Consider the following 72,089-nt stretch of genomic DNA (forward strand, 5'->3'; position numbering starts at 1 on the left):
GAGCAAGAGTATGACATAATGGAAAATTCGAAACCAAATCTTCTATGTTATGGTAGTTAGTTAATAGATCAAGAGCTTCGAGCCTAGATTAAATGCATCCATTCTAATAATTTCAATAATTGTCACAAGCCTTTTGTGTAAAAAACTTTAAATCTTGTATCGCACATAAATTAGTCGATATATTTATAGTAACTACCATATAAGGGAAAACATTTCTTGAAGCGCTCAGTCACGAAAACCCCAAAATTCATTTCCAAGCATTATACAGTTACTTGACAACAATGAAAATTTCATGCTACCAAATGAGACTTAACCCTTTGCCACCCTAAATTCTTCCTTGACAAAAAAAAAATATTTCAGCCCCCACACCAAGCCAAACACCTTACATAAGTGCCAATAAAAATGGGCAAACACTCTCCAAAACTGCGACAGCACACGACGAGGCGAGACCAACAAAAAAAGCGCCGAGAAGAAATAAACACCGAAAACGATACTCCAAAGTTCCTCAAGTAGAAAATCATAACAACAAACATAACAAATTAGGAAAACGGTAAATAATATTTGTTAACTGCTGCAAGTGCAATTCACACGCCACCAACGAAACAACAACAAAAAAGCAAGGGAAAACGCGCAGACAGGCGGGTGTGAGTTGAAGTGTTATATAAACTCGGGTTCTACTCAAGGTACTCGTTGCAACATGCTCACTTCACAAATTCGCTGGCAAAGTTAAAGGGTTCAAATGTTGCAAGCAATCGTTGCGCTTAAACAGCTTTTGTTATTGTTGTAGTTGCTTGCGGTGTTGCAGAGGGTATAAATTGCAGCAATGACATGCAAATTAGTTTCGTTCAAATGTGGATATTTGGAGCGAAGGGGTTGATAGCATTGTGACGTGTGTGACGGCAGTGGCATATCAGCTGACAGCGCCAATGCGGCAAGCAAATTTGGGGAAGAATAGTCGAAATAATAATAAACACAAGGAGCGAAGGCAATGAAGGGGCAAACAATAATGTGCCGAATTTTTGACGGGGTTGGAGGTAAGCGGTCTACTCAAATACATATGTATGTATGTATATGGGGACTGAGGAGAGTTCGGCAAGTAAAGTAAGCTTTCAAAGGGTATATTTTTGGAAGTCAAAGAATTTACTATTTCTTTCTTTAAATGAAAACTTGTACTCCATTTCTTAATTTATTAGGTCATGTATGTTTGTATACTTTCTTGCGTATTATATTTGCCGTTTTTATTTTATTTGGTAACTGATTTCCCATTGTACCGTTTTTGTACAAAAACGATGTTATATTTTTCTGTACAAACTTTCAATTGTACCGTTTTTCGGTACACAATAACAAATAATGTTTTGGAAATAATAATTATAAAAAAATTAATTTGTACCGATTTTCGGTACAATTTTTCATTTAATATTGTAATACAAAATATATTAGTTTTAACGATTTTTGGTATCTCTTTTCCTTCTTTTTTAATTCAGTACTTCAAATAACGGTTTCTCCGTATTTGTACAAAAGCTATGTTATATTACCTATATTCTGTACAAAATTTCAATTGTACCGTTTTTCGGTACGAAATAACAAAAAGCTGTTCTGAAATAATAATTATAATGAAAGTTATTTCTACCGATTTTCGGTACTTTTATATTGTAATACAAAGAATATTATTTTTTAACGATTTTCTCTAGCGCTTTTGCCTCTTTTTTGCTTTAAAACTTCAAATAACAAATTTAAATTTTACCGATTTTAGATACACTACTTTATAATAATATTATTCATCCATTACCGTTTTGTTTCGAGACATTATAACAAAAAATTATTTAGGATTAATAATAATGATAAAACAAATGTGTACCGATTTTCGGTACATTATTGAATTGAATTTTGAATTTTGAAATTGTGAAATTTAGTTACTTATGTACATACATATACATATGTACATATATCTTAGAAGTTGTTTTTACTCGTGTTATGACTGAAATTCTGCGATTTTCGATACATTTAAATATTTAAACATATGGCTTATATTAATTATTAATTTTAACTTATCCTTATGGCTCAGAAAATGTTCATAATAATGTTTTGATATAACAACATTTTTCTTACAATCGACTATCGTTTTAAATTTTATCGATTTTCGGTAAAAAATATGTCCACAAAAATTAAGCATAGTTGTACTTTCTACACGAATTTAATTTGTCATTTGTTTTACTAAACAAGCAAAGTTTATACCGATTTTCGGTACAAAAAATTTTTAGTACACAAATTTAGTCTGCATACAGGATCTATAATCCTTAATTATGTGAATTTCGGTATATATAACATTAAAAATAATCGTTTTTTCAACGTATGAGGCTACCTGATGTCTTAAGAGCCTCTCTATTATGATATAAATTCTAAGAGTTGAATCCTATTGGTAAAAAATTAAGAATCTGTACCAAACGATAGAAACGACAATGTAGGACCAATGCTGATTCAACAAATTTTCATGAATTATATCGAAGTTTTTCCTGTAGTTACTGTGACGCCGTTGGTAACAGATAGGTCAAAGGCACTAATTTGTGGATCTAATCCACTTGCCAAACTTTAATTAGTCCGGCAACGCTTGACAGCATTATCAATAAGACATGGAAATTCCAATCCATACCGAAAAACACTACAAATTAACTGCAACAAAGCCGCACAACAACATCAAAACCAAGTGTGTATGTGAATCTATACACACATTTATTGGCTTGTTAAACACTGACACGCCATTCATTGGCGAATTTGAAGTACTCAGAATACAGTCGCAGCACCTTCCATTACTCTTCTGCCGACTCAGCCGTGCGTGAAAGGATAATTGTAACAATAGTGTAACGGATATTATATGCATTTTGCCGCATTAAAAGCAAATCAGCTGTAACTGCATATGCGCGCGCGTGTGTGTGTGTACCTGCCGACGAGTAACCCGAAACGAGCGCGTCGTGCGAGGCGAAAGAGTTAGCAACAGAAGCACCAGGTAAAGGGTGCACGTTTTGTCTTTTGCGTTTACACGCACAATGCCTTTCCTACTATTTCCCATTATACACCAATTCCGGCGGCACATTGTTCCTATTCTTGCTCCAGATATGCGCACATTCCGCGGTCGCTTTCAGTTCAGTTCCTACCAGTGACGGCGTGAAGGTCAAGCGAGTCTATAAACCCTTTTGCTAGAACCGCATCGGACCACAGTCTGGGCCGCTGTACAATTAACGAAATGAGTAGGCGTGTGTCGTGTAACACCGAAGCCGAAGCGGGCAATGCCGAAAGCGTGGCCGTATCTAACTGCTTAAGCGATTCGACGCGTTTAGGCTCCATAGTTAGGCGGAAAACGTATTCGCGGCCTGCTTAAAAGAAGCAGAGCGAATGCGAAGATCAGCAGATTTGTTTGTTGTATTGTAGGATGTTTGTCTATAAAACTCACTTAATGAGTTTGACCGGCGTAGGCGTTGAGGCCGCCGAAAGGATTAGATTCGAAATCACACATATACCCGTTAGGTGGAACTGTTTGGTGGTGAATTTGAGCTAATTCGCAAATTCTCAAATTTACTTAGCGTGCCATTTCACGCTTCTTCGCTTTACAGTTGTCGTGAAGTAGGCGTGGCACACATCGCTAGTTGACCATGAGCGGCTTTAATCTCTATATTTTAATGTGTAAATAGGTCTTTTCAGTCACTTTGCTCACTTTAATCCATTGACTTCTCAAATTTGTATGTGCCGGACACAATCCTTTCCCCGCCTATATTTCTTGCAAGCGTAGTTTCGCTGCAATGCCGTTTCTTCGCGCGCTCTCCTTACTTTATCTGTGTGTGTGTGTGTGTCATTCTCATTAGTTGTGTTGTATACATAGTCCACCTCATGTGGATTCTTAAATTAGACATCCTATAAATAATCGGCGAGGATATTTTTACTAATTAACCCTTTTCACCACAGTTCTCGGCGCTGCTTTTGTTCGCTGCTTTTGTTCGCTGCTCGTGTGCGTTTCATGTGGTGGCCTGTGGCTTGTCAAAGGGTTGTCCACCTACCCATTTATCTATATCTCAGCGCTGCATCCATCCGTCAGCGCACTAATGTTCGTAAATATTTGCCAATTCAATTAGCCTAAATTCGGGATTATCTTCGAACACAAATCAGTGTTTGTTGGCTTTGGCAGCGTTGTTCGGCGAAGATTTCCATTTTGGCGTCGACTCGTTGGTCAGCTACCACATTGCTGGTGGAGGGAGTCGACATGAAACACATGTGGCATACATACATACATATGTGGTATATGTTCATATGTGGTGTATGTTCATATGTGGCATCCAGCGGTGTGTCGCTACTAATTTGCCTCATATGTGGGGATTATGCTGATAAGATATCATGCGGACAATTTGTGTGTGCAGTTTTTTTGCTTTTCCCTCTCCTTTATGTTCGTTGATGCCTTTTTAATTAATTTATAGACATGTACAGCTCTCTTGATGTCTTCTATGAGCCTGTGTGTGTTCCTCATTGGTTTTTTGTTGCTACTTTTTTCTTTTTCCAATGCCCGATTTAATTAAAATATCCAATCCCATAAAATCTTTCACCTCTTTGACCGCCATTGGTGTCGGTTGTTTGCTTTTCTTTGGCTTTTAATTAATCTTTTCAATTAGTTGGCGAACTTGCAGTTGCCGAAGACGTGGAAGCAGCAGGAGCTGTAAAAAAAATTATGTTGTTTAGTTGAAAATTTTTTGAATAATTTTGTAAAGGTGACATGGGTGGTTAATTATATGTGAAGAATTAATATTGAGTATTTTCTCTTCCCGCTTTAACGATTCAATAATTTAATGAATCGATTCAAAAAAGCTCATTCTTATACGCTATATGTTCCTAAAATATCATCGGAAATATATTAATTTTTCCAAGACATTGAATGATAGTATATTTTATATCGCGAATTTTGAATTTTCGAAGGCTAGGTGTATTTGTAATTGGTGAAGCTATCTTGGACAAAGGCAACCGTGGTACAGAATATACCCAGAGGGCCGAGAATTTGTGAATGACAAAGCGCGTACCGGACGCCCGAACACGACAAGGAAGCATAAATGAACCGAAGAGAAAAGTATGGGCCAAATGTCGAAAAACCATTAGAGAAATTATTCAGGAACTATACTTATCGATTGGCTTGTGTCATTCGATTTCAACCAATGATTTGGATTTATGTCGGATCGCCGCGAAGTTTTTCATAACGAGTTCCGATTCATGGGTTTATGGTTATGACGTGGAAACCAAAGCTGAATTATCCCAATAGAAGCTGACTCATGAATTCTTGGCAACGGGCTGTTAGAGGAGCGGGTCGATCACGTCAAGGGTGCTGAGATAGCGCTTCTGGAGGAAAGTCTGAAGGATAAGATTACTCCTGAGTAACTTTCCAACAGGCTGCCTCCGCCGAGAACCGTGGCTGACGAGTAGCGGCATCTCTGGATTGAGGACGAGTAGTCATAAGCATTACCTAATTTCAACAACAATGATATGCTGACGGCAAAGCTGGTGTGACACCGGAGATTTCCAGTTAATCTTTGCATACATGCTGCACGACGATGAGGTGATACCACCTCCTTTATTGTTGAGGAAGATCTTGGCTGAAGCATCACGAAGAGAAACCGGCGTCATCATTGGTTCCGACGCCAACTCGCGGCATTCAATCTGGGGCAGCTCGGACATTAATAACAAAGATGAGTCGCTATATGATTTCATTGTTGGAGAAACCCTGTTCATTTGTAGTAAGGAAAACGCTCCTACGTGACTGCAGGTAGGAAGGTGGTTTTTTTTCTCATCCTGATGTCAATCGGAATCGCCCCATCGATCACAAGCCGAAGAGTCCTTGCCGATCACTCCTTCTCTGGTCATAAGTAAATCAGATTCAGTCTAGTCAGAGAATGTTCACGGAGAAAGTCTTTTAGAAATCCTAGGAATACAAACTGGGAAATGTACCGCAAGAGGCTCCGACAAACTCTCACACGCGCACCGAGGGTGGACGACACGATGAACGGGCGGGTCGAAGTCTTTAGCTTGGCATGTAAAACTGCACTGCAGAGCTCCTGTAGACGTACTGTAGACGTTTATTCAACAAGACCCGTAGGAGTGGGTCAACTGACGACCGCGCGTTATATAAAACGGGACTTGCAATATAGAAGTCCTAATTAAGAAAGGCAAAGAGGACTTCATGGGAAAAACTTCTGCGAAACGTGGCGTGGCGTTCAAGTATATTCTCGCAAAGAACCTCGTCTCTCCGGGTTATCTTAAGAACGCAAATTGAAAGTAGACCCTAAGCAGTGAGAATACACTTCGGATGCTACTTGATGCTTACCTTCCGAGCAACACGTCCTCTAGGGGGATATCTCTCGCAGTGATATAATACGACTGCACAGCCTTTGTCGACCTTCTGGAGGAACGGCACTTGACTTGTGCGATCAATTCGTTCAAACCTTTCAAGTCCCAGGACCAAGCAACCCAAAAATGTTAAATTTTTCAGTATCAACCTTCTGTAATTAATGAAAGCTCCGAAATGTTTACTTTAAATTCAAAACAGCTTTCTAAATCCTTGAAGCTTTTCATACCTTAAATTCAACACAAAACCTAAACATTTCTGCCTAAACATCATTGAAAAAATCGACCACAAAATCCAAACCAAACCACCAACACAACAAACTGCTTGCAACCCAACGGCGCATCACCACTTTAATTGAGAAGCTCTCGTTTGTCACTTTAAATCATCGGCCATCACGCGACCACACTTCATAAGGCCGAATAGAAGTGCATTAATACAGCTGCCGTTCGGCTAAACGGCCGCCCCACCAACTGCTAATAACAAGCGGCCAACGTGGTCAGCACACAAAGGCTAGGCCAAGCGACGGCAAACAATAAACAGACGTCCGTCCATGACGAGACGCGACGCGCATCGACGCTATTTGCCCGGCCGCATATTAAATTTGAACCGCAACGGATGCAATACTATCGAGGGAATAGCGCTCAAAGGACCACCAAACAAATGGCGCCCGGCCAAAGCACCAACACAAGCGAACTCTGAGGTGCTTCACTAATGCCACAAACGGTTGCACTGCTGGGTGCCGCCAGCAACCCACCGAACCCCACGCAGCCATTGCAATGCATTTGCACTTATGCCGCTGAGGGCTCTCAGTGGAGCAGCTTCTTTGTTTTACCAATTTTTCCGTCGTTTGACGGCTGTGTCAATGGCGGCGCGAGACTGTTAATGGCGTTGGTAATGGCGAGCGGCAGCTGACGCTGATGAGGCGCGCTGGTCAATGTGTTGGCAACGACATTACTGACCGACCGAAAATCATTTTGGCGCCTCTCCTCCTCCTCCACGCGCCCGCACTGGTGCCAACAACTGGACGCTTTGATGCATTTTTTGCACTGCTATTAACCCGGTCACCCCCTCCTTACCCCGCAAGCTGCATGTGTCAGTGGAGTATTTGCGTTTGCGTTCGCTGGCCTGTCATTCGGCCCCGGATATTGTATTGCTGGCTTTGAGTGGCTGGTGTGCCGCAAGTGAACTTGCCACATGATGCAGTCGTGTGCGTGTGCGAGGGTGCAACTTGTTAAAAGGATGAGTTGCAAGATTGCAATCATCAGCGTTGTACGCGTTTTGGCTTTTCTTTTGCCTTCACTTTTTTTCAGCTTCAAAAATGTGTGCGCTTTGGGTCAAACACATCATATTCGTAGTTGTTGGCTCGCTTTGCTGCAACAGCCTTGTAAGTGGAGCTTGCCACACACACACACTTTGACTGTGACCACGTTGTAGTTGTTTTACTTGTATATGTCGCGTTTGTCACCGTTATTGTTATGCCCAGTTATCCAGTGTCCCGTGCACTTTTCGCGAATCACGCGCCTCCCCCTGTATTTGTAGCCGAATGTTGTCAGCATCCTTTGTGCAATTTCAAGCTCGTGTCTGTATGTGTGTGTGTGTTCATTTTTATATTTGCGCAAATGGATGTCGTGACCGTCATTTGCTTTAAGCTGCATATTGCATGTCATGTAGGTTCTGCTGCAACCCTCCTGACCATTCGCCCAAGTATTACTTGCCTTCCATGGAATATTCGGATTTTTGCTGTTCTTGTGGCCAGCATGACTTTTATTACTCTTATTTGCTTTGCATTTGTTCTAGTAATTGAGTGAGTTGGTGTGGCATGCAACATGAATACATATATTTATGTATGTACTATAATATTCTATATTAGGGCGAAGTATCTAAAGCCCGGATTGCAGAACTTTAATCCGCTAAACCTAAGATACTTCTAACTCAAAACTATCGAACCGAACTACTGGATTAAGTATTAGTTAGTGGGAATAAAAAGGTATTTTCAGTCTCCTCTATTGTGTGGATTGACAGGCGTCTGTTGAAAAAATCTCAGTTGTATCATTACTAAAGCAGATGCCTCGCTGACAGCTTTTCATTTCTCAGTGGACTTGCATAGTGTCATAAGATTCTCGACGTTAAAACAAACACCGCATTTTTTAGTTTTTCCCTTCTATTTAAGAAGTGAGTGCTATAAAAGATAGGTGTTCAAAGTCTTCTACGCACTTTATATACCTCGAATAGTTCGGTCAAATGTCATGGTGGAATCTGTAGAGGTAGTTTCTACAGCACGCTTGCCCACTTAGTATTTGCTTCAGATGATAATCCAGTTCGTCATGTCGTCTGACTATCCATAATGGAATTTCCAGACTCGGTCTGTGGGTCCACTGTCCCTTTGTTGAGGATTGCTACCGCTGCTGCCACATTTTTGAGCTCTTGGCGTTCAGCGTCAATTGATATAGTCCAAAAATCGATGCACCGCGATTATTGATTTTGCATATGATCTGATGTCCAGACCGTTAATTCATATTGTAGCCGTGTAAAATATTACTTAACTCATAACTTTTGCGATTAGAAATCGCCGACTGGAAGCCATGTAGCCTCTGTTTGCCCTCATTCTTGATGAAGCGTTACATATGTACTGTGCCCAAAAAATAAGGTGACATTTGAATTTAAACAGCGCGCGTTGAAGGATTTGGAGAATCTTTTTTTTTTAGGTTGGTAGTACTGTCAGTCACATTCATGTCAAATTTCACGTCAAAATATTCTTTAGTGTTTGAGATACGTGTCGTTTTGTGAGCTGCTAAAAGTGAGTTTTTCGTTGTTTGCGATGTCGAAATTTGTTGAGCAAAGAATTTGCATTAAATTTTGTTTACGGAATCAATTTTCGGCTGCGGACACGTTTTGGATGGTGCAGAAAGCCTTTGGTGATGAAGGTATATATAAAAAAAATTTTTACAAGTGGTATAGTGAGTTCCAAGCCGGCCGTGAACGTGTCGAAGACGAAGAGCGTCCAGGGCGACCATCAACCTCAACCGACGAAGCTCACGTTCAACAAATTAAAGATTTGGTGTTAAAAAACCGTCGATTAACAATTAGAGACCTTGCTGATAAAGTTGGCATATCGAAAGGCTCAGCCAATACCATTTTGATGGATGTTTTGGGCCTCAAGCGCGTCAAATCTCGACTGGTACCGAAAACATTGTATTTTTTGGAAAAAATGCGTCGCGTTGAAATGTGTGAAACGATGCTTTCCGACTACCAGGGTGTCATGAAACGCATTATAACTAGCGATGAGACTTGGATCTATGCTTACGACCCCGAAACAACCGATCAATCGAGGCAATATCGTGCCAAAAGAGAGCCGAGACCAAAAAAATCGCTCCAAAGTCGCTCAAAAATCAAGGTCATGTTGACTTTTTTCTTCGATTATCGTGGTGTTGTGCATTATGAATTCCTTTCAACCGGTCAAACAGTCAACAAGGAATATTATTTGAACGTTATGCGTCGTTTGCGTAACGCTATCCGCCTAAAAAGGCCGGAATTGTGGAAAGACAATTCTTGGTTTTTACACCACGATAATGCACCATCCCATACTGCCCTCGTAATTCGTGATCATTTCGCCAAAAACTCAACCCGTATTCACCTGATCTGGCGCCGTGCGACTTCTGGCTGTTCCCCAAGCTCAAAAGACCGCTCCGGGGACACCGTTTTTATACGACAGAGGAGATTCAAGCCGCAGCGAATACGGAACTGAAGGCCATCCCGGAAAGTGACTACAACGAGTGTTTCGAAGATTGGAAAATCCGTTAGCATAAATGCATTGCATCGGGAGGGGATTACTTTGAAGGGTATGAAATTGATTTGGAAGAATAAATAAAGAAATTTCAAAATAAATACAATGCCACCTTATTTTTTGGGCACATATCATATTTGCATTTTCCTGGCGTCTACGTCAGGTTTTCTTTGAATTTATATCTAGAATTTAATATTACCGGCAGATGCTTCAATTATGGGTGCGAAGTAATCTTGCAATCCCTTATGGTGAGCCCCATTCGTTCTTTATCTTATTGCTGCTTATGAGCAAAACTTCTGTTTTGTGCTCAGCCGTTGGCGTGACCTTTTATACACTTATTACATATGTTTCTTAGGCCAACGAGTTATTTAAACACTACTACCATTTTAAGATCGTAGGCATATGCTATTAATAACAAGTATGTACATAAGTGAGGTTCCTCAAAAGGAGGCCTAAGACCACTGTGATCTTTATCGTACTTCACTCCAGATAGAGTAGCTCTTGGTGCCTTCTTTAACATCGAAAATCAGCCTTTTGCTTTTCAAATTGCTCATTATAATATTTATCAGGTATTGAAGGGAGTGTATTCTATTCAGAGCTTTGATTAAGTGAACATTTTGCTGAGTTAAACAGACTGTCAACACCCAGTGTAATCAGCACGCAGTATTGTTTTGTGCCGCCATTTCAACTTTTTCCAATTAATGCACATTTTGCAGTATCGATGACTTCTCTTAGTGCGTCAATAGTAGATCTTTATAAAACTATATCTTCTCGCTAATAATCTGCCGGTTTTCTAGTTTGCTAACTCCAAGCTGTTTCATATTATACTTTTGTAAAAATTTCCTATTGTGTCGAGCATACGCAGAGCATACCGACCTGAAGGTTTTTCTGTTGGTTCCTTTGGTTTTGGAAAGAGAACGAAACGCAGTTCTTTCCACGAATCGCTAAACACCTTCACTTTTATACATTTTAGCCAGCAGGTAAGGTTTCGAGGTTATAGCTGCCTTCAAAGCTTTATTTGATATAATATCTATTCCAGACGCTTTGTTGTTTTTCGTTTTTCTTTACTATGGCCATCTTTCGTTAATAAGCGGGTGACTATGCAGCTCCGTTTTTTTCGTTTGACATAGGAAAATCCTTTCATATTTCATATTTAAGAAATAATATTTCGATGACTTTTTCTAGAAGCGTTACGTTTTTAGGGCGGCACTGCCTCTTTTTTCTTATTTCAATCTCGACATATGGTAAGGGAAATCATCGCTATGCCTAAGGAAATGCTCAAAATAGTAATGGAAAACCTAGCAGAAAGAGTTCATTTTACTCGGGACAATGAAGACGTCAAAAATTGTATTCAAATTGATGAGTTTTTGAATGCAATTTTTTGACGTCTTGATGTTATATTGGGTTAAAAGGTCGAACCTAATAGAGATCTCAACTTCCAATGTTAGGCTGTTCGGTACCTAGAACTCCCATAAAATTTATTAAAAAGATCGCCATAAACCAACGAAGTATTTGAGCCGATCACAAATTTGTTGAGGCCCAAATATCATTTCAGCTATGTATCCATGTTTCCTGCATTGCCTAAGGTATGATTACAGAGATGTTTAAACCTGTTTCTTGCAAGGTGGTCAATACAGGAAAAAATGAGTGTTTCAACCTCAATTTGCTGAATTCAACTTCGACAATTTGAGTCCAACTGGATTTATAAACTATGCTGTAAGTTGAAAATTGAAAAATTTTCAGTATGAACTCCTAAAAGTGCGGCATGATGGGTTTTGCTAAGGGCAAGTAGTTCAATAAATCTCCCATTGTCTACTCTAGATCGGAAGGATATCGCTTGCCAACGCCTGCTAAGCACACGGAAAGTCCATAGGTCCAGTGCTGGAACAAAATATGACAACGGAAATCGGACTCTTTCCCATTCTGATGCAAGCGGATAAAGGTGCCAGCTTTTGCTAGCTCATCGGCTTGACAGTTTGCAGTAATTCCGCTATTACCAGGCACCCAAACTATTCTGATATACGTGTTGAAGTAGCTTGATAACTTATCTGTTGAGTATACATACGTATGTCTACCGCCAACTTAACAACTTTTTTCTGGAAGACACTAAAGTAATTTGGTAGCCTAAAACTTAGACTAACAGAAAGTTTCTTACAGAAAACTCGCCTCCCCTCCTAGCATCGACTCAGCCGTGGAAAAACATACTGTGCCTCTTCTCCAGCAACTTATTCCCATCCACATATCCTTCGCCGGCATGTGAGCCGAGAAACTGTCCCAGAAGTAGCCTTTGCAATGCAGTAGTCTAAGGATTTTAAGGTTCAAGGATTTCTGAAGGAGAGAGTATAACGTTGCTCTGTTTGAATCCCTTCATATACTCAGATTCTCTTAGTCTTAGAGCAACTATAACAGCAATGCACCTGCCGGTAATATCCAAATAATAGAAAATTCTAAAAAGCAGGACAAAATACAAAATATATAGTATATATGTGTTTTAAATATTCTCATTACTATCTTTTCCATAAAAATTTAATCATTTAAAAATCTTCATAATTTTTAATTCAACATAATAAAAATCCTTAAAATTATATGCAAAATCTTATCTCGAAATTATTAATAATTTTGCACATTATTTTGACATAATTATGACAAGGGAGTGGCAAATTTGTGGAAGCCTTCAAGCATTACCACATGACGACGCATTTTTGTGGCTCATTAAAACCGAGAAACTGCGTGGAAAATTAATGTGAAAGCATTTTGCAAACGACTTGTGTGTAAATATGTGTCTTAACGCATACAAACAAACAAGACAACGGAGGGGTGATTAACACTAAAGGTAAAGAGGGCAGCGAAGAGCAAGAAAAGCAGCTTCTTAAACAATTAACAAGGCATAAATTACAAAAACATGCGCTATGTAAATGAATATGCTTAAAAATATGCTTATATGTACAATACATACATACATATGTCTACCTGTATATGTAAGTATATACATATCTAAACACAGAAGTACATATGTACTCACCACTCAAGCGAAAGCGCTGCTAATAAGCCAACATTCTTTGAGGCCTCAACGAGGCGACAACAAACATTTCTTTCTTTTTCACTTTTTATTGTTGTTATTATTGTTGCTTTTGGTAAGTTGCAACAAAAGGCAACATTCAAGTGTCATTACATATGCCACCTGCCACATTACTTATGTATGCGCGCAACACACGGCGCACACTTTGACCCCGACTCCTCCCGCGAACACTTTGCGACACTTTTCATGCGCGTTTATTAAAAATAATAACGCTGGCAACGCCATATTTAAGTGGTAACGACAAAGCGCTCAAGCGCCCTGCGCACACATACATGCATGCACATGTTGCAAGGCGCTTGAAGTTGGCCACTTGCCTTTTATAACCTTTTTGTATGGCGACACAGACATTTTTGCTTGCGTGAATTCGCTTGAAATGCTTGTTGTAAGCAGTAACACACACATAGTTACACTTAAATATGTGTGAGTGCTTTTATGCTTTGAAGTGTTAACGACGTGTGTTGCAAATTAACGCCTTTTAATTGCTGCCACCGCTTGAAGTTTACACAAAGACGCCTGCTACACACACTTGTGTTTATGTTAAGAGATGGAGAGAGAAAGAGAGAAAAAGAGTGAGAGAAAGAAAGGATGGAAAATTGGAGAAGAAGCTTTAAACACCACTTTATCATGCTTCTGTGGCTCCCCTTAGCCGAATTGTAGGATTTTTAACCAGACACCGTCCAATAGACCAGGTGATGAGGACGCCAATTGTCAAATTTGTCTGGAAGCACGCGAAGTAGAAACTGATCAATTCTATATTTTCGACCGTCTTTGGCGGGACTGCAGTTGAAACGTTTTCATAATCGTACCTAAAAGCACTTATCGATCCAAATGCGGTTCGATCTCAGAAAGTACAGCCCTTGGCCAGATAAAATCCGGGTCAATTCCGCTAACGTAGAACCGGCTGTTGTGGGAATCAATCATTCAGTCAACCGGTCAAATTGGCTGGAATCGAAATTTTCCTTTTTAACAGATATTTGATAGGCTCTAAGTGATGCGTTGATGAATTGGGTTCGTTTTGTCCATACCCACCAGTTTTCTGACATTAGAAATAACCAATTCTTTAAATGTCCAAATGGTTTCCATCACAGGAATCGGGATACTCGAACAAAAACATAATCTAACTCTCCGGTTTCTCCAATTTTTACCTATTTTATGAAATGCAAAAACCTTTTTCTTATTTATTATCAAGATCATATATTATGATTATTATTAGGGTACATTTTTCTAATACCAGTTCCACCCAACATGTAATTACCATGTCTTTTTGTGGCAAGCTTGATGTATCTTATAAAACTCACAAAGCCATGCAGATCCGACTTACATTTTTGGACTTTTCGAAAGCCATCAATTCTATGAAAAATTGGCTATCGTCTTAAGACATGCTTGTATTGGCTCAGGAACATATTTTGAAGACGATTGTAAATGTTCTTATTAAAATACGTAAAATTGTCTTCTTGTGTCAATACTGGTCACATTTGATCAGTCTTGTTCTTTAATATTCAATTTAATTACTATAAATTTGGACCATCTAGGAAAATATTTTTTACTTGAGACTAGAGGAATAGTCTATCTTTTTTGGTTGAGCGGCAAAGTCAAACATGTAAAGTACTTCATTACATATATTTCGTATCGGTTAGGTTAGATTAGATGGCTGATCTAGAGAGATCGCACGTGGACTGCTATATGTAGTCTTTAGTGAATCCATAGAAAAGAATAACTAGTGTTTTCGAACTTATAAATTAGTCAAACGCTTAGTAGCCGATACAAATTTGCACAGGCTTTTGATTTCCATTCCCGTCAGATACGTGCGATGTCTGAAGGTATGCGCTCCCAAGTAATTAAGCCTTGACTTCCCAAAAGCAGGAAAGTCATGAAGGAAGTGTTGAAATGTTTCCACCTCGTCTTTTTTCCATACAGCTTTTGCAGATGGCGTCTGGTTTCCCATACCTTAGAGCATGGACGCCAATTGGCAATTGGGCCTGGAGTCTGCCACCTTTTACCCATGCGTAAAGAAGCTCACTGCACCTCTCCTCCTACGGCTTCTTCCCACCCATAATTCCCTACACCGGAGCTCAGTTTGGCGACTCCATCATCAAAGTGATCCGGTGTGAAGCCAAAATATGTGAGAATTTCCGTTCAGCCACATGTTCTCTTAGGAACCCAGGTTCTCTGAGTCTGATAGAAACTTTCACAGCCATACACCTTCCAACGATGTTGACAGACACTATGTGCAACATGGCGTTAAGTGTCATGGTTGAAGTGGACCATAGTGCACCACACATTCAGATGAACGCTACCCGTTGAATGCTCTCGAGTTTCTTTGCAAGAGTGGTCTCTTCTAGAGCCTTTCACCCCATAAAGTAGAACATAATGGACTTGATCTCTCCTTTTACCAATGGCTTCTCTATAGCAATCTATGCCTCTTTTCCTCTCTCTTCGATACTCGGCTTCCAAGAAAGCTTCCTGTCAAGACCGAGCCCTAGATATTCCACTGTATCCGCCGGTTGCAGGCCATTATCTCCCATTAGCGGCAGTGGTGCCACCAGGAGTTTATATATTCTGGTTTTACTATCTCGGTTTTAGTTGGGTTGATGGCGAGACCACCTCTGACTGCCCAATTTGAGGCTGAGATACCCCTGCGTCAACTCGTACACGGTACTCAGGAACTTTCCATTGATCATAAGTGCTACATCGTGTGCATAGGCAATTACCCGGCAGCCACGATCCTCAAGTTTTGTAAGCAGATCGTTAACAACCAGGATCCATAGAAGAGGATAGAGAATTCCACCTTATGGGGTTCCCCTATTCACATTTCGTCGAGCACGAGCGATCAAAGCTAAATTTCCTTAAATTTACAACGCGCTTTGATAGGATCTGTGCGTTGTATGGTTTGTTAAATATCGATGACATTGCTCTCTAAGTACTTTCAATTAAATAACATCTTCAAATGCTTGATATTTTATTAAATACAAATTTTCAACAATAAAATCCGCCGAGCGATAGTTTTAACAACTTTAAAATCCACTCAGATGTTTATTTGTATACAAGCCAACAAGAGAACCCCACTTACACCCACCAACCTAAAGAACTTACACACACAACTAAGAAACCTATTAAAATTTTAAGTTAGCTATTCCGCAAACGTCTGCCACTACTCCGACGCTTGCCGCTCGCAATTAACCCCATCACGCCGCATAACACGCGCCGCTCTACTTCAGTGGGTGTATTTAAAACCCATACAAGCAATTTATGGTGAAATATGCAATATGGAAATTTGATGTGTTTTCGAGTGATATGAGAAGAGATGTAAGATACTTGTGCCGCGGCAGCGGTGTGAGGCGTTTGGCAGAGGATTGACGCGCCGCTTATGAAGACATTTTCGTTGGAGATGCGAAATTAAACAACGCGTGCGACAACATAATCAAAATTACGGCAAGCGCACACACACACTTAAGCGCTTGTACTACTAACTACAACAACAACTGACAACGCATGCTTCAAATTACATAACAACAAATTGCGCGCACTCGAAACCAAAGCGGTCGACCTGCGTACGAAACACTATATCCACATACTTGAGGGGCGCATTGAGGTAGGCGGTTAACGGCATTTATCAACCCCATTAAAAGTTGTAGTTGGAATTGATAAACATGAATGCATAAATAAATTCATAAGGTAGATATGTTTGACGCGCGCTCCCCTCCTACGCTTCACCGGCAGCCGCGTGACTTTCGCCCGCTTTGCTGGCGTGTTTGTATGTTGTAGGCGCGTGTGGCATTTAGCACATAGTTGGCAATATTCGATGCGCCACCCGCACGACAATCGCATGGCACATTGTCATGTCATAGACGCAAGCGAGTGTATGTGTATTTATGCCTATATATGAGCTAAGTGGCTCCCTAAAACGTATAAGGTGATAGAAAACATGCGAACATCGTTTTATGTCACTTTCAAGCAATCGAACGCACACTCACTTACATGCAGACACTCATAAATGAGTTACATTCAGAAGTGAAAGTGTCACTTAAGGCAGCGCACGAGCCAAAAGTCACACTTAAGCCTATTTAAGTCGGCGCGCCGCCTATGCACAGGGTTAATACTCCTACCAACGCCGTGTCGCTGCAGGCACTACACACTGTAGGTATCAATGTATGTATGTGGGGTGCCTAGCATTCCCCTTTTATTATTTATAGCTGCTTGTTCTGCAGCATACCGTTTAACAGTTGTTCCGACACATATTTCTCGTCTCATTAAGCAATCAGCCTAAGGCGCTCACATTGGGCAATGACAGCAATTAATGTTTATAAATATTTGGAGAATCTCTGATGCCACGCATGGGCGCTATTAAGCTGGCATTTTCATACAACTCGTTGATAAATTTTGTCATTGATTTTAGGAGCATTAAATATATTTGAAAATTATTGAAATTGTGTTATTGACTGTTGTTGGGGGCGCAGTTGAAGTGGTTCTTTATTTAGTCTGCATTTTGGAGCACTCAATCGTATTTTGGATTTGGTACTTAAATCTTAATAGCAATATCTCGAACGGTGTATTTAAAATTTATAAAATGTTTATTGATTTCGAAATGGAGTATAGTTGTAATTCCAAGATTTTTCAGGCAGTCCAAATTCTTTATTATTATTTGGCTCTTTTTGGAAGTTAATAATCTACTTGGCATAAGTTTACTTAAATATATTAAATCCACATTTTTTATAAATTTTTCTTCATTTGAAAAGAGGTTTGCTTTAGATCTTTAAAATTATTGTTTCTCTCAATTTTCTCATCTGATATTTCACCAAAGATCGACTTTGTTCGAAAATAAAGCTTCAAAATATTTCAACTGAATTATAAAAGTGCTATAAATATAAAAGTACTGAAGAAAGTTGCGAGATGTAACGGAAATAACGTAGGTATTGTCTTCAAGCGCTTTCTTTTAGGAATAACACACTCTGTTACAATATTATCTCTGGCTTTTTCGCGTCTAATTAAGGTGCAATAATTCATCAGCTCAAAAGAATATTTTCAGCATGTCACAGTCTTTTCTGAGACCAATCGATTTGATTAAAATGGGGCTTATTGAGGGTTTTTTGCACATTAACTTGGAAAATCCATTGTTATGGCTGGGTTCCATGATATGAGAAGAGGCAAAGTTGCCTTTTCTCCTTTTCAGGAGGAGATCTGGATGAAATCCTAAAAAACTTTCCGGCATGGGCAGTAGCACGCTTGTAGCTCTACGGCCTTAATTAAGTCATTTAGTTTATTCAGAAATTAGTTATATTATTTTGACCATTCAGTGATTATAACAACTATAAATGAATGCAGAATCAATGACAAAATACGGAGTTTCCTATATGTTGGTTGTCTAAATTAAGTAGTACATATGCATATGTAAAGGAACAAAATTAACAGTTTTCCATATGTTAATTGACTAAATTAAGAAATTCGTATTTGTTAATATACTAAGTTAAAATATTTATATATGTTAATTAACTAAATTAAGAGGTTTATGTATATTAATTGACTAAATTAACAGTTTTCTGGATGTTAATCAACAAAATTAAGAATTTTATATTTTCTAATTGACTAAATTAATAATTAAATTTATTTTAGTTAACTAAATTAAGAGTTTATTTTGTATTAACGAACAAAATAAACAGTTTTCTCAATGTTAATTGATTAAATTAGGAAATTCTTATATGTTAATAGACTAAGTTGAAATATTTATATATGTTAATTAACTAAATTAAGAGGTTTATGTATATTAATTGACTAAATTAACAGTTTTCTGGATGTTAATTAACAAATATAAGAATTTTGTATTTTCTAATCGACTAAATTAGACAGCTCATTGTTGTTAATTAGTAAAATTAACAATTTTTCTTATATTAATTGACTAAATTAAACAGCTCATATTTGTTAATTAACTAAATTAATAATTAAATTTATTTTAGTTAACTAAATTAAGAGATTATTTTGTATTAACAGAGAAAATAAACAGTTTTCTCTATGTTCATTGACTAAATTAAGAAATTCTTATATGTTAAATGATTTATTTATGTCACTTAACTAATTTAAAAGATTTATGTATATTAATTGACCAAATTTCTGGATGCTAATTGACTAAATTAAGAAGTTCATACTTGTTAGCTAAATAATTAAACAGATCATTGTTGTTAAAATTAACACATTTCTATATGTTACTTGACCAAATTAAACAGTTCATATTTATTAATTGACTAAATTAAAAGGTTCATTTGTTTTAGTTAACTCAATTAAGAGGTTATTTTATGATAATTAAATGAATAATGAAATCACAATAATGAAAACTAAATGAATGAATTTATGTCAATTAACTAAATTTAGAAGTTTATTTTTGTTGTTTGACTAAATTAAATATTGTGCACTTGTTAATTAACAAAATTAAGAGGTTCCTGTATGTTAATTAACTAAATTAAACAGCTTATAGTCATTAATTGTTAAAATTAACGCAGTTCTTTGTATTACTTAACTAAATTAAACAGTTCATTTTTGTTAATTGGCAAAGTTAAGGGCTTCATATATTTTAATTGACAAAAATAATAGTTTTCTATTCGTTAATTGACTAAAATAAGAGATACAGATTTGTTGATTGACTCAATTAAAATTTTCGTGGTCGTTCATTAACTTCATTAAGAGGTTAATTTATGTTAATTGACTAAATTAGAAATTTCGTATTTGTTAATTGACAAAATTAAGAAGTTCCTAAGTGTTATTAACTGATTTTTCAGGTTCATTTATATTAATTGACTAAATTAACAGGTTGTCTGAAAAGACTACCAGTCTCCTATGCTTGAAATACGCCACAAAAAATAATTCTCAAAATCCACAAAAGGATGTTAGGAGTTTCTGTATTCTTGTATCTTGGTGACTATCCAACTGATGGTCGATTTACGTGATCTGAATCTACAATAATAATCTCAAATAAATTTTACTTGTCAAGTGGAATTTGGGAGAGTTTTTGGAAGGTCTACAAAATGTTTGAAAATCACAAAATAACCCTATAACTATAATTTCATTTCCGTTTCGTCGTATTACTCTGAAATTACGCAACTTTTCTGATCAACGTCTATATAATTTATAATAATTATAGGGCACTTCTATTCCTCAATAAACAACCATGGGTTTTACGTGTTCTCATAGATTAAAGACTTGATTTTCAGATTTATTTTTTATTACGTCGAAATGCTCTGCCCCCTCGATGAACCCTTCAATAAACAACTGCTATTTACTCCTTCTGTACGGGAAATTCCCTGTCGGAATACTCACTGATCTCCAAGAGCTGATGTACTCCTCCAATCGTACATTTTGATGATGAACCAACAATTTTCCGGCCACAAACGCCTCCTTAGACAAACCTAATTATAATATATTATTAACATATTTAAAGAAAGCATAAATAAGATGGCACAAAATTCAAGTCAACAGCTCCTAAAACAACAATTTTTTCAAAACACATTTCTAAGTCGAACTAATACACACCTTAAAGGAACTGTCTGCGTATTGAAATTGAATTAGAAGATTATCAAATTAGACTGGAGGATAGTTCAATAGGTTTTTTAAAAATAGTTGAGGCAGAAGTCACCTTTCTAAGGACTTTGGAAGACATATTGAGCAAGCCTTTAGTTCAAATGAACACTTCAACTCGCAAAACACCTGTGGATCAACTTATATACACACACATACGTTAACAGGTATTAATTTACAACACACAGCGATTGCCAATGTTGCATGTGTGTCCGAGAAACTTATTAAGTGATTCATTTAGCGACGGAAGTTCAACTCAAAACTGCAATTTCCCAATTACAGAAAAATTTAAATTCGTTCTAGAATACAAATAAAGTGGAGAGAGTAGCATGAGAGCCGCACACACATATGTTTGTATGTGAGCGAGGGAAATAAGTTTCGGTGGCAGGTGGAGAGCACATTCAGTGAACGACGAGAGTGGTTGCCCAGGATGTAGTGGACAGGCATGTTCATAAATTGAAATCACTTCCACGGCCATGTCCAGAGTTGCAAGTTAAACACACTGACAAACTCAGCTACACACACGCACAAATACCTGCACACACACCAACACCCACATTTGCACACGAAGCATCAACTAAATAAACGAGCGCTGCAAAAAGAAGCCGAAGAAATATGTGACTCGCTAAGAGATAGCTGCAGACCCGTATAACGGTACCATTGGAATGGCCGACTGATTGTACAAGTGGGCAACACTTGACACAGTTGCCACTTACAATTGCCAACATGACAGCCGGCGGTGGCGCACAACAAAAAACTACCGCAAGCGAAATGAAATGAGTATCGGGTGGCACTGAGCCTGAGTTGAGGCTTCACCCGCGGTGGCTGCCGCGCTGCAATGCGCAGTTGAGTGGTTTAGGTGGCACACAAAAGCGGAAAAGGAATACCAAATAAAAATGTTGGTGATGGCAATTGAAAGGGTGCTATGGTGCGCCTGGGCGCTAGTGGCACCAGTGCGCCGACGAATGCCTGCATATAAATAACGCCTGTGGCCATAAAAAAGCCCAACTTGTTTGGGCCACTCCAGTGGGCAACCGACCATCGCCATCATCATCATTACTAACGCCAGCAACAACAACAGCAATACACCTACACCAACGAGGAACACAATCGGCACTTGTGGCAGCTGGCTTCAGTGGAGACCCTGCAGGAAAAGGCATCCACACGCTGTTGGCTTAGTTCAGATGCTCGAGTTGGTAAGCTCATTGGTTCGAGTTTGAGCTCACTTTCGTAGGACAATGTTTGGACTTGAGGTATTGCTGTGTTTCAGAAGATGTCACCTGTTCGTTTTGGACCCCGTTAAAAGCGAACCGCTTATATGTATCCAATATAGATCATTCATTCTATGAGAGTTCTATTCTTACAAAGTTCCATTCTCGAAGAGTTTCGTTAGAGTAAATTTTTGCTTCACAAACAGCTTTCTTCGAACCCAGAGTATTATGAGTTTGGAGGTTCTATATTCGGTATTCAGCGCGCTCGGGTTTTCCCGGTTGCGAACCAAAGCTCTGTCGGATTAACACAAAAACTTTTCCTACAAATCCAGTCTACAGTCACAAGCAATGGTAACATCCCGCGCTCCACCTCCACTTGTCGTCTTTATGAACTTCCCAGCGCACCACGATTGTTGGCAGCAACTAGCGTAACCGTTTGACCGCCATGTCCTTGTCCGCCTTGATGTGCCTACTTGTGATTTTTACTACTTTTTCAACATTTTGCATTCCCGGTTGTTTCCATTTTTTATTGCTATTATTCTATGGCCGGTTGGCTAGCTGACTGCCGGTGCCTTACAATTGTGTTGTTGCTGGTGATTTTGGTTTTGTTGTTGTTTTGCTGTGAAGCTGTCGTTGTTGTGGTAGTTGGTTTTGGCCAGAAGTGTGTGTACCTAGCGTAATATTTATTGGGCCACAACGAGTGAAAAATGTTCAACGCTTTGGCAGTTCAGTTCACTTCACTTGGTCCGGGTGCTCGCTTTGGCCTCGGTGGTCTTTGGCGCAATCCGCACTTAGTTAGGAGGCGGTGTGGTGGTATGTGTACCTTGAAAGCGGCCATGGCGCGGCCGAGTCGGTAAATGGGCTACTCCATTAAGTGTGGAATTTATGGGGAGCATAAACACGTAAGCTTTATGGGTAGTCGGGTAGTCTGGGTATTAGAACGAGTCACGTCGCGTTGAGCAATTTTAGTTTCAAATAGTTTTTTCTTTTTCTTTCTTGTATAAACTATTGCCAGCTTTGCTGTTAGATTTAGATTGTATTTAAATCGTGACTGAGTGAGTGTTGGTCTCAGTTTTGAGCGTTTCTGCTGCTTTTCATTCTTCTTTCTATGTCCATTATTTTCTTTTTTAGGAGTTATATCTTATTAAAGAAAGTAGATTGGAATCATTACTAGCTCATTCTAAACATTTTTATCCTCTCCAAATCCCTGAAGTAATTCAAATGCGGTCCCAGGGTGGGCAACGGTTCCTTAGAGGGAGGGTTTTTAGTGACCTGCAAGTGGCACATACCCCCTTTGTGACGATAGCACCGATGATGCAGAAGGCATTCCCCCCTTACCAGCAAAAAATAAAAAATAAAATGCTCTCCAAATAATGATTCAGATCTTAGAGTTTAAGGATTTTTTAATATGAGTCAGGTTTGATATTGGGATCATCCATTGTCACAGCTGTGAATGTTTTTCCTTTGTGATACTCAAAATTCAAAAAAAAGGTAACCAGATCCTCATAGATCAACGAAGTGTTCTGAACTTATCACAAATTTGTTAAGGTCGTAAAAAATAATCCCAGCCACTTCGCTTAGTGCGCTGAAGATATTTCAGTCTCAGTCTGACAAAATCTGGGCAATAGAGAGCGTGAGAAGATGATTCCACCGCACTTTTCTCCTTAGAGCTTTAACAAAAAACGTCCTAAGAAACTTTTCATCCCTTTCACCGTGTGCGAACCTGTTAAATAGTGTCCAGCCAAAAAACTTTCAATTATACCGAGATTGACTTTGATAAAAAAAAGTACTTCAGAAAACCTCTTCCAATTCACCCTTGGCCAGAGGGATCTCGCAACAGCACATGTTCTGATTGTTGTACAGCACTTCCCCAGCTCACAGGAGGTTCATAGGTCTAACATAGTACTGACTTACTTCCAAATTTGCTCAACGGCTTTTCAGTTTCCGCCTATTCCGCTGTGACAGAGCATCCACGTCTGGTAGCCTAAAGCTAGAGTTGAAGGAGAATGAAGATATATACGAAGAGATATACAGTATGGTGAACTTTAAGATCAAAAACAGAACCAAAAGTAGGAGCAACCATGCTCTTTCAGGCCCGACATTTACAGAGCACACCACAGTCTGTCCTGGCTAAAGATGTTAATAAACTAGGAGTACCTCAAAGAACTGCTTTACTCTGGTTAACTCATCTTTTCACTTTGTCAATAAACATAAATAGTCAATTTGAATGGCAGCTGTATTACCTTCGAACCCATGTCAAATATCGTAAAGCTAACTTGATCACGTCCAGCACGAAGTGAAAAAGCTCTTGTAGCAATAGCTGAGAGTGTACACGAAGACCGTGAAGCGTCGTTTTGGCGTCGTTCGTAGCAACTCGAACTGACGTAATGAAGGACTTGGCGCAATTTACGTCGAGATCTTAAGTTAAAAGCATACAGAATACAGCTTGTGCAAGAACTGAAGCTGCTCGACATTTCCTGAGTGACATCGCTTCACTCTATAGGCTCTTGAAAAGTTCCAAAAAGATCCTACGTTTTCGAAGCAAATATTGTTCAGAGTTGAGGCCCAATGGGTATGTGAACAAGCAAGATTGCCGCATTTGGGACCAAGAGCAATCTTAAGACATTCAAGAGCTACCATTTCATCCAGAAAAAACAACCGTTTGATGTCGCTTATAGGTCGGTGGAATCATCAGTCCATATTTCTTCAAAAATGATGCCGGTGAGAACGTAACCGCCAACCGTCAATGGTGAACGTTATCGCGCATTAAAAACCGACTATTCAACACCTGAAATTGAAGCTCGTGATTTCTGCGACATTTGGATTCAACCAGACGGCGCCACTTAATATGCATCGCATCAATTAATGGATTTATTGAGAAAACACTTCGGTAAGCAGATAATTTTATGTTTTGGGCCGGTCGATTGACCACCAAGATCGTGTGATATCATAACTTTAGACCTTTTTCCTGTGGTGATGTGTAAAGTCTAAGGACTTTGCGGAAAATCACGCTTCGATTCAGGCCTTGGAACAAAACATCACGCGTGTCATTCGCCAGTTGTCAGTCGAAATGCTCGAACAGGTCATCGAAAATTAGACTCAAACGATGAACTATCTGGGACGTAGCCACGGCCAACATTTGGAAGAGATAATCTTCAAATTCTTGAAATGATTCACATTTTAAGACGTTTCCTTATGGGTTTACTCCCAAACACCTTCTTCACAGATTATTATAATGTGTGTTTCCAGGGCAATCAATCGCCGAAAAATATATTAGAAATCTTTTTTTCCTCTTAAAAATCCATGAACCCTGTCTTCATACATATTATTCTTTCAACCTCTGTCTCTTTGCTCAACATCCCAACCAGTGCGAGTATCAACATTACTTGCCACACTGATTTGCCACATAGCAGACAAGTGGACATGTGTTGAGGGCAATAAAAATGTTGGCACCGGTGTGAGTGCAGTACGATAGACGAACACCGAAGCGCGAAAGCAAAAACTAAAAGTTTCAAAAGCGAACGCACACATACAGCCAAGCGAACGGTAGAGCGCCTCAAACGCCGCTATGCATTTTGAAGGTGGCACAAACTTTGGCTGCGGCACTTTGGCGTCTGTCATTTATATAGCGATTAAAATCCGATTTCTGCAATGCCAAAATTACTCAGACAAACCGATAAACATGCATGAGTGTGCGTATGTGTGTGCTCACATGTAACTACATAGAAAAAAGTTGGGCGACTGGCAACGAAATGCGAGGAAACGTTCGGAATTTGCCAAAATTTGCAGAAACGACACAAGAAGTGGGGATGCATGTATGTGTGTGTGTGTGAAGTTGAAGCTTCTACTTTTTATAGTTGAAGTGCTTGTTTGAACTCTCGAATAGTTAACTGTTTTGGCGAAACTTTTCCGCTTACACGAAACATGCACACACACATACCGACATACACCCGTTAAATTGCTTTAGCTGTATTCTTGGCAAAGCTGGAATGGTCTCACATGCACTTTTTGTCACAATAAGGGATTTTCGCAAAAGTATTTAGTTACAAACAAAACAAAAAACTGAAGTAAGGTAGACAACTTGGGGGCAGGCAAGGGTGATGCAGCATCTCTTTTGGTCGCTCAGAAGACTGGTCTGAGTCCAGCACACAAATAAATAACTAACAAGCCACTTTTTCGGCCAAAAATATGGGGGTGCTAATGTGGCCATATTTTGTTGGCATTGCGCCAAACGCAAAACAGCAACAAAAACCATACAACAACAACAGCAATTAAAACGGCAGCAATATAATTACGGCAATGGCAAAAGCAAGTACAACTAATGTGCCCTCGAGCTCGACCGCTGCCCCACATGGAATTCAACAAAAATGAATTTAGCTTAAACAACAACAACAACAGAGCAGAAAGTGTACCTTTGAATTGCTGGCATTTCCGCAATTTCAAGCAGACCCATATCAGAATGCCGTGGAATTGTGACCGAAAGTTGGCTGTGACCTTTGGCCTCCAACCTGTCGTCGCGCCTGCACGACGACCAAACGCCCGAACGACGCGGCGTGTTGGCAAGTGGACGGCATGCGCTGCAACGAGCCAACATAATTGGGCGTGTAACGAGTTTAATTGAGTTTTTATGTTGCTCCAAGGAACCATGTTAAATGCCACACATAATAAGGCACACACACACTGACACCGCCAGACTCATATGTGTTTCTGTGCCTTCCTTGTGGGTGTGCACCTTTTTAGCCGCTGGTCATTTCCACGCCCACTCATTTCAATTCGTTTCAACTCATTTTCGCGCTGCCGCACTACTCACACACACACACGCACCCACACACGCCAGCAAACACGGCCGCCGAGAAGTCGAAAAGATGCGGGCGCCGACAGTCTGTGCGCATATCTCTGTTGGTGTCGGTGTTGGTGGGACTGGTGGGTCTGTGGGACTGGTTTGGTGTGGTGCCGTTAGTGTGGCTCATTTTGTACTAAATCAATTAACTTCACTTGTAACATGTGTTAATATCCTGTGCTTCCGGTTTGTCCCGTTTGGCATGCGGCTCCAGTTGTGTCCGCCATTGCATACTTCGGCCCATAGCATGGGTTCGTGCGCTCGTGTGTTGGGCCGCAGTCCTTTGAGACGACAAATTGATTTCGAATTGGATTTTGGCCAACTGAAATGTCATTTTCGGGTTTACCGATTTTTTATTAATTGCACTTGAATTGTGAATAGCAAATTACGAGAGTTAAATTAAATAAATGTGTCCAGCAGATGGGCGTGCATTCTGCGAAGATTTGCTGTGAATGAGCAAATGTAATCGAATTTGCATGGTTTGTTTATGTTTCAAAATGGGGTTGTTCAAGTTTGAAATACCATTCCAACAGAAAATTAGACTGATTCGAAGTCCATTTTTCACATTTTCTTAAAACCGAAAGCAGTCAAGTAGAGATGATTCGAAAATCGGTTATCTGAAAATATGTGGCTCCCAAGTACTTAAACCTTGACCTCGCAAACGTGAGACTATCAAAAAGGAAGTATTGAGATATTTCCACCTCGTCATCTTCCATAAAGCTTCTTCATCTACCGTCCGATATGATCCCTAACCTTACAGCATGTACGACGATAGGGCAGTGTCCTGTTAGCACCCCCACAGAGATGAGCCTAGCCTTACTGACGGCAAAGAGCTCACTGGATCTCGTACGGTCCATCTTTTGGTAAAATGATCTTGCGATTACGCATGAACCCTTTTTAACACAGTGCTGGTCAAGATCCACCGAAACCGAACTGTACTGTATTACAACACACGAGGAAAGAGGAGCACCGACCCATTCCCATTCTAATGATAGCGGGGCTAGGACTAATTTTCTTATCAGATCATCAGCTTTACAGTTTCTTGTGATTTGGTTGCGACTTGACGCCCATCGTAACAGTGATCTAACTAAATGTTTCAAGCTGCGTAAGTTGTAGTGTAGCCCTAAAGATAGCAACCAAATGATTATATCTTATGTTCTTCTAGACAATCCCGACTTCAATGCATGAATTACACTTGAGCAAAGACCTAGTGATTCCAATGAAAGAGAAATTACTCTTGCTATTAGTATTAAGTCACATGAAGCCAGCCAAGTGCCGACGCATTCCCAATCTCACTCCTTCCTTGCAAGGTGATCTCCTTTCATATTATAATTTAGACCCTCTCATATCATAAACCCAATCTGTCGATAAAAATCTAATTAAGACTTTCTAATTAAGACTTCTCAGTCCGATATTTTTACAACGAAAAACTGCAATCGCCTTGGCGTCATAGTAAGAGAAGGACACTTTGTTCTACCAACTGCAGAGCAGTCATAAATCCTCTTTAAGGATAGTCGTAACAGTTTTTTAACCTCACTGAAGTGAGTTTAAGTTGCAAATCTCGTACATTCTTGGCACCTAGTTATTATTTTCCGTTCTCAAAATTGGAATAACATCTTAGAACACTAAGATAGATAATTCAGCAAATATTTCATCACATTGGCAACGAGTCGGTATTCAACCGTCTTCATGCGACTGGAGTTGGATCCATTGAAATCCTATAAGCTAGGTAAGCGAAAACTCAAAACTAATTCAGTTGCGGGATCCTTCGAGCCTAAACTGGAACGCAAGATGTCCTCGAACTACTTGCTCTTAACAAGATACTCGCTGTTTTGTTAGTTGCTTTGGCTATATTTGTCGGAACCAAATTGCCAAAGCAGTGGGGAAGAAGGCCACGTGTAATCAGCTAACACTTTCACCTCACCTGTCCAGTTTTTGCCAGACTGTGGTTGAAAAATCTCGATAGAAACCTGGCCTAACAAATTTATGATATGTTCCAAGCGACAATCTTAAAGGATCGTGGTGATCTATAACTAGGAGTTTTGAGATTAGTAAAGACCCACAGATCAAAGCAGTGTAAATGCAATTCTGTATCATTATAGAGCCAGGATCAGCTTAGCGTCCTTTCTCAAGCTAACCTAAGGTCGCAAGAGAATATCTGTCGGAGAAGGTGATTAAAAATCGGTCTAATGGAGATCGTAAAATCTAAAAAAGTATGAAAGGTTTGATTACCTGCCGGTCAACTTTCTGTAGCACACGAGGTGTTTGGTGGTCTCGGTCAATATGTTTAGTAGAAGCCATAAGTAAAGACAAAAGAACGTTGTATAGATACGGTATCTAATTTTCAAGCGATAAAACTAAAAATATGTACGGCTCGTTAAAGTAAAGGCTCTGGAGCTCTCACTGAAACTTAACTCGTTGTTTTTCGCAGCTTGAAACAACAAAACAAAGCAAGAATGAATTTGCTCAGCCATTTAAAAATAATTTTCAGTATAAACCGAGAAGGTCTGCCGATCTATATATAAGATAGTTTTTGGAGGAAAATTGTAGCAATGCAGACTTATAAAAACTTCGATAGCGGAGCAAAGCTTGGAGAAACTGAAGTCCATCTGGTATAGAAAAGAACCAAACTGGTCTATGTGTAGTTTATTGGCCTACACGATTAACCTAACCAAACTTAACTTAAAGCTTGGAGAACCCCTCGATTTTAGATAACTCGAGGACCCATTTCAATTATGAAAAAGAATTTATGGTTTATTATATTCACAACAATTTTGAGTCTATATCTGATATTATTGTCTTCATTACAAATGCATGCCACCTTTGAGTAGATATTTGACCCTTACACGTAGTCTACGTGACCGAATAAGCAATTAGCACCTCGAGCTGTAAATGGAATCGTACACACGTTCTATTGTTACTTGATAATAATAACAAAATGTATAACAACTGTATAAAAAACTTGTGTAAAGTGAGGTACGACTACATGCTTAGGAGCGCACACGACCACCGGCGCGCCAGTGTCTACTCATTTGTCCAGCGTATCTAATGCGCCCAAAACAAACTCGCATACACATACAGAGACTTGTACAAACACTTAAGCGCGTACATTTGCTTGCGCACTAAATTGACTTATCAAAAGTAATTATTCACGCCTCAAACACCCTCGGCGAAGTGTGCCGGCTCCTCGCGCCCGCTCCCTCAACTGCAGCGCGCAGCCTTATTGCACTGAATTGTTTATACAAATATATAATATATATGCATGTGTATATGCGCTCAAGGTTGCTCAAGTTGAACGCGCGCGTGTGCCAGGACATTCGATACGCTTTGTGTGCGCGCCCCCTCAGCGCGTCGCTGAGCGTCCAGTGGCGCGCACGCTTTTCCACTTTTCTACATTTCCAACGCTTTTGTTTATGCTAAACGTTTGCTAAATGAAAATACAACAAATTTACGTACGCCAGCAACCAGGTTGTTGCACCCCCTCCGTAACGCGCAACGCGCACTCTCCCCCGCTGACTGCAGAGCGCATTACATGCTCAGCGCGGTGACGGCGGCAACGCGCGGTTTACCTTAGAGTTTATGCAAGTTGGGCGCGCGCAATGTAAGAGTATAGCTCCGATTGGTTAACCCACACACACATACGCATTGATGCTAGTGCATGAGCGCTCGATGCTTACATGTTAATGAGATGTTTTGCGCCTCGGCCACCCGGCGCGTTGTGTCCTCGAATTAACTGCCAAAAGTCGACCGAAGAGCAAAATAAACATGCTATAGCAACAGCAACAACAACAATAGCAATAAATTCTGCTGTTGCCACTACTACGGTTGAAGTCGAAGGCAACTGACCGACCGACGCGCTGCTTCGCAGGCTTGCGCCATGGGTAGCCACAGAATGCGCTACTCTTCGCCTGGTATCGTGGCAACGCTGAACCTCAACAGGGTCCACAGCGTGTTGGCAATCGATGAAATCGACTACAAACAAAAATATGTTCGATGATTTTGGCGAAATTTATTCTCCTACGCTTCTTCGTAGCCAAAAATTCGGCACATCGCCTGCCAACGCTCCCTCACAGCAGCGCTCACAGCGCGTGTCCATGCATCCCACTGTGTCCTGTGCAAGCGCGTTGACCGAGCAAATCGTGAACTGTGCGTTGTAAAGTAGCTCTCACTATCGACACACACACACACACATGCAAATTTACACAGAAGAGCAAAACACACAGCGCTCGTGCAGCAAGATCACCCGCCGCGCGCTGGACTCTTTTGCACGCGCACCCTTACCTTATAGCTGTTGTTGCAACTGTCGCTAAGCGATAATCGTATAAGGTGCACGCACAGTGTCAACACGAGTGTTGCAAATTTCGTTGAATTTTTTCGTAAATAAAAAATGCTAAGGGTCGTTCTAGCTGCCGCTCGTCGTGCTGTTTGCTTTTATTCACACCTTCGGCAACGGCAGGAGCACTGCAGTTACGATTAACTAGAAGTCGCAAAAGACGTGTGAGTCGCGTGTTTGTAAAATGCATGAAATTTTCCTAAACAGCCATAGAGAACGCTCTCCTGCAAAATTGGCGACTGATTCTAGCTAATTGACTGGAAAATATATCGTCATTTTGATTTAAGTCGAAGAGTTTACGAGTATTTAGAGGAAATCGACAATCCATATCGGATTCCATAATACTTGTATATGAATGAAATTTTACTTTCTGAATACATATGTACATATTTCTAGAACCACAACGAAAAAATTTTTATACGCACGAATTTCGAAGACACTCAAATGGTTTATTCTATGTGTTCTTCAAAAGAGCTGGAAAGGAAACAAATAAATTACTGAAATGGATCTTAATTGATGGCTTTCTCAAACGTTTTCAAAAAAATCAAGATCTTTACTGATTGGACAAATTACAAGTCTCCATTAATAAATAGGCAATAGACGCATGAATTGTAATATTTTGAAACTTTGGTGGCGAAATACTATTTTTATGGTTTGATCAGAGAAAATCGAAATCGTCATTCTCATAATATTAATTATGTAAAAAAAGAGTTCTGTAACTCAAAAAATTCCATCCTTGCTTTAGACACCCTGAGTTTTCTCGATGACTCATTCCTTTTCTTCACTGGCGTTATAGTCAACAGGATACCAGTCGCTTCTTCCTTTCGCTATTTGACTAATTCGAGATACCAAATGCAGCCATCTCCATCTGATCTCTCCATCGGAATCGAGGTCCTCCTCTTCCTCTGCTTCCACCTGCGAGTACTGAATCGAAACGCTTCAAAGCTGGAGTGTTCTGTTTCATTCGAGCAACATGTCGTAGCCTTCAACCGACCGGCACTGAATCGACAACCTTCCAAGCTGGATTGTTCTCTTCCAGCCGGACAACATATCCTAGTCATCGCAGCCGCTGTCTAATGATTCGCTGAACTACGTCAATCTCGCCGTTTATCTCAGAGAGCTCAACGTTCCATCGACTGTGGTATTTGCTGTTACCAATGCGCAAAGTACAATAAATCACAAAACCTCGAATCTCGAACACTCCTTAGGCTGACCCTTCATATGATGCCATTGCCCCTACCTCCGCATCATAAGGGTCTTGTAGAGTTTGGTCTTTGCTCGTCGAGAGAGGACTTTAATTCTCAATTGCCTACTCAGTCCAAAGTAGCTCCTGTTGGCAAAAGTTTGGATTTCGAGGCTGATGTTGTTGTTGGTGTAAATACTGGTTCCCAGATAGACGAAATTATGTACAACTTTAAAGTTATGACTATCAACAGTGGGACGAGGGAGCCTAGTCGTGGCTGGGACGACTGTTTTTATGATGACAGGAGATATTTCTTCTTGCCCTCGTTCACTGCCGGACCCATTTGCTATGCTTCCTTGTCCAGTCTGGAGAAAGCAGAACTAACGGCTCGGTTATTGCAGCTAATGATATCAATATCATCCGCGTTCGCCAGCAGTTGTATACTCTTGAAGAAGATTGTACCTTCCCTATTCAGCTCTGCAGGTCGAATTATTTTCTCCAGCAGTAGTTTGAAGAAGTCACACGATAGGGAGCCTCCTTGTCTTAAATCTCGATTGGTTACGAATAACTCGGAGAGGTCCTTCCCGATTCTGACAGAGCTTTTGGTGTTGCTCAATGTTAGTTTACACAGCCGTATTAACTTTCGGCGGATACCAAGTTCAGATATAGCGACATGGAGGCAGTTCCTTTCATTCTGTCAAAGGCGGCTTTAAAATCGACGAAAACGTGGGATGTATGGAACTATCTGAATAAAACCACATTACCTCAAAAAGTATAAATTCAGTAAAAAAGAAGTTTCTCGTGGTTGTTTTGAAGATAGTTCGAGTGTATGAAAAGGTGTTGTGTGTCAATCTTTCTTTTATGGGTCTTTTCCAAGATTTGGCGTCTGGTGAAAATTTAGACTATAATAGATTTTCCAATTCTAAAGCCAAGGTCCAATCAGTTCGGTGAGATTTAGTTTTTCACACTCTATTCTTGATAATACCTTATGTATATGCGATATTAAGGAGGCGTATCCCATGGTAACTGTTGCAGATTTTAGTTTTTCGTTGCTTTACCAATTGTAGGGTACATAGCAGCTTTTTTAAGTTTATCGACGTATTAACTGTCAAGTTTTTTATAAAGGTTCTATAAGAAGGGATTCTAGAAAATCTTTTTCTAATTCTAATTCACAAAATCTTGACTTTAACTTTGTAGTCTTACAAATACTCAATTTATAGTATATGGTACAATATGATAGAATGCAAGGAATATGCTCTTATGTCGAAATCAGTTGCCATATTGGAGTTCAGCTTCATCTAGCCCCAATAGCCGAAAATAAAAAGATACAAGTAAAAGATATAAGTGGTGAAAATCGATTCACTGAAACAAAAATACAAAGTTTTGTATCTCAAGAACACTTGACTTGAGCTTGACTAAAAAATGTTACGAACCTCAATATAAAAACATAGATGATGTCCATTTTACAACTTTTTGGTAACTTAATAATGATATTGGTCTACAACTCTGCTTTCGCCGTTTTCCAATAGATTTCTCTAGGGTCAAACAGTGGTCGATTAAATCATTTTATATCGATCTTGGACTTTTGTGTCAACATAAACCCAACAAAATATTTGCAAAGTCACTTTTGTCACTTTTTGAGCCGAATTCCGAAAAGTGCGGCTGAGGCTCATCGAATGCTTTCGGATACGTACGGTGAGGCTTTCCTAAGTGAAAGAACATGTCGCGAATGGTTTCAACGTTTTAAGAATGGTGATTATGAAGTCAAAGACCGGCATGGTGGTGGAAGGCAGAAGATTTTCGACGATGCTGAATTGGAAGCATTACTCGACCAAGATGCGTTTCAAACCCAAGAGGAATTGGCCGAATCGTTGCAAGTGACACAGCAAGCCGTTGAGGCGTCAAAGTCATGGGGATGATTCAAAAACAAGGAAACTGGGTTCCTTACGACTTGAAACCAAGAGATGTCGACGCTTCTTTGCATGTGAACAGCTGCTTCAGAGGCACAACCTAAAGGGATTTTTACATCGCATTGTAACTGGCGGCGAAAAATGGGTCCACTACGATAATCTTGAGCGAAGAAAGTCATGGGGAAAGCCTGGACATGCCTCCACGTCGACGGCAAAACCGAACATTCACGGCGCCAAGGTCATGCTCTGCATTTGATGGGACCAGCTGAGGGTGATATATTATGAACTGCTAAAGCCAAGTGAAACCATCACAGGAGATCGATATCGAACGCAATTGATACGTTTGAGCCGAGCACTAAAAGAAAAAGGGCCACAGTACGATAAAGACATTCTTCAGCATGACAATGTTCGGCCTCACGCAAAGGTGGTCAAAAAATATTTAGAGACACTGAAATGGGAGATCTTATCCCACCCTCCGTATTCTCCAGAGGCTGCGCCATCTGACTACCACTTGTTCCGATCGATGACACACGATCTAGCTAACTACTTTAGAAGCTAACTTCGAAAACCGGAGAAATTACTTTTTTACTTAAGACACATTCTCGCGAAAACATTTGATTTGTTCAATAGCTAGTGGAATGTCGAACAGCGGTTAATAAAATCCGCAGCCGCAGACAAAGTATTGAAGAGAGAAAAGTTGACTGCGACGAGAAATGCTTGGAAAGCATATTGCCAACTAATAAATACAAGCAATCGAGTTATAGATTCTAGATCCCTTTTAAGACAATAATGTTTGTCTGAGGGTAAGAAACTCCGCTCTCTCTCTGTACATGTAATTTTTTTTCTGACTTCTACTCGGATTTTTAAAGTAATATTTTGTTCTATATCAACCCAAATATTTCCGTATTTCTTATATTTTAATATAGGAATTTAAGGAATACTTGCATACACATGAATGAATTTTACTTCCAACTCTGATATAAGGTTATAAGTTTGTAATATTTTTCGCGAAGCCATGCGCAGAAATCCTTTTAGAAAAGAGAAAATTATGTCAAAGGAAATGGATATATCGATCAGATCAGTGATAAAACTAATTTGAGATGGATAACGTTAGTCAACTGATCATCTTCTGACAACGCGCTTGATGCAAATTAAGCTCATCAGATGCAAGTGACAGCAACTCCTCAACTGCCTTGAAAGTATCATTTTTACAGATGATGATTCACTATTGAAGAATATCTTTCAAGAAACAAAACGTCAAAATCTACGCATAAACTTCCACAGACGTCCTTAATCCAAGGGTTTAACGTGGTCACCATCAATCTGCTGTAATGGTTTGGTAAGGAGTCACTTGTAAAGGCGTTATACCTCTTCACTTCTGTTAAAAAAGGGTTAAAACACGGATAAAGCTGTACAAGAAAGCTATAGGGGGTGTGGTAAATCAGTTCAACTTTAATATCTTCGATACAGAAAATTGGATCTTCCAACAAAACTTTGCTCTAGCGCACAAGGCAAAAACCACTCAGCAGCGGCTTGAAAGCAACGTTCCAGGATTCATAGCTATAGATGATTGACCTTCTGGAAGTCCAGAATTTAGTTATTTCGACTATTGTTTTTTGTTCCGATTTGGAGAACATGATCTGTTGAACTTTCCACAGAAATTTAGAGCATCTCAAAAAATCATAGTTAAAGCGGCGTCGTCAAGACTATTGGTATTGGAAACTTGTGCGATACTATTGACCAAGGGCCACAACGTTTCAGTGCTTGTGTGAAGGCAAAGAGGTGAGCATGCCGAATAAAACTTTAAACGTTGCTCACTGAATATCTGCATTATTAAATTAAATAAACTCTATTTAAAAATCTTCTTTAGTTTCATTTCTATAATTCCTTGAACTTGTAACAGAATTTATGGCAGGACTTGGAACGTACCATACATACAAAAGTAAATAAGTATGAAATAGCCTGAAAAGTGCAACCATATTATAAAATGATTTCAAATAGCATTTTGAGCAAACACAGGCACCACCACAAGCATATGGAGTACACACACCGATAAAGCCGCCAGTCATGACAACCAGTTTGACCGGTTCCGCCCCGCATTCGCTAGAAGCTAACGCTACTTAAACGCTTTCACGGTTTCGCAGTCCACCGACGAACATTAGGATTGTTTGATAAATGTTTTACAGCTACCGCCCAGTTTTGGGGCGTACCACAAAGCTAATATAGCTCACACACACAATCATACACAAATAAAGCGAAGTTAACCCTTTCGTGACATGTGGCAATATCTTCGTTTTACGACTCATATTGCAATTAATTCGTGTTTAACGGTATTTTCAATGGACGCGCAAACGGTTGTACATATGAGTGCGTGTGTCTATGTGTTAGCACTTGCAGCATTCGAGTCGCGTCTGTTGCGACATTATCCTTTGTCATCCTTTTGTGTTATCCACTCGGCGGTTATGAGTTTATTACCGCCGCAACCCGCCGACAATGGGCGCAACACATTTGTCAGCACAACAGCCGAGTGTGTATACGTCTGTGTGTGTGAGTTTGTGCCTCAAATCTCAAACGCGCGTAACCCTTTCGCTGCCATTACAGCGATCCACCCCATACCAGCGAACAAATTGTCGCCGTTTCCAGCGTTTGTCTGTCCATGAGCGTAATACATTTGGTTTGTGCAACGCGCGTATTCGATTCCTGCAGTCGTGCAACATATAGTACACACATTCTCGCCTCATTGTCGTTTCATTGAACTTATTTAATTTCGGCTCATTTCATTTCTGCAATGCGATGTGTGCCTTGCACCCCTTTCCCTGTGAGTTGTGCGTGTGTTTGTGTGTTATCCTTTATTTCAATTTCACGTGTGTCCTTTTGCGACTTTGTATCGCATTTTTAATTAATTATGTAAACATAACATTTTACAGCACCGCCATCCAGCCATTACGCCTTCCTTCCAAGCGCCCGCTCCAGTCCGGTATGTGTACCTTTGCTTAGAGGCGGGCATTTATGGAAATTAATTTGCAACTGAGACGCTGTCAGCGTCCCTGTGCAATTGAAAAATTAAGAGATTAACTCACATACACATGCACATGCTTTAAAATCATTCACACCAATTTCAATTTGTTGGTTTTGTAAACTTAATGATTTTATGTGCCACTGTGTGAACATAACCACATAACCTCAAATAGTACACATACAGTAAGAAGAAGTTTCTTGCTGTTCTTTTGGTCCAAAAATACTTTATAAAATTACAGTATCGGTTGTCGGATTATCGAAATTGGTTCAACCGCTTACAAGTATTTTTCGTAAGTTATTGAATCTGATTCCCGCGATAAACATCACTGGTATCTCACTGTCATGATTTTAGATCCGTCCAAAAGCTTCTAAAGTAGATCATAAATTAATAAAACACACATAGCATAGATTAGTTTAGATTAATCTGGTAGACCATTGAGCCACGCATAGACCAGTTTTGGTGCTTTGCAATATCAGATGTAGTTCAGTTTCTAGGTCCAAGGGGAGTAGTCATCCTTTAGGATGGATGTCTGCCCATGACGCGAGTTTTAACCAACTCTGCAGCCTCACTATCGATACCTCCTCTAGTGTATCATACCGTGGGGACGCCAGATGCTTACAGCCTAGTCTTGCCAATGCGGAACAAGTGCACAAAGATGCTCCATTGTTTGCCTGGTGCCCTGCTCTAGACATTTCCTGCAGTTTTCTCGTTCTGTCAGCCAGTAAGAATTTACCATTTTGCACATGACTTTTGCAGTTTTGATTTTCTTTATCATGCTTTTGTCCAGATCGTCGTATAGACAAAGAAGACTCAGGACTACTTGACTAGTCGTGAACGCACAATCAGCGAGCGCGAAGCAAGTATTGCGACTTCAACATCAATGTGAATGCCCACCTCTCTCAACCTCTGCACTTGAAAGCTGTTACAGTGATGCGATGGCCTAAAAGTATGATGCACGGTGAGTTCCCTACAAAAGACTCGCTTTCAACCCTTACGTATTCCATGAAAGAACTCAGTGTACCTCTCGTCCTGCGGCTTCACTTCTCCCACCAATCTCTCGAAGATTTGTATGTCATAAGTGATAAAGGAGAAAAAGCTTTATTTACCCAAAATATGGTTAAAGAGAGTGACATGTCAGTGATTAAGCATCTTATACCCTGAACTTGATATTCCCTAAGTTTGCCACAATTTTTTTAACACGCAGAAGCAAACGTCTGAAATTCTGTAAAACATATCTATATCTAAATGAGCAGCATGACGAAAAAAGGTGATTTAACCATATCCATTTGCTTATTCGAACCAGTTCCTCAGTTTTTGAGATTTTGATCACAGATTTTTTACCCTCTTTTTCTACCGAAGAAGTTGCTCATTCGTCGAAACCACTATTTGTCATAGAACTGAACGATGGGAATCAAGGAAAACTCTCTGGGGAAAACTTTTTCTTGCAATGAGATATTTTCAGAAAATTTGGCATAAATTATTGTCTGAGACAAGGGTGCAATCTCCTGAAAAACTGTTCAGATCAGTTTACTATAGCATTTAGCTGCTTTACAATCTGACCGATAAAAATCAAGTTCTTGTTAGAAATCATTTGTATTTGTTAAGGGTAATGCAGTCCCGGTGTAACCGAAGTTAATGTTTTTTCTTGTTTAAATTTTTTTATCAGAAAAACACCAAAAAGCAGGCAAAGTATTTACGATCAGAACCTAAAAATCCGTTCGATATAGTTGAAGAGATTAATTTTATATTCGATAACAATGAAGTTAGAGAGAAAGTTGTTTCACAAAGCAGTAATGAAACAATTGCAAATTTCATACTCAGTTTATAATTTTTTTCTTCTTATTCTCGTAGCACAATGCGGATCCCGCTCTGTTTCATGACAAGTTAATAAACATTAAGATAAATTTACAATTTAAAAATGATTTTATGCGTTCCCTTAACTATAAAACATTTTATAATGTGCCACTAAAATTCGGGATTCCGTTATTGAAAAATTTATTTTTCGGGATCCCGAAAAAATTTTAATTCAAATGTTTTGTTGAGTTTTCCCTTAATTATAAAACATTTTATAATGTACCATCAAAATTCGGGATCCCGATTTTCAAAAAAATATTTTTCGGGATCCCGAAAAAATTTTAATTCAAATGTTTTGTTGAGTTTCTTAAAAGCTTCTTATACGTTTAATAAGATACTAAATTTATAGTTTTGGTCTACACATCTGGTCTTCTTCACAAAATTATCTGAGTTCAAAATGGAAATTCTTGAGGTTAATGAACCATATTTATTATAATTGGGAGCACTTGTGAAGAATATTTCATACAAAAAAAAAATCATAAGTCATAAGCAATTAGACATTCAGTTATACCAAGTTAATAAACATTCAGATAAATTTACAATTGAAAAATGATTTTATGCGTCCACTTAACTATAAATAAATTTTTAATGTGCCACTAAAAATCGGGATCCCGATATTGAAAAATATATATATTTTTCGGGATCCCCAAAATTTTTAAATTATAAAATATATGTAGTTTCGTAAAAACTTGTTACACATTTAATGAGATACTAAATTTATAATTTTGGTCTGCACATCTGGTTTTTTCACAAAATTACTTATAGTAAGAGTTCAAAATGGCAGTTATTGAGATGAATGAATCATAATCGAATCTTAGGTAACCGTTAGGCTGCTGAACTGGTAAGAAAAAGCACCTTAGCCCTGCCATCAATAGAACGAGAATGCGTCGGAACTCCGGTCTCTTTGTGAGTTGTGCTACAGGATAACTCGTATTCGCGAAGCTTGCTCAGCGCTAGCTTTCAATGCTTGTATTGTCGCAAGATCCGTTTTGCTCAAAGTGAATTAGAAGAATCTAGTGTACTATTCTGTCAGTAAGTCTAGCTTTTTTCTAGTTACAATGGATCTCAGTGATCGTTGCTTTATCGGTGTCCACACTGTAATGTTGAGCATTTTACCGGATGCCAGTTGTAGGAACTGTTGTTTGGTTAAAGATAGGTTTGAAATATCTGAAAACTTCCTTCTTTATTGTCCCGTCTTTACGGACTTGAGGGTTAAACATCAGGGAGTTCTCACTTTCAGGCATCCCGAGCTGGGTGAAATAGCTATAAAACGTCTAAGCAGATTTATAAGCGAATTGGCCACAAGGTGCTCTGTCTGTTTATGATATCTGGTTACAGGAGGCACAAAGCGCAATATTTAATATGCGTGCCATCTTCATACCGAGGGTCAGCCATTGAACGTAACATAACCAAATATCTAATAGTGCTATTAGAGAATGTAGCTTCCTAAAAATTGTAAGACTTTGTTCATAATTTTAAAATTCTTCAATTATTCTACAAAATCTATATCGTCCTCTCAAAGTAGTGCCCCTTGGTCCCATCTCATCCTCGAAACCGTTGCACGGTGGTTCCTCCCATACGACAAATATAAAAAAGTCTATGTTTATATATTGGGCTTGTAGCTAATAAATAGTTGCATATGCCATCAAATTTATGTATTTTGAGTTTGTTTTGATTATTTCTAACGGAACTTCTTGAGTGAAAGCAACATATGTACGGCCTTGCACAGAAGTAAATAGTTGACAAAAATAAAAGCGAAAGCAACGTGTACATTCAACTGCAAAAGTTTAATTTAAAAAAGTGTCTAAATAAAAATACTGAAAATGGAAATTAAAGTAGATGGTAATAGTATTATTTTTCAGTAATAAACATTTTTTAAATTGTGCTGTTGTTTTTAGAATAACAAATTTTAATGAAGTGTCTTTTTGATTCAGTTTTGTTGTTCTTTGTTAAATGTATTTGGAGATTTAGTAACTTTGTCAACCGAATGCAGTGACCGGATTAGTGTGTAAATGTTTATACAAGTATATAGTTTAAAATAATATTAAGTTCATGTGCAGGTATTTGCAGGTTTCTAAATAAAGTTCATTAAACTAACCTACCTTTTTAGTTTCAAAGTGTATTTTGTACATCAAATGTGCGTGTTATAGCATTGGTTTGTCCTAGTGCATGGTTCCGAAGTCATCGAAAGTGCAATAATACCCATTGGAGGGCTATCAGAGGAAGCTGCGGAAGCCGAAAACAAGGATATTAAGAGGTATAGGCTTCAACATACGAGGAAAACTTCTCGAATTGCAACAAATACGGATTTACTTAATATGTTATTGTTGAGCTCAGATCCATTTATTACAGGTCAACGAAAATTGCCATGCAAAAAGAAAAGCGCATTATTAAAATCTACAATAGAATTGTTGGAAAACTAATTACGTAAAGGAATTTTTTGTTGAGGTTTACAACGTCCTTATTTTTCTTCCAAATTAATAAATTTTTATTTGCACTGTAAAAAATAAATTGTTTAATTTTATAAAATTAAATGGCACATCTGTTTCTTTTCTATTTATTAATAATAAATCCGGGAATTGGAACAAAATTTATCACATGCTCAGGTATTTTAACGTTAGAATTATATATGTAGAATATGAAAAGTGGGCGTTATACAATTGCGATTTTTTCAGAATATCGTACTAGCATGGACAGAAATATGCTGTGTATATTGCAGGTCAGTATCTCTATTCTAACTATTTTTGTCGCTATCCTCCATACAAATGGAACCACTGTGCGTTGTTAAAGTCAATTTTCAGCCTTCAATGCGCGTAGCGATTCACCTTTAACGCATTTAATTGATACAATTTTTATATTTTGATTTCAAATGCTTTTGACTGACCGTTATGTGTAAGTATGTAGTTTTCTATTATACAATATCCTATCTTAAATGTAGGCAATAAATGTCAAATACCATTGAAAATCATAATCCTTACGACACATACGCAAGTAGCATGAGCAAGGACTCTTATATCCTTGATAGCCTTGCCACTTCCACAAAAATACCTAACAATTGCCTAACCGCTGCATGCCACAGTCAGCGTTCCACGAAAGTGCTAAGCTGCCGTCACTAAAAGTATTGCATAAAATTGCACCAATTTATGCCACAAAATTAACAATGCCACATAACTCGGCCGCCGCTGGCCACCAACAAAGGCTGACCTAGTCAAATCATGGTTTCAGCAGACGTAAATGACTCTAGTTACAATAAGTTAGTGCATATATGCTTTTGTGTGTGTGCGTGTGTACGAATAGGTGACGACAAGTTACCGGACATTCATTTGCCTTGCAACGCATAGTGAGCGACTCGCGACAGGACATTTAATTGGATCACGTTAAAGGGCGTGCACAAAGAGATAAAGTCATCACAACAACTACGCTTCTTTGTTTGAGTGTGTGTGTGTGTGTGTGGAAGGCGAAGGCATACTTTTGTACTTTCGCGCAGCCTTTCCAGCAACAACTGCTTGCTGCAGGCTCTTAAAGGACATTTTGCACTTTGTCAGCGCATTGTTGCCATTGTGCGCGTCTAAAAGGATAACGCTATGCAACGGTATTTATGTAAGGTACCAATTTGCATGTGGCATTGCATTTGTGTGATGCAAGGATGTGCCACTCCTGCGGTGCATGCCGCAATAACTGGCGTAATTATCTAGAGCAGAACGATTACAGCGCGCCGTTCCGCCTCCTTTCTGTGCTAAGATTTTGTAGTTTTTGTGTCTATTTTGCTCTCATTTCTATTTGGCAATATTGTATAATTTTCTGTGGTCGATTGATTTCAGTGAAAGTGAGTGGCAAGGTCATCGTGACTTTGAAACTCTTGTAATCTGCATACTTCGAGGGAGTTAAAGGCATTGTCAACTAATTTGTTTTGGTGTTGTTGGTAAATTTGAGAAAGATCTATCAATATATATATATATATATATATATGACATGCATATATAGTATATACAATATATTATACATAGATATATATATGTACATATATTCATCTTACAGGGTCCGGCACACGAAGTGCAACCAACTTCAGACCGTTCACGCAGCTGTCGCACTGGAATCAGCTGTTAATAAATTTGCTGAATGACAGCTCGGAGTATTGTTCACAAGTGTACAAAGCGTTTTGCCAAAAGTGAACGCAAAAAAACGTGATCAGCGATGGAATTCAAACGTAATGGTGTGATTGCTTTATATTTAGCTGGAAAATCACAACCAGCAATTGTTCGTGAGCTCAAACACCTTAATGTGAATAAAGTTTTTGTTTATCGCATCGAAAAACGCCATGGAGGTGGTCGTCAAAAGACTGAAACGTCACGTGTGATGGTTCGGAAAGTGAAGAAGCGACTTGAGCGAAATCCATGCTAAAGTGCCAATCCAATGGCCAAAGAACTGAAAATATCCGACCGCAGCATCCGACGCATATTGAAAAATGAACTCAAGGTCCAGCCTTAGAAGTTCCAAACGGCCCATGATCTCACACCGAAGCAGCAACAAGTAAGACTTGAGAGAGCGAAGCAGTTGCTTCGCTTGGCCGAAAGCGCTCACATTCTGAATATTGTGTTTTCTGACGAAAAAAATTTTCCAATTGAGCAATTCGTAAACTCTCAAAACAATAGGATTTACTTGACCGACCGTTCGTACGAGAATCTAAGTTATCGGTTGGCCACCAGGAGGCAGCACCCGCCACAAATAATGGTTTGGGCCGCTGTCACCGCAGATGGGCGCTCTCCAATTGTTTTCATCGAGCCTGGCGTCAAAGTAAATGCGACATATTATGGGGAAAGTGTTCTGGAGGCTACTTTGAAGCCGTGGGCAAACAAACATTTCATTCGCAAACCATGGACGTTTCAACAAGACTCAGCACCGTTTCACAAAGCGCGAGTGAACCAAGAATGGCTGAAAAACAACGTTCCGAACTTCATTACGGCCACACAATGGTTCTCGAATTCACCAGATGCGAATTCAATGGATTATTCTCTCTGAGCCATTTTGGAGAACAAGGTACGAAGTAAAAAATACATCTGTCTCGAGATGCTGAAGAAAGCCATTGTCCGTGAGTGGACCAAAATACCGGCATGTCACATTCGGGCAGCCTGCGATTCGTTTTTTGACCGTCTCAAGACTATAGTTAAGGCAAAAGGTAGTCATATCGAGCGAAAGTCAATTGGTCCTGAATTTATAATTATTTTTACTCATTTTGTACTTTAAACTAAATAAAAATAATTTTCCAAACCGAATTTAGGGCTTTTTTAATTGGTTGTATATTTAATAAGAAAGGAAGAGCAACGTTCGGATATAACCGGAGGATTAAAGCCAGGGAAGTACCGTCAGGTACATAAGGTCTGTTAGTTATATGGGGTCTAGGACGAGTTTATTCATTTCAAGCGCAATTATGCGTCGTTATAAGAAAACACTGCTCTCTTGATATAACTTACATATTGGCCGATATATCCAATATAAAGTTATCCGAAAGTTTGAAAATCTTAAGGGAAGTATTTGAACCGATTCAACCCAATCGTTCTATTTGGGCTATTTTGCCCAAATATAGCCAAGTTCTTTACTGCTAAATCCTTTCTTTGTATGGCTGTTGAATGTGGGAAAAAAATGGACAGAGTTAAGAAACGATTACTTCGAGAAGAACAATATTTTAATCAAAGGACTGTAGGCTTTTGTTTATCTATTAAAAGAAGAAGAAGAAGAACGAAAAGATTTCGAGATTTTATTCGTTATAGAATTCATTAAAAATTCAGAGTAGCGCTAACATATGCTCCATTAATTGTCAAATATATTATGAATTTCCGTTGCTGTTACCCCCATCACCACCTCTACCTTCGCATATTGAATTAGAAGCTAAACAACAACAAAGCTTGTACTCGTCAAACTGGCTGATTGCATCAAGTGTTGAGTGTAAGTTTGAGCGGATTATTTGGCTTACGATTTCGATCGCATTTTTGCGACATGCAACGCCATATTTCTACACTCCAACACACACATATGTGTGTGTGATTTTAGCAATTTACCCATTCATGTCACGATTTTGTCACGAATTTTATTCGGCAGATTTGTTTCCAAATGCAGATTTGTTTGAATGCTTAGAGTTGAGCGCACTTGTTGTTGCTCTTGTTGTTGTTATTGTTGTTGGCGCTGCCACTCAGGCAATTGCATTTGATGCGCGTGTTTTGTTTAGCATTTCTCAGGTGTATTTTGATTTTTTGATTTGATTGACTGCTGATTGCCTGGGAATTGAGTGGGTAAATGGATCTATGGCGCTTAAGCGGCCCACCGGAATTGCGCTTGCAGTTTACCGTTTACCGTTTTTCCAAATTTTTCTTTCTTTCATTTCTGCATGCATGCAGTTGAGTGATGCTTTGCATGCGTGTGTGTGTTGCTTTGGGTATGTGTGTTGTTGTTGCATATTCACCCATTTCCGTTGCACAATTATTGCCGGGATTATGCAACACATTGAGTTATTTATGGAACTGATTTAGGTGGGAAGTTGTTTAATTGACTAAAATTTATTGATGGAATTATGAATGCAGAAATATTTTCGTTTGGATTTTGCAAAAGTGATACAAGAAACAGGAAAAAATGTTAACATCGGCTGCACCGGAGCTAATATACCCTTCACAGGTGCATTTCTTTTATTAACTTTGTGTTCAGTTTATATGGCAGCTATATGCTATAGTAATCCGATCTGAACAATTTTTTCGGAGATTACATTGTTGCCTTAGGAAATAATCTATACCAAATTTCGTGAATATATCTTGTCAAATGCAAAAGTTTTTCATACAAGAACTTTTTCCGATCGTTCAGTTTGTATGGCAGCTATATATTATAGTGGTCCGATATCGGCAGTTCCGACAAATGAGCAGCTTCTTGAAGAGGAAATGACGTTGGCAAAATTTCAAAACGATATCTTAAAAACTGAGGGACTAGTTCGTATATATACAGACAGACAGACGGACAGACAGACTGGCATGGCTAAATCGACTCAGCTCAACATACTGATCATTTATGTATACACTTTATAGGGTCTCCGATGCTTCCTTCTGTGTGTTACAAACTTCGTGACAAACTTAATATACCCTGTTCGGGGTATAAAAAATATATATTTTTTGTTGGTTGTTCTTTCTAAAGTGAATATGGAAGTAGTAAATGGGAGAATATTTGTGTAAACAGGGTTAGGTTAGATTAGGTAAGGTTAGGTTACGAACGACTATACTAGAAAAGCACACTAAACTTTTTGAACATGTAACCCTCTCTGATATCAAAACAAAAATAATAAAAAATGTTAAATTGGATTACACAGAAGCTATAATACCCTTCATCAATGCAAAAATTTCTACACAAGAACTTGGTTTTGAGCTGTCGATTTGTATGGAAGATATATGTTATATACGTTTCGTGAAGATATCTTGTCAAATAAAAAAAATTTCCATAAAAGGACTTGAGATGGATCGGCCAGTTTGTATGACTGTGATCCTATATCTTTGGTTCCGTCAAATGACCAGTTTTCTGAGGAGAAAAGGACGTGTACGAAATCTCAAATTTCAAAACCTCATCAGGTACAGAGAGATGGACCTGACAAATTTCCCAGCTATACAAGAGTAGATGAATTTTAATTACTTTAAGTATCCTCTCTGGTGAACTCCACCTCCGATCTGTTCACAGGTAGAGTGGATATCTGATGACGAATCAATGCTTTTAGAAGATCCATTGTAAAAATGCATTCTTTATGTCTTGGAAACCATTGCAGGTTTATCGCAAAGTAGGATGTTAGAACTACTAGGAGATCAAAAGCATTATTTCTCTCTCTTTGATGAAACTCTAACACTGATGATGAAACTGTTTCAAAGCCGCTTTTCTCTCCGTATATATAGTATAAAACTTGTATTGTTATTAGCACACTCTTTGTCAGAACAAAAAGGGTTTCTTTAATTGATATAATCTCTGCTTGGAAGACACTGCAGTAGTCTGGTAGTCGTATGGTGATGCTGGTATATATTTCTGCTGAAAGGGCACCATCTCGCACTTTGTACCCATCCGATACTTATCTTTGCCTACCTATTCACCGCACTCCTGTTCCACGCTTCTCAGGAAGGGAACAAATTTTTGGGGACCGATTTTAAACTTATTTCTAAAATATTGCGAATCTTCTTCTTCATCTTCTTTTCGAATCTCGACAACCTACAAGGCCCTATCCAAAAAGCACATTGTTCCACAAAGGCTGATATCTAAAAAACACATCTATATAATACCTTTTCTTAATTTTTATTAGACCGATCACATTTTCACTAGAAATATTTTGAAAATGTTATTTAATTAAGTCCAATCAGTTTACTCCTTTTAGGTCAGTTCTCTTTAAGTAGAAGTCTTCTTTTCTTTAGTTCTTCCAAGTTCTTTGGTGGAAATTATAGTGTTCTGCTTTCTCCATTGATGAACTCAAAAAATCATATTAATTTTTTTTTTTTGCTTTTGAAAAATACCAAAAAATGTGCTGCTTGAAAAACTGATATATTTTTTAGATATTTTGATAATCAGAGTCCGTTGATTTTTTTAATTAAAAAAAAACGATGGGTTTTATCCTTCAATAATGAACCAATGTAATAAGCGTCGTTTAATTAAATTTTGGAGAACGCCTAACGACGCAATATTATTTAAAATAAATCATATTCAATCCCTATATTGACTTTTACGCCCGTCATTTTTCGAACCTTAGTGCGTCACCGAAGACAAAGTCTATTCAAAATCAACGAAACTAAAAAGCAATAAACCCCGTGGTAATTAAATTAACCTAGTCCAATTATGATTGTCACGAGAAAACTCGGAAGTTTCAACTGATATTTACACCCATATTAGCAGTGGTGAATTCACAGGGGGAAAATGGAGGAAATCGGTCGTTCTGGTAGAGGCATCAACTGAAACAGAACTGAAAGTTAACGTAGATAAACCAAGAATCTGCGGCCGACAAACAAAATGCGAAAATTTCTGCGTGAGAACTTGCGAAATAAAATACTACAGGGTCTCAGTGTACATTCCTCTGTTGGATACAATCGGCGAAGATTTGAAGACGCGCTTTTCTGGAGAAGTATTAGATGGATTTCAACTGAGTTTGCTGCTTCCAGAAAAACAATGTGCTTTGAAACCAAAGAAATGGAAAGTCTTATTGTCTGCTTGATAGATATATTCAAAGTCATATTTAGATAATGACAACATCGTGCGACGTTTGAAGCTCAAAGGTGAACTTGATCACTGGCATTGCCATTGGGGGAGAAGCAAAAGTCAAAAGACAACAACTACTGTTTTGTAAAATTTTTCAATTGAGAGCAAAGTATTTCTATATCCGCCCCTGGTATTAAAAACCAAAACATTTTCTATCGAATCATGAGCAATTTTATTAAAAAAACTTCAGTCAGAAATTTACGTTTTTAGAAAATCGTTTAATAAGGAAGAAGAAAATTACTAACTTCGCTGTGTGCTATGTCGAGATAACACACCTACAATATGAGGAAAGCAATGCTCACGATATCAGGAATAAATTTTCAATAGTTCAGGTACCTATTTTCAGGTCCACGTATTCCGCAAGGGAAGATTGGCATAAACACAGTTCAAGAGCAGTAAGAGTGAGCTCATTTCTTTGGTTGGAAGTAATATATTCATAATAATAACGCTTGCTAGATGTTTTTTTTTCAAGGTTCTCCGCTAATTTTTGATATTCATCTGAATGGGAGTCCACAAATGAAGTGATCTACCAGTTGAAGCTGTCCTCGAACAACTAATCCACATTTATTCTTAATCTTTTTTAGACAAAATTTCCTGTGAAGCTTTAAAATTTCACACTGAGAGACAACTGCTTTATAATTTTTAGTGTACTGTTATAGTTATTATTTCAACTAGGTTTCCGAAATACCGTTATTTTTAGCTGAAATGTGCAAATTCAGTTTGTTACTAGTAAAGGATTACAGCATACAAAGTGTGTCCGTTAGTTTTAGAAACTAAAAACCAAATACACTGAAGCTTTCGCCTATAATACCAGGATATAAGCACCCATACTCACATACATTTACTGATATGGCGTGTGAGGAAAATTTACTTCCAAATTGAATGAACTATGCACTTTTAAATTTCACTGTGCATTTTTTAGCGTCATACGGGGCTTATGAATATGAATATGCACAAACTTATATACCGATTTGTATATACATAGATGCATATATGTACATATATGTATTTATATACATGCAATAAGTAACAGTAAAAACTACGCAGCATTGATTGAAGTGCATCAAAAATTTGTGTGTGAATATTCGTAGGCAAAACTTCATGCCAATAGCCAGATATGCCTGCTCTAAAATGCATAAGCAACTAACATTTAAGCGCACAAGCAATAGGGTAGTTCTAACTTTTTATTTCCTTTAATTAAGTCGATTATTAATGAAAGGGTTTGTGTTTTAGTTAATTGACTTCATTAGAGAATTTGCTATTGTCTTAATTGACTCAATTAAGGATCTTCATTTAATTAAATTGAGTCGAATATTAATTAAATTGTTTGTATTTTAGCTAATTATTTTAATTAGACAATTCGTTAATTTTCTAATTGACTCAATTAAGGGTCAAAATTTAATTTAATTGTCGTTTATTAATTAAATAGTTTGCGTATTTGTAAATTGACTTAATTAGACAATATGCTAGTTCACTAATTGACTTAATTAAGGATCTAAGTTTAATTTAATTGAGTCGATTATTAATTTAATAGTTTGTGTTAGTTAATAGACTTATTTAAACAATTTGCGATTTTCTTGATTGACTCAATCAAAGGTCTAAATTTAGTTTAATCGAGTTGTTTATTAAATGGTTTGTATTTTAGTTAATTGACTGAATTAGACAATTTGCTATTTTACTAATTGACTCAATTAGGGTTCTAAATTTAATAAAAAATTTAACTAAAAATTTTATGATAAATTTTTATAAGTTTTGTACTAATTTTACACTTAAAATAAATTTCATAAGAATCGAGTTATAGTTAGGCTTTGGAAACCAAATCGACTTCAAACTACTTTTCCGATTTATTCAAGATTTCGATGTTTATTCGAAACTATAATAATAAAAATGTAATCCATCGCTAAAAAGTATGATTAATCAAATCATTAGATACTCATGAGCTGACTGAACAAGATCCTAAAAATTGCCAGTACGAAAACATTCAAGCACCGGTCGACTAATTGAGGATATGATCTCTACGGCATGAATCCACATCCATTATCCCACAATAAGGAACAAACTTTCTCGATGAATTATTTCCAATGGTTCAAAATGAATGCAAATTGTTAGCCATAGCTACCGAAGATTATTCTTCCACCATCTGAATCGCGTTCAAGTTGAGTTTTGAGCTCTTTCGGGTATACATGGATATATTGAAATCTAAAGAATAGACTGTTATGGTACCTTTGGTCTAATCTATCCTCTATCATATTATCACAATATTTCGTTTAATCCAGTAAAATTAAAAGGGCTTAGTGAAGCCGCTGGATTTTTGGTTGACATACGTTCTGTCGCCGGATTTATTTGCCCAATACTTACTTCTTCTACTTGCGATTGCGGGGTAAACCAGAAGTATATGGTATGGTGTCTCTGATTTTTGGTCACAGAAGCAGCATAGACCGTTTGATATCGAACTCACCCAAGAAAAGTGTCGAGGCCTAAGCACTTGTTGCCAGGGGCATTTTCTATTGACCATTTCTTCATGCCTTGGTTCTTGTCGTAAAGTGTGGGTGTCCACTGCGAAGAACGATTCCGGTCCGATTGGACATATTACCGATGTTAGCAATGTGATGTACTCGTACACTATTTGGAATGCCGAACAGTCGTTTGCGCGTAAATTATTAAGGGAGCGAAGGCCTTTAGCTAGAAATTAGGGTTAGTATTTGTGTGAGGGATGTGTATGTGATGTATGTATGGGGTTCCAACCCTGCTCACCAGTCTAGAGCAGTATGGAAGCTCAACTGATAATAGTTTCGACTACAAAGTCTAACCGTAAACATAATTCTGGTACTACGGGGAGCAGGAGCCCTTGGAGTTCGCTCCAACCTGCTCATACGGACTAGCCCCTCGGGGAGTATCGTGGTGGTCTTGGTTAAAACCTGAATCCGGGAAGAGCAGGGCGCTGATCAACGTATTGATTTGCTGTGCTCTTGAGTGCCGTGGGGTAAGGCTGACGTCAGCAGGTACTCACGTTAAACACACAAGACTTTGGACAGATTACCGGAGCTTCTTTCGCCAAGCGGTCGTCTAGGTCATCTCCATTGATGCTTCTATATCCATGCTAGTAATATTTTCAGTGGCAACCTTGATAGGCATTCTAATGCGCAGTACTTTTGTTGATCTGATTTCAATTGGCAAGATTGCCTGAAGTACCTCTTGACTATCACTGAGATGACATTTGTTTACCGCGATAGTTTGTCTCTAGAATAACTCTGCACATCTGCTAATGGCGTGAGGCCCACAATGAACTCTTTGAGATATAGTTTTATATTTTTTTAAAACCAGGAATATTTTGGAATCATTTCGGAAAATTTTTGGTTAACCTTAGAATAATGACCCTTTTTGGCCAAAAGTTAAAATTTGGGACTTTTTACTATATGTCTTATTCTAAAAGCTGTAAGCATCTCCTCCCTCATACGCTAACTAAACACATTTAGAGACTTCAAAACGATAAGGCCAAGTTACTCTCTTAATTGCAAACTCTTCTTAAAGAAAATGTACAACCCTAACATGCGATACAAATACTCAAGCGGTTGGCTGCACACATGTACAATTACAAACATATCTGTGTGCTCTTAAATTCACAAAATCCTGCCAATATGAATATAAATGAATTGCAATACGCGCGGGAGGCGCTAATGCCAGCGGAATGTAAAACGCCGAGCGGCGCTTTGTTTAGAAAAGCAAATAAATAACGACGGCGAGCAAGGAAATACAAATGGACAAACATATAGAAACCGAAATGCGCGAAAAAACAAATGAAAAAGTGAAAAATTAAAACGCGCAAAACGCTGCAAATACAACAGTAGCAATAACAACAACACTACGCCACGCGACAGAGCGCATACAAGCATACAATTCGCATCCGCTTCCGGTAGCAGGCGCGCACAAGCACCCCACCGCCACCTGCAACGGCGCACAGACCCCTATGCAACCCCCGGCTACCGGAAATTTCATTTTAAAACCGTAAAACAACACGGCATAGAAAAACAAATAAAATTCTTAATCCTCACACATTTTAATCCTTTTGCGCGCGCCGCTGCCGCCTCAACGCGCTGCAGATTTTCACTTTACATTTTTTCACTTTTATTTGCATTTCGCTTATTTCTTATTTATTTTTATGTTTTTTGTTGTTTTTTGCATATGCTCCAGAGCGCGGCATTACGTTGTGAATATTCATATGCATATTGGTTTAACAGCGATTGGTGTGCGCGCGCCTCTGTGTGCGTGCGTTTGCCGGCGCGCTTAGGCAGCAGAATGCAATTTAGAATATTTGCAATTCCCTTTGGCCGCTGGCGGACGCGACGCGTCGCAGCGCTCACTGCCGCCGTTAACAAATATGGAAAAATAAATGAAAATATTAAAAGCGCATAAAAGTGGGATAACAAGGCGCGCTTGAAAAAGGGACATGCCAATTCATTTCGTAAGCCTTTGCGCTGCTGCCTCATGCATTGGCGCTTAGATGTGTTTGTGTGTGTGTGTGTGTGTGCAATATGGTTGGTTATTTTTTATGCGCGGCACAGCATTATGTTTCCGCTCGTTTATGTTGCTACATTTTATATGATGATGACAACATCAACACCCTGTACAACAAGTTGTGAACATGACAATGCAATTGAAGCGACAGCACTCAGCCGGCTACGCGCGTACACGCGCACACGGTAAAAAAAGGAAAAAACTAAGCGCGCTACCAAGCGCTATAGTAAAACAGCAGCACGGCGCTTATACACACACACATATACACAATCATAGTACAACGGTTGCTGCCTGTCAGCGTTTCTAAATATTTCTATATTTCCGCGCAGCCTCTGAGGCGCGTAGCGGCGTTTATTATTAAATTTGGCAGTCCGTTTCGAGCGCTAATGCTGCTTACACTCATGTTGTTGTTATTTTCATTGCTACCGCCTAGCTTTGTGTTGGCTATGCAACTCTTTGTGTAAAATTTATTGAAGTTAATATTTGCGCCGAAGGGGTGCGCGCCCCTCCTTCTCTGCTTCACTACATCTCTCCTTTCGCCTAGGAATACGGCGCTCACCCTTTTTAACGCGCCTTTGCGAAAATGCTTCAGCGCGCTTATAAAAAATTCATTCATTCGCTCGTATCGACTGTGAATTTGTGAAACTGTTACAGTGCTGCTGGCGCGGCGAAAGGGGTGTGAGAATTTCGGCATTTGAACAGCATAAATCATGCGGCATATTGCATAATTACTCCTCGTATGCTTCGCTACGCTTTAAATGGGTGTCGGCTCGATGCGCACACACACACACACTCGCGCGCGCATGAACATCCAACGCGTAAGTAGTTGACGGTGTCACATTTGTGTTCAATTGGTGGCGACACTGATTTTATTGTGCCACCGTGCCACAAAAAGCAGACTTTTTTCTCCGCATTGTTGCTGTGACAACCTGCTTAGCGGCAGCGGCGTGCAGGTGGCATGTGGTGCTATTAGTCATGCAGTGGCAAGTTGTAGGCAGCAGCTGTGGCAGCGGTGTGAGTTCACAAAACTTTGCTTGTCATCAATAAAGCTTTGACTTTATCGCTTACTTTAGCTAGCGGAAGTCGTTTAATATGATTTTAAGGACATCGAGCTTTTCTTCGCTTGTTGAACTTGTAATGTCATCGAAGGTAACGCGCTTCTTATCTAGGTGTTGCAACAACAATTCTTACAGTTTGAAACGAGCTTTGAATATGTGTTAGATTTCAATAGGAACGCTGCTCAGATTCTTAAAGATAAGATTGACTCTTGTAACTTAAACTGAAATGATGAAACGTCCTCTGAACAAACCGAAGACTCTGGCATCTCTCTCATCATCAAAAGATTCATGGTTAAAAAGAGAGAGAGAGAGTTATCGGAAGGTTTAAGTTCTTCAGCAAGCGTTCAGGTCTCGTCTACAATCGGCAAAAAACCGCACAATAGAGCCTTGGAATAACAATCAAACGGCTTCGGGAGCTCCTTATCTAAGACATTAGCAAATACTTGAAAAACACCAACTGGTTTAAATATTATAAACATGGTACTATCATAATCTAAGGTGGAAACTTTATTAAGCCCTTTGAAAGAGATAGACCTCTCTCATCTCTGCGGAAGATCCGGTTTTCGTGAAGATGGAAACCATACCAAGACATTAGAAAGATATATATATATATATATATATATCTTATATCTGCGCCAATTCCAGTATTCGTGAAGGTGGTCAGAGGGAAAGCCTTCAAGGTAAGAAAGTACGACGGACTTCAGAGGTTCATTAAGGGAACTGACGTAGAGAAAGCGAATCGAACTCCGGTATAACTTTCATCTGAATGCTTCTAAGCAATAGAGATTTAAAAGATTATAACAGATGTAAAATATGTAATACGGCAGACAGAACCAAGAGCATTTATCACCAAGTGCTGATACTGCGTATGCGGAGTCCGCTCAATGAGTTCGGAGAAGTCATACGCTACAGCTTTAAGATAGTAAATCTACGGATTCTCTGCTAAGAACGCCAGTGGAGTGTGACGAAGGAAAAGTAGAAGAAGGTCAAATGACAATAGAAGTAGACGCATCTTCAAGATGTAAAAATGCCGATCATTCATTAGGTCTGCTGCCAAACACAAACTAAGTCTTACACTGCGTACTCGGACTCTAGTCTTGCTTCCATATCAATCCTACTCCACAAGGGAGATTGAGAAGATTGTAAGATTTTAAAAATGCTCGTTTGCCACGCATGGCAGAATACGGCTCAGAAAAACCGAGGAGCCTTGTTGCCAAGCACTAATACTGCTTAATGCAGAGTCCCTCGGTCCGGAGTCCCTCATTTCTCTGAATGAATCAAAGTCGTCACAAGCTATGGCTTTGTGTGGATGACTCTAAGCATACTCTCTGCGGATGCCAGGGTAGTGCGACCTAGAAAACCTAGAAAAGGAGAAAGTAAAACAACCATGAAGATAGATCCGGTTATATTGGATATAGCCAGCATTAAAGGTGGATCACGAATGTATGGAGCCGACTTCAGTTTAGAACGATTATTCCAGGAGCAGCGGAACACAAATGAGCAGGTCTCTGAACTATCGCTTTTAGAGATGAGTCTGGGTATGAGGATTCATCAGATTAACCTCCTACACGCAAAAAGGGCTGCCGAATATTTACTACTCAGTCTGGAACGGGACGGAGCCGATTTTGTTGTCAAGCAGAAACCATGGTTAGCCACAAACGACATTTCCGAATCTAAGACGAAAAACCGTAAGTTGTTAACGATCAACGAAGCAAACAGCCGAATTTCATAATATTCTTTAAACTAGTTGTACTAAAGCACATCATTATAAATGATCAGGCAGTGTCAGGCCCATGAGAAAGCGGCGAAGAGTGCCTGTCTACATGTTATGACCTCTCATCTCCTCAAAAAACAAGGGAAGATAAGAAATTTGAAGTTGAGTATTGAAAAACCAACTACTCTTCCTTCATACTCTGGATCAGCTAACGCATGGGAAATAATCCCAGTGTTGTCTCTGTGACTGTGGCTTCTATGAGAACTATCTTCCTGTTCTACAAATGAGGTATCAAGAATCCTTCGTTTAACAATTAATTATCCCAACTTCAATTGCATGCGCGCCACACCACATTTACAACAAAACTAACTAATTGATTAACCCTTTTCCACAATTGACTGCACTTCAGCCAAGCGAATGGCAAATCACTGCAACAGCTGCCTGTAAAATTAGCGCAACAAAACGTTTTCGAATAAAAAATAAATCTCACTGAAATTGGAGTTAATGAAAGTGATCAAAATATCAGCAGGTGCAGCTGCGCGCGGGACAAACGGACAAAGCTCACGCTAGTAGATGTTGCATGCCGCGCTCTTCGGCGCATTTGTACGCTGGCCATGCAACGCGACGTGTCATTATTTGGAGCATCATTAATCAAATTCAAATTAAGAGCGCAGTGAAAAAACGAACTCGAAACGTCATCAGCGATTTGCAATCATGCTGACAGTTGAACTGTCAAATTTTCTATTATGCGCGAGCGAGCGTGCATGGAAAGGACGATTCAGAACGCGCTGCGCCACCCTTTTACTACTCGCTTTTCACTTTTTATTCTATTTATTTATTTACAAGTTCGTTCGTTCTTTCTTCCACGTCATTGAGTGACATATGCGATTTGAATTTGTTGCGCGCTGCCGCAAATGTGAGGAACGCGTCGCGGCAGCTTCTACGCGGCGGCTGCTTTCGAATGCGCAAAAGGCAGGAAGTGCGCGGCAGCTTAAGAGGGTGGCTTGTGTTGTGCGGTGGCGTTTTGCATTCTGGTTTTTTAATGAGTGCAACGTGTTTTTATTCAAAATTCATTTCGATATTTGAATTCACATTTAAATTGCCCACGAATGTGAATTCCTTTCTGCATATTTTTCAAATTATTTATTTTCTTTTTGCGTTGCGCTGACGTGGGCGTCTGCTTCGGTACGAGTATGTGCGTGCGTGTGCGTGTGTTGCCTGTGTGGGTTGGCATTTTTCGTAGACCAAAACTCGAGTTCAATTAAAATCCACATCAAACAATAAGTGGGCACGTACAACAACACAACACCGTCACGCATATACGCGACTATTTATTAAATGCAAACATAATGTGCACAAGAATGCGAATAACAATCGCGCCGAGCTGGCATCATCATTCACATCAGCCTCGTCAATTGCGTGGCGGAAGAGGTGGCGAAGGAAACAACAACACATACACACGAGTTCGGCGAAAGAATGTCATGTTTTGACTTTTTCATCATCCATTTTATTATGTATGCTTTGGCCAGTTTCATGTTCAGCGACAATTGGAACTGTTTAAATGTTTTAGGCTGAAAATTTTGGCTGATTTTTGTAAGTATACGTAAGAAGTATATTTTTTCATTTCAAATCTGTTCAACAGAAACCTTATCAGATCTCAAAGGATATATCTCTCAGTTCCTGTCACAATTCCGGTTTCCATCAGAGGTGAGTGTATCCAAGATATGAAAAAGGAGATACATCCTCTCTCTCTTCCTCTGTTAACAGGTCCGTTTTTCGTGAAGTTGAAACCGTACCCAAAGCCTCAGAAAGTTAGTGTATTTCTCTCATATCTGCAGAAGTTCCGGTTTTGTGAGAAGTAAATCAAAGATCTTACGAAGATCTTACGAACCTCTCGATATTCATGAAGGCTCTCGTCTCTCTGCAGCAAGTTTTTTTCAAGTTTTTCGTGAAAGTGGAAACGTTATCAAGATTTTAAAAGATTAGAAATATATCTCTCTCGGACTTATCTCTGCGGCAATTCCAGTTTTCGTGATGATGGTCAGGCGGAGTCCTAGGAAAACCTTCAAGGAGAAAAGTTACGACGGACTTTACAGGTTCATTACTTCACGAGCCCCACCTCGGGTCTTTGAAAGCCAGAGAGTGAATTCGCTTAACCCCCAATAGAGATTGAAAGATTAGGATAACATATGTAAAATATGTAATACATGATGAACCCCATGTCTTCAAAAATCATTAGGATTGAGACAGAATTGAAAAATAATAAAAAGTTGCTTTTGCCTAACTTCAGTGATAGTAACGTTATATCTGCCAGAGAAAGGCGAGGAGAAAAGTTTAGCTGATATTGGCCCACTTACCACAGCGAAAAGAAGCACTGTTGAGATGATCCGATGTTATCATTGGTTCCGACGCAAACTCTCGAATTACAATCTAGTTTCATCTCGGATGCATTAAAGGGATGAGGCTCTTGATCTATTCCTGGCCTCGAATTATCGAACTTTACCTTTATAGCAGCGCTTTGATATGATTTGGAATCAGAATAAGTCTTAAAAGGCACAGAGAAATTTATTTCGACGTACGCAGAAATTTGTGTGGATATATCCAAATCCGAACGTCATAGCAAATGTCCCACTGTGCCGTACCTTTCTAACTACTTAACTACCTTCCATGTCGACAGCGATACACCCACCCATGTCAACGATAAGCAGCCGCATTACATTCTTTACTATTCAATGAGATTGAATTCAAAATCTTTTTTTTTGTCGTGTTATGTTTTATTCAATTCTTCACTACTCCCGCTTCAGTGGAGAAACATCTCATTATCGAAAATAATGCCACTAAGCGAAAGCGAGATTTGCAAGCCACCACCAAGCAATGCTAAGGGTGTTGATCTCTAGCCACAGCTACAGTGGCCCACAGTCGACCAGTGCGCAATACCACAATAAAGACCGAAAAAACCCGAAAAGCAAAAAATTCCGTAAAGCTAAAAGAAACAAATCCAAAGCAGGAACACAGCCGGCTTGACTGGCTTTGGGGTGCATCCAACGGCTACAAACAATAGCGAAAGCAAGCCACAAGCGAGCTTATTGGTGGTGACCCCGTTTGGCCACATATGCGGTAGCTACCTCGCGGTGGCGCATCACAACCTTGGGTGTATGTGTGTATCTGTGCTGTAACCCCAGCCGCATAACTTTCCTGCGGGCGCGAGATCAATGCATGCAAATGTTTAGGACAAGTGGAAAATACATCAGCCGCACAAGAGGACATTGAGTGCAATTAATGTTAATGCCGAGACACGCTGAGTGGTATGAACTGACAGACGTACACACAACCTGACAGACATATGCGGATTTTTGAAGTTTTGCATGCGTAGCAACCCTGTCGCCGACTGCGGCTGTGTTGGGCGCAGCTGTCAAAGCTTTCGCGAAATTCCAATTTTATTAAAGGTAAAACTATTTTCTGTCGCTAATTCTGCAGAAGAAGAGGTATTTTAGACGGTTCACACATTTTCAATTGCCAAGCGAGCAAGGGGTTGCGACGCAAGTGAATATTTTTGCGGAATCTGCTTCGCTTTCTACAATGCTTCGATAATTTTTTGGCGTTTGTTTCTGTCTATATCCAGACATGTATTAAAATAAGAGAAACTGATGACAAACCAAAATGCATTTTGAACAAAGAGCAAATATTAATTTTTTGGTTTAATCTTGGGAAAACGTTTACTGAAACATTTCAAATGATGAAAAAAGTTTATGGTGATCAGTGCCTGTCCCGTAGTAATGTGCATGAGTGGTTTAAGAGATTCAAAGAAGGTCGTGAGGACCTCTGTGACGATCAGAAGTCGGGAATGGAGTTGGAAATGGAGTTAAATATCACCAAAGACTCTATTCATCGCATTTTGATATATAAATTGGGTCTACGGCAGGTGTGCTCCAAGTTTGTTCCGCACAAATTGACTGAAGAGCAAAAATCGCTACGAATCCAACATTGTAAGGATTTGATTAAGGAGTCGAGAAAGGACATAAGCTACAAATATTCGATTGTGACTGGTGATGAAACGTGGTGCTTTCAATATGATCCCGAAACCAAACGTCAAAGTGCCGAATGGAAGCATCCAGATGAGCCATCACCGAAAAAAAGTCGTCTTCAGAAGTCAAAAATATTAAGATTTTTATGGTCAACTAATTCTCGAAACCAGCATTGAAATTCGGCCGAACTTCTCCTTCTACCTATATCACCTCCTTTATGGTCATCACTCGTCTAACTAGAGTATTTAAGCCAACACCGAACGGTTGATATTCGTCACAGTAAGGTTTCATACCGAAGGCAGGTAGAAACAACCCAACCTACTCAAATGAGTTTAGGCCTATAAACTTAAATTCCTTATACTTATATCTGACGCGTCCATTGGGGCTGCAGATAGACAGATCAGTAGCACCCTATTTACCGGTAGTTAGTATCAAAAAGGCTCTTTAATGTAAGGAATACGCTCGTGGAGCATTCCTGGACATTTCTGGAGCGTCCAACAACGCCTCTACGAGGCGAATATTATCCAGTCATAGGTGTTGACCCCGCTATACAATGCTGGATCAGAAGCATTTTGACCTCTATATGGATAAGAACTGAATGAAACGACGCTAAAATGACCAAGGAAGTGTGAAAAAGTACTCCTCAAAGTGGAGTGGTATCTTTACTTCTATGGACATTAGTGGTGAATAAACTGCTAAGGAACTTTCAAGGCAAAGTCCATAAGATAGTGACATAAGAGGACGACGTTGCCATCTTAATAATGGATAGGTGTCTACAAACCAATGGTCTGGGTTGAATCCGGAGAAAACAGATCAGCTGGTGTTCACAAGAAAGCAGCAGTGAAAATGTTGCCAGAAGTAAGCAACTTTAATTCTACTGGATGCCAGGCCACAAAGGTATCCAGGGCAATGAAATAGTGGACGAGATTGCCAAGAACTGCAAAAGTCATGGGCAGAACTGTAGATTGGAAATACACAAAAACCCTATTGGCACTGGATAGATAGACTAGGCGAGTAGGAACATGATGGGAATGTCTGGTGGCAACACACACAGGATGAGGCTGACAGATCAAAAAGACTGCAGGAAATATCTAGAGTAGGGTACCAGGAAAACAATGGAGCACCTCTTGTGCACTCGTCCTGCATTGTCAAGACCACGCTGTAAGCATCTAAGGTCCCCACGGTTTGATACACTGGAGGAGGTATTGATAGTGAGGCAGCAGAGTCTGTTAAAATTCGTTACAAGCGCAGGCATTCTAAAGGATTACCATTTCTCTTGGACCTAGCAACTGACTCCATTTGTTATCGCAAAAGACCAAAATTGGTGGCTTATTGACCTACCATATTAACCTAACCTAACCTATTTACTTAAACCACCGCTTGATTGAATTCAAAGCAACAGAATATCTTCTAAGATGAAAGCAGCTTTATGAAGATTAATAACGGACAAAGGGGTATAATAAAGAAAGAAACAACCGAAAAATTTGAAGAATCCGTAATATTTACTTTTGGAAGACTGCTATTGACCATCTCAGTCTAGTTAAAATAGGAGAAGATACAAAGAATTTTTATCTTCGTTGACTTCATAGGTATATTGTATTAGTTCGCCTATCGATATGAAAAAATGTTGATGAAAATGTTTGAGGAAAAAAGTTACAGGTGAGTTTTCAGCTCATTTAGGGAGGTTCTTCGAAATCTTTTAGATAATCAGGTGGCCTGAAAAACCTTCAAATACCGGCTTCTTTCCTGAAGTAAAATCGAGTATCTTTTGGAATGAGCTAATTTAGAGCACAGAAAATTTGTTCTTCGTACGCTGAACAGTGTCATATGCGACACGAATCGCAATGCAAACAGCTATACAATGTCTAAGTTTCTCTATTATATCTCAATTTCATAACTCTCTATATATCTTTCTATAATATACTCCAAGAGTGGCTGACCGCCTCTTCACAGTTGACATTCAATTGGTAGCAAGCTGTGTCAACATCTCGCTTCTAGGCCTCAGTCCTATTGTCATCGGCGGCGCAGTGTTGCCAATGGAAACTTTTCAAACGCCATAGATTAATACACCAGCGTAATAATTTGAAATTGTATATTGTGCGTGATCAGCGGGAGTGTTTCGCGCGCGCGCCATCCAACCACTGCCGACGCACTCTCCGGGCGATCTACGCTCGGCGCTGCGTGACTGCCGCTGTCAAAACGAGTGTACCGCTTGCGCGCCCATCAATGCATCTTTATCCGAAAGCAAAGATAGCGTAAAAGCAAAAGAAGACACTCTAATGAAAATTGATCAAGCAAATGGAAACGTATGTTTCTCGAGGATTAAAATTAAACGCTTGCCCTATACGCTTTTTCAATCCGAGGCAAACACGCTACCTTTTTTCATTTGTACAACATAACGCTTTGAAACCGCCCAGCCAGACAGACAATCGGCGGGTCAAGCTGTGTCGTTGCACTGCGCGCGGACCAGCTGGGCGCGCAGTGGCGCTGCATCCTTTTCTTCAGCCATCGCTGTTGCGCGCTACTGTTGCTCGGCACTCACTGAACTCGCTCTCGGACGAAATATGCCGGTGTGCGCTGCTGTGTTGTTTTGTTGTGCTGGCATTGTGCATTGATTTAACACATCACTGGGCAGCAGCAGGCGCAACCTTCAAATGAACAGTTAAATGCGTCCTAATAGGGGTTCCACATTTCAAAGTAAACCCTTGGCTCCGTAAGCTTACTGCGGTCCTTACGTCAAACTAACGAACTACGCATTCAGAAGCAACTTTCAAAATTCACGATTTACAAAATCTGCATCGGGTCGGTTGTTGTATTTACATCGCATACAACTGTTACCTCACTCCCTGCATGTTTGCTTCATCCCTTTAGCAAATTTACTCCTTTTTTTGTGCGTTTGGCCTCTGTCGGTGTCCTTTACCGTATTGAGTGTGACATCAAGTAGGATTTATTTATTTGCTTGTCGTTAATGGTGACTGCCAACTGAATTGCGCTCATTATTATTCTTACTGTTTTATTTTGTTTTTAAATTTGACATGAAATGCAAATTGCTGTTTCATATTCGTTTTACTTTACTTCAGTTTTCGACCTATTTTGGCATTTTTGCCTGCCAACGATCTGTTACACTTTTGGTGGATTGCCGTCAGTTCGGGTGTGAGGACATATCCACGAATTCGTCAGCCACCGTGTCCGCATTTGTATTAATGTCGTCGGCGGATTAGCGGAGAGCGTTTTTATTGCCCTCGTTCGATATGTAAAATGGTGCGTGCCGTTCTTTACGCAAATCTTGTTTGGCTTTTGGCTTGACCAAGGCACTATTTGTTCTTTTTCTAGCGCGCAAAAAAATATATATGAGGTGTTAAAGTTCTAAAGTTTGTTTAACGATTTGATTTAAGCGAATATCGATAGGTAAAGATCAAAAAGTCCGGTAAGAAAAACCATATAAGCCAGGATAAAAGTTGGATCCATTATACCGCCAACAAGCGAGATATGATTCTTGTCACCAAAATATACAAAAAGCTGTTAGTAATGAAGAGCCTTACAAACCCGGCCGACAGCAGTATTACTCGAGAAAGCTGATGATTAATGAGATGTGCGAACATATTCTCATAAGAACCCCCAGAGGTGATTTAATGAGCATATAAAATTATGGAGTACCCCCAAAGCTGATCGAGGACTGATGAATAGAGCAGTGTGACATTCCTGATTTCCCACCTCGATGACGATGGAACGGAAATTACATTGGCTGACTATGAGAGAAGTATTAACAGTAATTACCCTGACCTAATACCACGGAGCAAACGCGGCATGGCCAGACGATGGATTACTGGACGAGCTATTCAAATACAGCGGCGGAGAACTGATAAGTAGCGTGCATCAGCTTTGTAGAATATTGTCGGACGAAAACATACTCGACTATTGCAAATTTAAGTGAACTCTGTCCAATCTACAAAGAGTCAGCACACAATCAGCGCCAACTACCATGGAATAAATTGCTATCAACATCGCATATAAGGTTCTATCGAGCGTATTGTGTGAAATGTTGGTACATCAAACTGAACTGATTGGACCTTATGAGTGTGGCTTTTAGGCCTGGAAAATCAACAATTATTGAATATTCACCACGTGCCAAATCGTGGAAAAGACCCGTCAACAAAGTCGGCACACCATCTCTTCGTCGATTTCAAACTTGCTTTTGTCAGCATGAAAGGAACTGCCTTTTATTCGCGATGTCCGAATTTAGTATCCCGGCTTCGAATAGTAGCTTGCCAAACTGACGTTGAGTAACACCAAAGCTCAATCAGAATAGGGAAAGGACCTCTCCGAGCCGTTAGATATCAAATGAGCTTTCCGAAACTAGGAAAGGAAGCTCCTCTAACGTGTACATTCTTAAATCTACTGCTGGAGAAGATAATTCGAGCTCCAGAGCCAAACAAAGAAGGTACAAGAATGTACACTTACTGGCATACGCCGATGACATCACCAACCTTGTCCACTCGCCGCGCTTAGTACTACTTTCTCCCGACTGGATAAAGAAGCGAAGCAAATGGGTTTGGTGGTGAACGAAGGCAAGACGAAATATCTCATGTGATCAAACAAATAGTGGTCGGATTCGCTCTTTGGCTCTCCCACGTCACTGTTGACAGTCATAACTTCGAAGTCGTAAATAATTTCGTCTATCTTGCAACCAGAATTAACGGCAACAATAACGTCAGCCTTGAAATCTAACGCAGAATAATTCTTGCCAACAGGTGCTACTTCGGACTAATTAAACAATTGAGCTGCACGTGATAAACGACGATATCGACATAGTTCAGCAAATCAAGAGACAGCGACTGCTCTGCCTAGGTCATGTTTTCCGAATGGAAGAGAACACTCCATCTTTGAAGGTTTTCGATGCAGTACCGGCCGGTGAAATCAGAGGAAGAGAAGGACCTCCATTCCGTTGGAGAGATCAGGTAGAGAAGGACCAGGCCAGGTTTATCTTCTATATAGTCGGCTGAAAATGAAAATAGTGGATGTGGTCCTCATATTATAATATCCAGTTATACGCCCAGAAACGGTTAGCTTTGTCCAATAGGATAGGAATAGTCTTTCTTGAGGGCAACGCCTGGCCACACAAATCGATTATAACTTGCCTGAAGCTCTGGGAGCTTTGTTAGGTTTTTAAGCATTCAATTCACTTTATAGTCCAGACTTGGCACCAAGTGATTACTAGCGATGTTCCTGCCTTATGATCAAAGCGCTTTAGAAAACAATAATCCTCAAGAGAAGCTTATATAAAATGGCTGTCCCAGTTTTTTAATAGTAGAAAGGAGGTTAGCTAAGAAATGACAGCAAGCGACCAAACAAAACGCGAAATATTTAACCCAAATAGAGTCATCTGTTTTTTTTTTGTGCTCTCTCTCTCTCTTTCTTTCTCTTTCTCTTTCTCCTTCTTATTATCTTTTTTCTTTTTTACCCATAACCTTTTGGACTGCAATGCTTGTGTCCGAGCGTCTCTTACTTTACTTTATGGTCAACCATTATATACTAACCTAATCTAACCTAAAAGCTGTAAGTACTTAAGCTGACAATCTGCTTATAAAAAGCAAAAACAAATACCACACACACTAATAAAGAAATACATATGCGTGTGCTTGAAAAATATCCAATTTGCATGCGGTTATCCGGTGAAAGTCACTTATGCAGATTATCCCAAGCGATGATACTCTTTTCAAAAATCGCATAATATATACATACATATAACTGTATGTATGTACGTGAGCATTTCGATTCACACGCATGTCAATACACCCAATGGTCGTGTCATGTGGACATCATTCAGATGTCGCCGTCCATTGACGAACCAATATGCCGAAACATTTTTGCGGTATGCCGATAAGTGGCAGGGTGACCGCACACACACGGCTACTCTGTTTGCAACGGTAAGTTTTTGACATACCAAACGCCTATTAGCAAATTCACCGAACACACATTGCTTCGGCTCCCACAAAGTGCGTTTACAGAAATTGAATTTTGCCCGGCATTAAAAGTGACATAAAGAGCGGAAATATGAATGAGAGAAGACATGTGATACATACATACATACATATGCCATGTGCATACATATGTAGTAATGATGCAAAGCAGTATTGCTCTCTTTGCAGTCCTGCGACCTGGCTGACGCCTAGGCTGGTATTATCGGGTTGTACACATTTTATTCGATTTGCCCAAAAGTTTAAATTAAAGTTCATTGTTGTTGTAGAAGAGCAGAGAAAGCGCATCCGCTCAGCGTTGTAGGATTGAGAAAAATTGGCAACCTCCTGGCGGTACATTTACCTGAGGGATTATCTGCGCTGTGTGAATTTATGTGTATAGCTGAAACCACATTCGAAAAGTGGACCCAAATCGGCACCGACTTATTGTCAGACTGTCAGTAGAGTTGATGATAACGGTCAACTGACCGAAGTGAAAGTGACAGTTTTAGAAATACGAAACAGCAAGTATTGTTGTTATATTGTTTGACTTTTTAATACCAATTATGTAGTGTCTGATTCAGCCCCTCAATCAGAACTCTTATGTAAGTATTTACATTTTTTAATGTATGGTATATGTAATTATATCTATACCCTAAATAGAATTATATATGGAGAGGATGGAGCCAGGTGTAGAAATTCACACAAGTAAGGGAAAGTTTTCTCGATTGCCATTCACTTGGCGGTGGCCACAAACGATTCCTGCACATGGCATGGCTCAAGCAGCTCCCACGACTTCCGGCCCTTAGACCAAGTATCCTCTAGGTAGCCTAAGAACATCCGTTTTGAGGCGCGAAGCTTAGGTGTAAAGCAGAAACATCTCCTCCCGCAGGATTGTGCGTTGGGTTTGGGACCCGCCACGTAAAAACGCAAACGCACCATGAAAGGAACAAGCCTCGGAAGAGAAACCTCCCTTTTGAGGTGACTGGCTTCATGCCAAACAGCTACAAGGATTACGGCTTGAAGGCATGCTGCTTGGAATCTCCAGTCCCTAAGTGGAAAATTTTCAAAAGGTGGTGTGAGAGAGACTCCAACACGTGGGAGAGAGACTCCGTCGCCGAGTACTGGCATTCACCCCGACGGATAAACGTCTAGCCACAATCCGTACTAAAGCAGAAGTTCTTTAACATCTCACTGATTTGCGCCCACGCCTCTGACGGAAGAGATGGACGCTTGATATGACCAAAGATGCCTTCTATGAGCGCTTGGAACCTATGAGGGCTGGCCGCTACGATGTCTGCAAAATCGTGCTTGGCGACACTAACGCCAGAGGTATCTTTGGCACTACGGTCCGGTAAATTCCGGGCCTCCACACGACGAAACATCCCCAAACGGATGCGGCTGATCGACTTCGCCGGGGCCCGAAATATGTGTTTATCAGTGGTGCTAGATTCCAGCATAGAAAAATTTATCAAGCTACCAGGCTATCTCCGGATCGAAAAACCCCCAACCAGATCGATCATGTTGTGATAGACCGAAGAGACGTGTCCAGTGTTTTGGACGCGCGTGCGCCCTAACATCGACTCGGATCACTATCTTGTTGCAGCCAAGATACGCACCCGCCTCTGTACAGCAAAAAACGCCCGTCACAAACACAAGGCAGGTTCGACGTCGAGAAGCTGCAATCACAACAGACAGCCGAACGTTTTTCTACTCGGCTTACACTCCTGCTCACTGAGAGCATTCGTCACTCGCTCGGTATAAAGGGAAACTGTGGGCACGGCATTTCCAAGCTCCTTACGTACAGCTGCAGCGAAACCATTGGTTTTCGAGAAAAGAGCACAACAGCTGGTGACGTAGAGAGTGCCGTGTCACCAGCGGAGAAAACGGGCTGCCTCACCTCGCAACGTGCAGTCGATCCGCATACTGCGTGCGGGATGGGATAGATACCGAGGAAGTTGAAGAGGGAAGCGTGACCGTATTTGCAGTCAAAAAGAGAGAGGCCAGAAATGTGTGTGACTACGAAAAGAGCTCGTCAATCACGGCCGACAGAGTAATGTTCAAAAATTCTACGAAAAAGGCTCAGCGTCTTACAGAAGGTTTCAAGCCGGAGCCTATTCCTCAGAAAGAACTCCTAGGATCCGGGAAGCACCTCTCGAACTCTGTTGAATGCACCAAACAGGGTTTCAGACTGCAGCGGCTCCCTGTCGTGGTGACTTCTAGAAGGTACAATCTATAAGAGTGTGCAACTGCTGGCGTACGCCGATGAACTTTGTAACTTTTGCATCCTTACCTTTCTCACCAAGAATCTGCTCGTCTGTCAGAATTACCGATATTGGACCACTATTCCGTATAGCTGTCAAACAAACTGGCCGATAAAACTCAAGTTCTTGTATGAAAAACTTTTTTATTTGACAAGATATCTTCACGAAATTCGGCACAGACTACTATCTGAGACAATAATGCATTATCCGAAGGAATTGCTCAGATCGGATCACTATAGCATATAGCTGCCATACAAATTGAATATTCAATACGAAGTTCTTTTATGGAAATATTTTTAATTGTGAAGGGTATTTCATTTTTTTTTTTTGTTTTTGTATATTTTTGTATATTTTTGTTCACCAATAAGCCTACATATGATCTGCGTAATAACCAGATGTCAGCGTCATTCACAATTTGGCCTTAAAATTTTCACAAAATCACATCAACTTCGCTCAATGTGTCACAGTGTCTACGCCTCACCGTTGGAAAATTAAATTTTCAAGAAATAAATCTCACTTTTCGCTCTACACTTAGGCACACAAAATGCCACTGTTTGTGTAAACACATCCCACACTGCAAAGCTTACACACATGCACAAAGTGTGCGTAAGTGGCACAAGCAATTGCCACAGGATTGCTGCAGGATGAATTCCAATTTGGAGTGCGCAACACGAATCTGCTCGCTTTGATGATATTTTTGCTCCGGACGCACTGCCTTCTTGTTGTCCAGCGCCCTTGTTATTTTACACCCTTCGGAGCCGCAACAGAAACAACCAACAACAATTGCGGTTGCGCCGAGTGGCACAGTCAGCAAACGCCCTGCACAGCGCCATCTCTGCGGTAATATTTTCAACAACAACAAAAATGTCAAGCAAGAAATAAAACAAGTAAGGAAGGGCTAAGTTCGGGTGTCACCGAACATTTTATACTCTCGCATGATAAAGTGATAATCGAGATTTCATTATACGTCATTTACATATTTTTCAAATACCGTATTTTTGTAAAGTTTTATTCCGCTATCATCATTGGTTCCTAATGTATATACTCGTATTATACAGAAAAGGCATCAAATGGAATTCAAAATAGCGTTATATTGGAAGAAGGCATGGTTGTGAACCGATTTCTCCCATATTTCGTACATGTCATCAGGGTATTAGGGAAATATTATATACCGAATATCATTGAAATCGGTCGAGTAGTTCCTGAGATATGGTTTTTGGTCCATAAGTGGGCGAGGCCACGCCCATTTTCAATTTTTAAAAAAGTCTGGGTGGAGCTTCCTTCTGCCATTTCTTCCGTAAAATCTAGTGTTTCTGACGTTTTTTTTTAGTCGAATAACGCACTTTTAGTAATTTTCAACATAACCTTTGTATGGGAGGTGGGCGTGGTTATTATCCGATTTCTTCCATTTTTGAACTGTATATGGAAATGCCTGAAGGAAACGACTCTATAGAGTTTGGTTGACATAGCTATAGCAGTTTCCGAGATATGTACAAAAAACTTAGTAGGGGGCGGGGCCACGCCCACTTTTCCAAAAAAATTACGTCCAAATATTCCCCTCCCTAATGCGATCCTTTGTGCCAAATTTCACTTTAATATCTTTATTTATGGCTTAGCTATGACGCTTTATAGGTTTTCGGTTTCCGCCATTTTGTGGGCGTGGCAGTGGGCCGATTTTGCCCATCTTCGAACTTAACCTTCTTATGGAGCCAAGAAATACTTGTACCAAGTTTCATCATGATATCTCAATTTTTAGTCAAGTTACAGCTTGCACGGACGGACGGACAGACGGACGGACAAACGGACAGCAGACAGACATCCGGATTTCAACTCTACTCGTCGCCCTGATCACTTTGGTATATATAACCCTATATCTGACTCTTTTAGTTTTAGGACTTACAAACAACCGTTATGTGAACAAAACTATGATACTCTCGTTAGCAACATTGTTCCGAGAGTATAAAAAACTGTGAACCAAAAGCAAAAGTAGTCTCTACCGTTATACGCAAAACATTTCTCGCCAAAAATCACAAAAAGCGCAAATTGAAAGCAAGAAAGTCACACCTTTTGACACTTCGCCTTGCGTCGTCTTCCACATCCTTTCTACGCAAAAAAAGCTCGTCGAAGCTGGTGAGTTTTACAAACCAACTGCTAATCAATATTACTCGGTGACTTCTTCAGCCATTCTTTATGGGTAGCTTGCTCTGCTTACCTGCACCCGGGCTGCTTTATGGGAATTTTTAACTCAACGTTTCGGTGTGAAAGCAGCTGTGGATAATAGACAACCGGAAGGGAAAGTAGCAGAGCAACAAGGATAAAACTTGGTTGGTGCCCAACTAAAATCTTTCCTCAGTTTCTTGCCAGCACATTCCTCGTCTTTTCTCAGGAAGCCGTAAATTTTACTCGATTAACGCTTATATTGGCGACGCATAAGCACGTGTGTGAAGAGAGCTAAGGGTGTCTGGAAGGACAATCAACAGGCAATGTACTACTTATACATATACATATGTATGTTACTTAGAATCTCCCGTATTCAATGTTTCTGAGAAATTTAAAGCAGCAAATCAGTTATATAAGGTCAAAAGTTAACTTGGATTAAGGAGGGCCGCTGCAGAGAAATACAAGAGAGAGGAGCCCAGTCCGGTGCGGCAATGCTAATAAGTAACAGAAGTTACAGAAAAGATTTGGCTTAAATACGCGCTTAAATTTTATAATCATCCCAGATCAAATTGCAGTCTGAATTCCTATGATAAACGATTCAAACGTGCCGCAGTTCTTTATCTTTACAAGTTTAAGATTTTAGTATTGTTTCGTCACAACATTAAGAAAAAAGCACAAACTCAAGCTGAATTGGACCATAAACTACTTTGAAACATCATTAATTCACCTATCTTAAAGGGAGCCTACCCAATACTCTTAAAACCGCAATCTTTGAGGATGCATATTTGAAATTCACAAAAAAATCTCCCACAAATTATTAGAAATTAATCTTAATAATAAAAGGTTGCCTGAAAACTATTATTATATTCAAATTTTACCAGGACTGACAATAAAGAAGTCTATTTTCACGTATTTTAATACAAATATTTATTATCGCCCTCAATATAGCCTTTTAATCCAACTTTCCATACACTTGGCAGAAGCTGCGGCTGGGATGGCTTTTAAAGCCTTCGGCGAATTTTAGTTTCACGGATTCGGCTCAATTTTTTAACGCCAATCGCTATATTTTTGAATTGTTTTTACGCCATGTTCATAAACCTTCGTCCCATCAATAGTAATGATTAATGCAGAGTCCTCGCCACGTTGTCAAGCATCACGACTCTACTCGACGTCATTTTGCAAAGGATTCATGTCTCTTGGTACTCAAAACATTGACTAAACTGTATTAAAGCAAGCCATAAGAGATGTTGAGATCTTCTGCCATCTCTCTTATGTCAACACGACGATTTGCAAGCACTGTTTTAAATACTAAACAAACAGCTGCTAACCCGCCCATATGCCCTATGAAGATCAAACTTCACACGAACATAAAAAACCTTTACGATTTCAGAAAGGTTTGGTGTGAATGGACTAGGGCAGTCAAATATGATCAGTTTATAAACCACTTTTTTCGTCTTTGGCTGCCGAAGCTCCATATGATTCCAACAATATGTAGAAACATAACTTGTTGGTTTGTTCGAACGCAGTCTTAAATCACCTCTCTCTTAAATTCATGCAGTCTTATGTAACCTACAGGCATCATTCTGTTCCCGAAACCATCTTAGATAGACTATTTATAGTCATCAAAATATCTCACAGCAACTAGTAGCCTTTCTTCTGAACCAGATCTGCTTCCTATGAAATTAATTCTTCAAAATGTATGTCGCTCCCCCAAAGTAACCCTCCTTGGCTCCAATACACTTGTGTTAACGTTTCTTCCAATCCTCGAGACAGTTGTTGAAGTCACTTTCTGGAATAGCCTTCAATATGCGTAGCGATTCACATTTAATGTCCTCAATTGAAATGATGTACATATGATATACATATGTCTTGATGTTAATAAACAAGGGTAAAATCCAAATCTCGAAGAATTTCTTAGTTTTAGAGTGAAATTATTAAAGTTCAACAAAAACTTGTATTGGAATTTTTTTAATCAATCACCTATCTCTT

Source organism: Bactrocera tryoni, chromosome 4, assembly GCF_016617805.1.
Source record: "Bactrocera tryoni isolate S06 chromosome 4, CSIRO_BtryS06_freeze2, whole genome shotgun sequence".
Classification (NCBI taxonomy): Eukaryota; Metazoa; Arthropoda; class Insecta; order Diptera; family Tephritidae; genus Bactrocera; species Bactrocera tryoni.